This window comes from Protomyctophum bolini (genome assembly GCF_963924005.1).
Source record: "Protomyctophum bolini genome assembly, chromosome: 3".
NCBI lineage: Eukaryota > Metazoa > Chordata > Actinopteri > Myctophiformes > Myctophidae > Protomyctophum > Protomyctophum bolini.
Window position 1 is genome coordinate 23,449,160 of NC_137864.1, and position 72,089 is coordinate 23,521,248.

Genomic DNA, 72,089 nt, shown 5'->3' on the forward strand with positions numbered 1-72,089 from the left:
AAGACCTCTTTAGTGTTACTAGGTGAGGCATCTTAAAAGGTCCATAGGCCTACACAGTATACAGACAGACACATTACAACGCATTGTATGCCTACATCAAATACATCATGTTTCACTATCCTTTAATTATTAGATTAAACAATATACACTATACAAAGGACACAGGTTGAGCAATGGGAATTTGAAGCCATTAAGAAACTGGCAATGTGTGGTAATCACAGTGGACAACTGGAAGTTAGTTATGTGTAAGCAGTGTCATTTTAATTTAATTTTCATTTGTGTTTCAAAAATAGCTAGCAATTAATTCCCCTTGAAACAGCGGTGTGTTTCATTCATTCCCTGAGGGAGGCTAAAGCAGATTACTGTCCCATGCTGGTAAGGTACTAACACAGCGATATTGCTGTTGCTGATGTAGTAATACAATGTGTTAGCAGCAGAATTTATAGAAATTGTGATCATAGCAGCAGTAATATAAATGCAGTACTATCAAGTGCAGTTCCCAGGAGCTGGAGTTGCAATAGTAGAGCCTTCAGTCACTCAGGGGACTTTCTCATTTCAAAGGTGATCATGAAGTATTGCGAATCATGACGTCATGTAGGTCTACCGGCTCAACCAAAGCAGTGCAATATAGGCCTACTATTCATTAATTAAATTGTCAACTTGTGTTATTATCTTTTAACCATGATACAATGTTTAAATCACAATGGCATTTAATGTTTGTGCACTCATATAAGTGGATCTGACAAACAGTAAATGTAACATGATTCAATCTGTTATGATTAACAAGCCACATTTAAGTATGTTCGTTTACAAGAAAATGTCAAGTATTTCGATTATCATCTCTTGTTAAAAATACAAGAACGTGTGCATTTATTTATGCAATGGATTTATTCACTCAATTCTAACCAATATTGTTCTGTACCCACACACAATGGTCAAAATGCATTAAACATTACGGGCAAATGGTTATTAGGAACAGTAAATGTAACATGATTAAATCTGTTATGATTAACAAGACACATTTACGTTTTTTGTGTACAAGAATATGTCACTTTTTTCGAGAATCATCTCTTGTTAATAATACAAGAACGTGTGCATGTATTTCTCAAATGGACTCATTTACTTAATTCCAACCAATGTTGTTCTGTACCCACACAAAATGGTCAGAATCCAGTAAAATATACAGAATTAAGCCTTGGAAACCTGGACACGCCCCTTCAATAACTTTTCCCCCTTCAAGTAGTCCTCCTCTGTCCTCACATCAGACGCCATTTTCACAGCACCTGCACAAACTTTCAACTTGTCTTCACTTCACCATTTTTTCACGTTTAAGGTAAGAATGAATAATATTAGCCGAGCATTTGATTGAGGCTCAATTTAGCAAGTGTTTACATTATGTTTTGTTTAGTAGCAGCTGTAAAAAAAACGTACTGTTTGCTGCTTTACAACACACATCAAAGCAGACGCACGTGTGACGCCAGTGACGGTTTTATTTCCACATAAATGCACCGAGTGTGTGTGAGTGTGAGTGTGAGTGTGAGTGTGTGTGTGTGTGTGTGTGTGTGTGTGTGTGTGTGTGTGTGTGTGTGTGTGTGTGTGCGTGCGTGCGTGCATGCGCGCGTCTGTAATCCACACACCTCAACAACCAGTTTGCCCCACCGACTTCAAATTTTGACACCCCACCACCAGAACTGCCCCAAAAAGGCCTCTGCCTGCATGGGCTCAGGACAGGCAAAGGGAAGTTACTATATTTACCCAGGGTAACTGGACTAAGCTCAAGAACTTGTTTACAGCCAGGCCCTGCTCATAGAACATTTCATGGTAGGGGTTCAATGCCTTGTCCAAGGGCGCTTCAGCGGTGGTAATTTGAACGTGCCGGTCCGGGGATACGAACTAGCGACCTTCCGATATCAACATCGCTCCGCAAACCGTTCGGCCACCGCTGCCTCTTGGCAGAGAAACAAGAGTAGCAAATACAACTATTTACATGATGTCTTACGTTGCCATTTAGTGCCCTAAACAAACATTAAAGTCCATGGACTAGAAATAATTATTTCTTTCTAGTCCATGGACTTTAATGAAAGAAAGAAAGAAAGAAAGAAAGAAAGAAAGAAAGAAAGAACCTACATAGGGACATTCTTTGCCACCATGATGCCAGTCATGAACCAATACAGCCACCCTGTCACAACGACTCACAACGAACCTCAGTGACCACGCAACAATGTACATCAACTAATGTCAATCAGTCTTCTATTGAAAATTAACAATTGGAATTGATGGCCGTTATGTCAAAGCCCAAAAGCTCCATCTCCAACCAAATGGAAATAGCAAATTCACTCATGGGATTATTGAAGTGATCAAGAGCCACATACACACACATACTGTTCCCTGGTACAACAACTGAACTCACATACTGTACAGCAGATACAACACAACAGACCAACTCTAGATTCACATGATGACTATAGCATTCAACCCCAGAGCCAGAACCAGTTCCATTGCCATTTGCCACCCGGTCAATGGGTCCCAAAATGACAGCAATAGCACACCAGCTTGAATCACACGCATTAAAAACACAAGCAGTAGCCAAGAAGCAAAAGACAAAGTTCATACCTTGAGCTGTCGACTCTTCCACTTGACTTCATAAGATAGTTGTAGTGATGCCAGGGGAAAACTGTGGCTCTCTCTCTCCAGTTCATGATGAGACCTCCAGCAGCTCCTCCAGACTCCAGTCATCTCATCTCCATCCTCCATCCTCCATACATCTGGCTGGCTAGCTGGCCATGCAGTACTTCTCCTCCCAGTATCAATGGCCCCCAACCAGCCTCATTATCCTGGCTGCCTGATCTTCTCACTCAGCCTTGGTCTGGATGTTTCGCACTACACAGCACATAGCAAGCATTCTGCTGTAGTGCCTTGGTCAGGGGTTTAGGGCATAGGCTCCATAGGGTCCAGCATTCACAGCATGTCGTGGTCAGGGGTTTAGGGCATAGGCTCCATAGGGTCCAGCATTCACAGCATGTCGTGGTCAGGGGTTTAGGGCATAGGCTCTATAGGGTCCAGCATTCAGGGGTTTAGGGCATAGGCTCTATAGGGTCCAGCATTCACAGCATGTCGTGGTCAGGGATTTAGGGCATAGGCTCCATAGGGTCCAGCATTCACAGCATGTCATGGTCAGGGGTTTAGGGCATACGTAGGCTCTAGGGTCCAGCATTCAGGGGTTTAGGGCATAGGGTCCAGCATTCACAGCATGTCGTGGTCAGGGATTTAGGGCATAGGCTCTATAGGATCCAGCATTCACAGCATTTCAGGGCTCTATAGGGTCCAGCATTCACAGCATGTCAGGGCTCTATAGGGTCCATCATTCACAGCATGTCAGGGCTAAGAAGAAGCTGATCTTGGGGATCTGGGGTCGTCACCCTGGCCTGTGTACCTGTGGAGCAGGTTGAGAGAGAGAGACCATATAAGCTTTGAGTATAAGTATTGGCTATTTCCCCATATATAAGCCCACAATGGGGGTTGGATTTTTGTGCTAATTCGCTTATTTCCATCGAAATAAGTAGTAAAGTGTGCCGCTTGGGATACTATTTACATTATGATTTGAGCAATGGAAATAAGCAAATTAGCACAACACCCCAATGCCCTATTCAATTCAATTCAATTCAATTCAATTCAATTCATTGGGGGTTTATGGTAGGGGAAATAGCCAATAATGCGCTTTTGCAGAAAATAACACCTCTTTGGTGGGGACGTAACAACTACAAAGAAAAGTAAGAAAGCCTTCTAGCATCGAATTATCCTACAGTACCATTTGTGCGGGAACCCCTTTTGGTGATATAGCATTATGTTATGCTTTAGCTATAAAAAAATAGCAGATCTACAAGCTCTTAGCGGCGCGCTATGAGCTTGTAGGTCTGCTATTTTTTGAAAAATCGAACAACGACTGACACAGAAACATAGCTTTTTCAGAAAACTGTCAGGATTTAGAAGACATTTTTAGAATCTGATGTCAGGTCAGAATGGGTTAAACCATCATTGGTAAACAGTTAAGAGGAATTCAGTTTTATACAAGGATCTGGTCCTGTGACACCCCAAACAAAACATTGTGTCTGTATATATTTATTCTATTTATGTATATATAGGACCCACACGCACGCACGCACGCACACACACACACACACACACACACACACACACACACACACACACACACACATACACACACACACAGTATGCTTAGCATAGGTAGCTAACTCAGGTTTGTGTGCAATTCAGGTAACACTTTACAGCACTTCAAGCACCTTTGTTTGTTCATTTAATTTCACCCCCCCACCCCTCTCCCTCCCTCTCTCTCACACACACACACACACACACACGCGCGCGCGCGCACACACACACACACAACCGGCACGTTAATGCTCACTTAGCATTGGTAGCTAACTCACCTGCAGAATGAAAACAAACCCACCAGTTTGTTATTATGAAGATAACTTCTCTTTCAAAACAGTGTTGTTACTGAGCAGTTTTCACTTCCTAACACGCCAGACTACTCCACTTCATGGAGTGCAAAGTTACATTATAAGTTGTTTATATTTTTCACTCTGTTTAACAAACAAGTTTGCAGCCCGTGTGGGTGGGTGCGGAGAGGGAGGGGGCGTGGCTACCGGAGGGTTTTAAAGAGCGCGCTTGAAGCCTGGTTAGGGGAGTGTCTGTGTGTGTGTGTGTGTGTGCGTGCGTGCGTGCGTGTACCAGCACACCACAGACAGATAAGGAGGTAATTTGGAAGTAGGAGAAAAAAGCACCTTCCAGTCCCAGATGAATCATTTCTCTTCAATGTCTCCGCCTCTCTCTCTCTCTCTCTCTCTGCTCATCTTGTAGGGTCCAGATAGGCATCTCCCCTCCTCTCAGACAGAACACACGCACGGACGCACACAATATAGCACATACTTCAGCACATGTGAGTGTTTGTCTGGTTTTAACCATCAGTTTGTGAGTGCCGGGGCGGGTCTGGCGTGAGACAATTTGTATTATGTGCAAATGGATTAGAACAAATGAACGACTGTTGATAGCGTGTGTGTGTGTGTGTGTGTGTGTGTGTGTTCTGACTATATTTATCGCTGCATGTATTCATTGTGTAACAAATTAACTACTGTTGATAGCGTGTGTGTGTGTGTGTGTGTGTGTGTGTGTGTGTGTGTGTGCGTGTGTTTGTGTGTGTGTGTGCGTGCGTATGTGTGGGCACGCACACACGCGTAGACACACACACACACACACACACACACACATGTGCACTTTCCTTGCCACAAATTCATATTTGACGGACATACAGTATGACCTCATTTCTACTTTCATTGCCAAATGTGGGACATTTGGGATGTGGGACAAAAGCTGTATATAGGAGGGGGCTAGCGCCCCTCAAAAATCAAATCACCCGTGTGAAGTGAGGGGTGCTCTTATACATCATCATGACGTGATTTGCTCATCCACATATGATGTAAATTCTCCATTCATTGTCAATGGAAATGTAATGTTTGTGTAAGATGAAAATGTACACTAATAGCTGAATAGGCTTATAGGAGGGGCTAGCGGCCCTCAAAAAATGTGTAGTAAAAATCTGCCTCTTGGTGGCGCTATAACAGGCCTCCAGGGAGAGTGTGTGTGCAGTTTCACACCGATCGGTCCGGACGGACGGGCACACGTCAAAACATAGTCTTCGTCACGCCGCCCAGTTTTAACTTTTGAGCCATAGCACTATTTGTGTTTACCGTAATTACCCCATCAGGCTGCCATAAATAGGTCCTGGGTCTGCTGATGGTCACAACATTCATAAATATGAGTGTTTCTTTAATCAATATTTCAGTTCTGACCTGGAATGCTGTGGAAACGGAATGTGTGTGTGTGTGTGTGTGTGTGTGTGTGTGTGTGTGTGTGTGTGTGTGTGTGTGTGTGTGTGTGTGTGTGTGTGTGTGTGTGTGTGTGTGTGCGTGTGTGCGTGCAATCCGTGCGTGCGTGCGTTCATGCTGTGTGGCTGGGGGTATGTGCTGGAAAGGGCAGGGGAAGGGAGTGTGTGTCTGTGTGAGCTGTGCGGTCATGCGTGTGTGTGGTGCATGTCTTTCTCTGTGTGTGTGTGGGGGGGGGGGGGAGTGCAATACATAAAGACACGTTCAGGTCTCAAAGGTTAGTATCTCTCTGGAATCAGGGAGAGGTCAGTGTGAGATAATATGTAGAGGTTTTTAGTCCCACTAGTATGACTTAGGCTGAACCAACTGTTTAAAGTTTAAAGGGGCTTAAACCTTCCCCAAGAGGCAAAGCAAGAAGTCTGAGATAGAGGGAGAATGTATAACAATCAGAACCATAAAACAAATAGAGGTCCTGTACCTGCCTCAGTAATTCTTTACATTGTAATTAAACACTATAGTGCAGCCCAAAACTTTTTGCAATATTTGATATGACCCAAACTTAACCCTGTAAGCCCCAACGATGCTTTTTGGTAACATTTGTTTTGGTAACAGTGCAGTGCCCAAGGGCACAGTGCCCCTAGGCATACTATTTAATGGTTCAAAGTTCTGGATTACAATGTATACATGTAAGCTTTAAAGAGTGTCTCTGTCAAACCACACCAAATACTCTTTCATGGCCAAAATGGAACCCCGGCCTGGCCCCAGACATAAATGGTAGACACCTGTATCTGTGTAAGAGGCACCTGCGTCCATAGCAGCTTGGAACTCGGCAGAACTCCACTGGAAGAATTAACATACTTAATTTGTGTGCAGCTTGGGATGAGTTTGGTTCAGAACAAAGATGTGTTTACTACTCAGTGGGAGCACATTGAGGAAGTGACGTTCATAACCTAAAGGTTTCCTCCATGTGGTGCACCGCACAGCCGACTGGCTCTCACTTTAAAGAGCAGGCAGCTGCGGGGGATAAATGGAAGGCTGCTCCTCTTTCCCTGGAGGACAGGAAGTACGACCTATTCTCATCCACCTCAGCCCAGTCAAATGTAAACTGGGATGAGGGACTTCCCCTGTGCGGTGCAAAGCTCTGCGTAACAGTCGGGCCGATAGGCCGCATCATCCGCATGCATGCAGTCTCTTGACCATGCAGACATTTCCAGCCTCCATACACATTGCGGGTGTTATGACGAAGATCCACAAGATCAGAGGAAGAGGGGGGGGCGGGGGCTCTCGTTCTCTGTCATCAGTGGAGTTGGGTGCGAAATTAAACATCCATATGATAATTTTGGCCCCTGTTTTGGCCACTGCGTCCTGGTCGGGTTTGATACCCGATTGTGGGAGGTGGCTGTGTGCTTTACCTAAAGGGTTTGTGAGTGCCGGAGGAGGGTGCATGCATGCATGCCAAATGAATCCTGGAGTAGAGAATCTAGATTGAAAAAAACAAACAAAAAACTAAACAAAAAAAATAAATAAATATATATATATATATAGGCCTATATATATTCAAAAAATATAGTTTTGTGTGTTGTAGATATTGGGCTCCATCTTGCGCCACCCCTTACCTGCCATTTTTTACTATTTTAAATCATTTAAAAATAGTTCAACTAGCCAATCTACATCGACACGTTGATAGCTTGTAGTTCGGCTATTGTTACTATTTTAAAATGTTTTAAAATAGTAAAAAATGGCAAATAAGTTTAGGGATAAGATATAGGGCCAAATACACTCTAATAAAATAAATAAATCTACACTAATAAAATCACACCCGTGTGAAATGAAGAGCGCTCTTATCATCATACATCATTTCATTCCGGCCAATCACAATTTGGGTCATCACCTTCGTCTTCAACGTTTGTGTTTACACAATGTTTGTGTTTATCCAAACACTCAAAGCTGGCCATTCATTGTCAATGGCATTCAATGTTTGTGTTAGACAATGTTTGTGTTTACACAAACCCTCAAAGCTAGGAGGGGCTGGCACCCCTCAACAAAATGAAGCATTCCAAGGATTATACTGCAATATTTGGTCTGTATAGAGTATAAACCACTGATTATCAAAACATGAATTTAGATCATATCCTAGTGCCATGATGCGGTTGTCAGTCATTGCATTGAATTGTATGAATGGATGTAAGTGCTTATAAACCAAAGGCCATTATTATATGCATTACTCATAATGATAAATCCTAAGCTTCTCAGCTTTGGCAGCGTTGGAGTGTGACGGTAACACAATGGTAATGTAATTTTCATGACCAAACTAAATCAATAGCATGTACTACTAACCTCTTTACTCTGTGAAAGCTTTCATAACCTCTCCCCTTCTTCCATTTTACACTCTCATTCACTCATGACCTTCACCTACCCTTTGTTTCTGGGTATGTGTGTTTGCGCCAAGGTCATCTATTGATGCCATTCAACACTAATGGATAATGAAATGTGTTTTCATATCAAATGGACGTGCAAGGCAGGGAATTGTGTGGTGTTTTGCAAAAACATTTGTCCCAAGGCTCTGTCATAATATGGGGACAACATGTGGTCCTCCTCACAAATTTTAAAATAACACTTATGTCTTGAGCCTCAACTAGAATCTAATCATAGATATAGGCGTACTGGAGATGGGCATTCTAATGATTTTCTAATGCGAAGGTGGCTGAGCGGTAGTTTTGTTATATTGTAGCTTAGTTAACTAAAACTAAAATGTCCTTGCCAATATTTTTATTTGCCAGATTTTTTGGGGCATGTTGAAAAATTAAATACATTTATTACAAGATGTAAAATATATCAGCGAGACAACGGCGCTGACTACTTACCCTAAACAAACATTAAAGTCCATAGACTTGGCTGGCCTATGATGTAATTTTGGAAAGCCATGCATTGGAGGGCCCTCAAAAAATAAATTACTGTATTGTTCTGAGCTTTTTGTATGTTGCACCTGAACTAAATCATACAAATCACACTTGTGTGAAGTGAGGGGCGCTCTTATCATCATACATCATCATACATTATCACATTCCATGCTCAGCCAATTAAATGTCTGTGGTACGAGCACACAAAGCCGGGCATAGGAGGGGCTAGCGCCTCTCAAAAAATAAATAAAATAAAATTAAGGAACTGATCATGATTTGTCAGAGGTTGGTGTGGTGCAGAAAGGGGTGGGGTCAGCACTGTTTTATTTTCTGTGACATCAGCCATCTATGACGTGTAACATCACATTTGGGAAAATCCAATTGAAGTACCATTGACGTTGAAATATTCAACTAAAATGTTATAACAGAAGTCAATGGTACTTGACTTAGTGGGAAGAAAATGTTTGAAGGTACTAAGTTAGCCTACTTGCATGGTGCACAACAAATATGGTGCTGATTGGGCGCACGCACGCGTGCAAGCACACACACACACACACACACACACACACACACACACACACACACTCAAAATCGTCCATCAATTGTCAATGGTATATAATGTTTGCGTTAGGACAAAGATTGTGTTTACACACACACTAAAAGCTATCGCCCCTCAATAATTAAAAATCACACCCGTGTGAAGTGAGGGGCGATCTTATCATCGTAAATCATCATACATCGTCTCAATCTGGTCAATCAGAATTTTCATCCTCACCTTCGTCTTCAATGTTTGTGCTATGTAATGTTTGTGTTTACACGAACACTCAAAATTGTCCATTCATTGTTAATGGGATTTAATGTTTGTGTTGGACAAAGTATGTGCACACCAAAAGCTGGACATAGGAGGGGCTGTCGCCCCTCAAAACATATACTGTATACATCTGTGAGGATTGAGGGAAAAACACTGGTATGGGCTGGGCAACACTGTATAAACTAGAACTGCACTCTGCCGAGTGCATACTTGCTTGCAAGCAGAGCGTGCAAGTACTTTCGACCGCTGGAAACTATCACATCTCAGTATCTCTGTGAAGGAACGTTTGAAATGTATAATCATTACGTATAACTATTTGCTACCTAACTACTTTTTTACAGAAAAATGAATCATTGATATGTGATGGAAAAAAAAGGTATATAAACTGCTACATACAGAGTATGTAGTTGTAATTTGATTAGCAGTATACTGTGGTTACTTGGTTCCAAAAAGTGACAGCCAAGTTTTTTTCAACCGTAAGTCTGTGCCTGGTTTGCTGGGACCAGATACCACATTACGTCATCGTTGAGAGCTGGGACCAGAGTACATGGTGTGTATATGTATGACTAGCTCTCAGTGATGATGTAAGAGAAATGGTCATCTGTGTAATCTGGTCCCAACAGATACCACATTAAGCCATCGTTGAGAGCTGGGACCAGAGTACATGGTGTGTATATGTATGACTAGCTCTCAGTGATGACATAAGAGATATGGTCATCTGTGTAGTCTGGTCCCAGCAGACCAGGCACAGATTTACAAATTACAAATCACATTACAACTACATACAGAGTATGTAGTTGTAATTTGATTAGCAGTATACTGTGGTTACTTGGTTCCAGAAAGTGACAGCCAAGTTTTTTTCAACCGTAAGTCTGTGCCTGGTTTGCTGGGACCAGATACCACATTACGTCATCGTTGAGAGCTGGGACCAGAGTACATGGTGTGTATATGTATGACTAGCTCTCAGTGATGACGTAAGAGATATGGTCATCTGTGTAGTCTGGTCCCAGCAGACCAGGCACAGATTTACAAATTACAAATCACATTACAACTACATACAGAGTATGTAGTTGTCAACTGTAAGTCTGTGCCTGGTTTGCTGGGACCAGATACCACATTACGTCATCGTTGAGAACTGGGACCAGAGTACATGGTGTGTATACGTATGTGATGACGTAATGTGGTTGAAAAAAACTTGGCTGTCACTTTGAAGAGACCAAGCGAAATTATTACTTGCGCGCTCTGCTTGCGCAAGTAATTATTCCAGCCAGAGGATATTTTAATAATTTGTCTGGTCTCTTAATTGGTTCCCTCCACACACACAATCACAAAGGATAAGAGTGAAAATTGGTTAGTTGTTGAGCGCAACCTCCCCCACCCATAAGTGGCATCTATCACGGTTCCTAAACTGGAGTTGACAATCTGTCCATCTGTGCTCTTGCGAGTTGCTCGCCAATCACCTGGGAGCGGAAAGCTTTGCTAAATGAAAATAGCAATCTTAAAAAAAAACACACACACACACACACACACACTTGTGTGAAGTGAGAGGCATTCTTATCATCATACATCAAAATCTGTGCTCTGCCAATCAGCTGTGCATAGGAGGGGCTAGCGGCGCCAGTGGGGGATCTACTAAAGGCAAGAGCAGGCAGCCGCCTCCCATGGCTACGTTTCTGTCTCCCCTCCGAGAACCGTTTATTTAAAATTATATGCCGCCTATAGCCATTACTCAAGGCGGACAGACAGTGTATCAGACAGAAGAATAGAGACACAGCAATAGCAGCACCGGAGAAATAAAAGGTTTTTCCAGGCCAGGGTAAACCTATTTTAGACACGAGGACACCTAAACCATGTGCGGTAGTAGGGTATAGGCTACCACCACAGCACTGCTTAACTTACATCGGCTGACCGGCAGCAATCACACCAGCCCTGCTCACCACCACCACCACCACGCTGGGGAAGAACCAGAGGTCCGTCCCTGTTGCTGCTTTTGCATGATTTGTTGCCTGTCTGTCTCTACAGAGACAATCAGGTTTCTATCAGCTATGGAGGAGCTACCAAACCACCCGGGGGGTGCCGGGTGCCTGCCTACCTCGTATTGGCTCCGCAGCTGGCTAGCACCCCTCAAAAATCTATTAATAACAGACAACACAAGGTCTAACAATGGTGTTGCTTCAAGGGTTTCAGGTAGGTGCATGGTCAGTCTATGACATCAGACGTATGTACGTCCTCCATTTGGACAAAGTTTCAGTTCAGTCCAACCACCACCGACTTCCATTCTAAAACTAAAAACTAAAAATCTAGACGTAAAAGAAAAAAGTGAGTGAGGTTCTTATTCGGCCTACTGGCAGCATGCACAGGAAATCTGGCAGTGGTTAACAGTTTAAGATTAGCCGGCCCCCAGACTGCAGACAGACAATATTCTAGACTAGAGGGACATGCATGCATTAGCTGCAATAAACAATACATAGATATTTGTACTGTACATACACGTACAGTATGTGTATTGCACAGGTTATCAAGAGGTTCCACATTCTCTTCAGAATACATTCAGGTCTTGGTACATCTGAATTCACCCAGAGAAGTGGGCAGCTTACTAAAAATATCCAAAAATAGTACAGAGAACATTTTACCACATCGGGTGGTTGACTCGATATACAGGAGTAATGTCAACTAGAAAAAAAGGGAGAGAGTCAAGGACCATTGTGCCATGTTGAAACGATGTGATGATTGTCTTACAATCAAATTGATAGATGCCCTTAAGGTGCCGTTAAGGTGATGTTTGTCTCCACCTAAATTCTCTGTCTTCCACCCGTTCTCTCCTCCACCTCAATCATTCCCCTCATTAACTTTCTTCTCCAACTCCTCCACACGCCTCAGCCACTTGCTTGCCATCGTCTCCCACGCTTCAACACACTTCTCCCTGGAGAGAAGTCTTTCCGACAGAGCTCCAGCTTCCCCCCCACCCATAAATTGCAGCTTGACACCTTCCTAGAATAGCATCTTAGCACCAGCTGCCAAGGATGTGACCTAAGACGGTGAGAACATCTGTAGCTCGACTCCAGGCTGTGGATAGTACCAGCTCAATGGATTATGTGAGTGACATATCATAACATGATAGTTATGTAGGTAGGGCTTCCACTGTCACTGTCTGCCATCGTCTGTTTGTGACACGCCTCTTCTCTGCTATTTGCACACTTGGCAGCTGTATGTCTGTGACCTGCATTTTTTATGTATTTATTTTATCTTGGGTTTTTTATGGAAAATAATAGAAATAAAAATTGTTTCTGTAAGGTTCATACCATAAAATATAAATGTCTAACAAGGAGGTGAAGAAAAGCTAATTTTATCACAATTTCTCTTATTTTTTCTTTCTTTCTTATTTTTTCTTTCTTTATTATTCTTTTGCAGGGCATCTCAACAGTAATGTAATTATACTAACCCAAAGGAAAAGGAGGAGTGGGTGGACATTCAATGTGTTGAGAAGTTGGAAATTGGAATATACTGGAAGTATTAGTGGGGATGATATGCGCTCAAACCATCGCCACTATTGCCAAACCTTCAGTATTTCAAATTGCATACTTTTGAGTCCATTCTCTGGCTAATGCATTGTACTTCTGCTTGTCGGATTTATAGACATGTGCAATGTCTACAACAAGAGGGTCATTTGGGTTTGGGTCGCATAGCAGAGAGCATATGGATAACAGCACTTTTGAAATTGTAAGTGCAGGTGACCACTGTGACCGTAAGATGTCAAGGCAGATGCTACCATTGCTGTTTATGTTCGGGTGATAGATTCTGGTGGTGAAGGCTACCTTTGGTGGTTTAAAGGGATAGTCAGTGGGAAAGTGGATATCAAGGAAGAAGAGCCCTCCTTGAAAGGGGCTGTCGGTCGGTCCCATGATGGTAGCTTGCCAGTGAAATAAGTCATCGCCGACTGGACCAGCTGAACACTGAGCTGGTGGGTCCCGCTGCAAGTCCTGCAACTCCTTCTGTATTCTTCTCAAAGCCATTTCAATCCAGTTGAATTGTACGTAGCTATAGCAGGTCTAGAGTCTCTGTTACACTTGCAGTCTCTGACTTGGCTCAGTGTATTCAGTGATTTCTCTGTGACTCTGCCTTTTAAAGGCCAAATCATCAACACTGCCACGTCACAGCTTTGTAATCACTACATCACAAAGGGCAAGTCATTAAAGGCATGCACAATCTACATCCATGATGAAGGAATAAATAATATATCCAATCTATGGTGTTTGAACACCAAATATGCTATCTATGTCTTTTGGATAATAATATTTAAGTTTTTAAAACTTTAATGTTACGATTGAGCAAATGGAGAGGCGTGCTGAATCTTTGCCCAAATATATGGATATGTTTGATGTCACTGTACTGACAACGGGTACTGACTTGATGTCCTAGTTCTGATATCATACACTGGCATCCAAAGTCTCTGTATTATGGAGGTGCTGTTTAACTCCATATATGGAGATCCCTGATGTCAGCAACAATCTTTGTATCCCTTTTATTCCCATATATGGAGATCACGGATGTCATCAATATGACTTAATTTACTGACATCATATAATGGCCTACACGTGCGCGTGCGCAAATGTGATACTGACATCATAGAATGGTCTCTCAAGTAGCCTACTCTATTAATCAAGTAATATTAAACTAATATTAAATGACGATTAGTACATTTGTGCCCTGTCCATTTGCAAACAATGTTCTTAGAGTACATTGGGCAGCATCAATGTATCAAATAAGTATTCAGTCAAGAGTTGTGAATGTGTTACGTAAGGCATGGCAGACTAACTGCTCACTGCATTATGCATGTTGAAGTGCAGTCATATTTCATTTAACGTTAAGTTATTTTTAGAACTTGAAAGGAGAAGTGAAAGCTTGCATGAAAGGTTAACTAGGTCACACATATTTCTAAGCATGTGCGTGTGTTCGTTTGTGGGTACGTGCATGTGTGCTTGCGTGCACGTGTGTGTGGTTTTGTGTGTGAGTGTACATACGTGCATGTGCGCAGAGATTTCCAGTAATCTCCCTCTGTCAACCTGGGGAGAGCCCCAAAATGAGCTCATGCTTCCTTCAATGCATGAAGTAATCCATATACTGTAGGTTACAGAAATAATCCAATGTCCGAAAGTTCCGAAAAGAGTTCCTGGCATTGCACATTGTCTTTTTCAGATGGAGATGACGTCAGTTTATTTTATTTTATTATTATTTTTATCGTGATTAGAGGAGAATAGAGTCCATGTCCGGTGCTGTCAGATGACGAGGATGATGATGATGAACAGGCGTGGTGGTTGGCAGCTCCTGATTGGCCCAGCGAAGTGAAGACGTTGGGTGGCGGAGTGACGTCAAAGTCACAAGATCTGTAGTTGGAACCTTTAGACAGGCTTAATTTCTCATTTCACTTAGTAAATTGACCTCAACTCCTGCACAGTTCCTATCAGTTTGTTGAACATACAAAGGTTTGATAAGGAGGCTACAGTAGGCACTTAAATCCAAAACATTGTCCAACAATATCACGCCTAGCAAACTGGGGCAGAGCTAGACTGTATGAATGTGCATGGCGACAGAACTATGATAGTATAACAAAGTTAAAATTATTATGGACATGATAATGAAGACATGGCCATCATGGCATTGTTTGTAAACAAAATAAAATATATCCATCACAGACTGGACGTGTTTTTGGGGGGGAAAAATTTAAAAACTCAAAAATTAAAAATGCAGCAGCGTGCAGGGACCTCTAACCCTGAAGTGTAGGTTAAATGTGTATTGTATTCGATTAATTATGGTTTGTATCTGGCATTAATACTGGCAAGAATGGAAGTTTGAATATGACTGTAAGGCACTTAAAAGCAGTTCACCAAATGCTTTTATCAAATGTCATATTATCCCTGATGGACAGCTTACTCTAAAATGACCTCCCATATTTCATTGTGACATTATAACTTGAGCTTTATTTGCCCTAGCTGAGGGGGTGGTACAGGGGCAGAGAAGGGGAGCTGGTCAACTGCCATATCATCCTCAGGGCCAAAATACAGCAGCAGACCAGTCATCGCAAATTAAAGCCATATCTCCCCTTGGGCTAATTGGCATCTAGCAACTTAAGTACCACCGCATGCTGAGCAGTCACCCCGAGCTACCGAAACCTTTCTGTTGCTTGTTTCGGGTGGAGGAGACAAGTTTATCCAGACTCAAAAGGCACCAATCGGGAAACAGTAAACAATGTTGGAAATCTTTTTTTATAAAAGAAACTTTCGCTTCCCCAAGCTGATCAGACAGCAGGCCTCGCTGGTCTCGATAGTCATCCACATATCAGTCTGAACCCACCACTCCCGCCGTCCATGTCTTCGCATGTTAGATGTCTCATTAACTACAGATATACTGGGGCATTTGCCAAGTCAAAGAGAAAGAGTGCTTGATGGCATTTCAAATGGCCCTCAAAGAGTTTGCTCAACGGGGGTTTCCATTGGATAAAGTGCTCTATTAGGGGCGAAAATGAGCTGCTAGTTATTTTTAGCTTGTTTCATTATAACATAGCATATTCAGAACATCCAATCTATCCGGTCAGCAGAGAGACGAAGGCGTGTGAATGTGGAATTAGAGTGTGGCTCCAGTGCCTCTTTGTGGATCTTCGTTATCATTTTTTTTCCTTTTCTTTTTTTAACTTCTGATAACTGCACTAATTAAGAAGTTCTCCTCGAGAAAAGAATGATGGATGGGCCGGCGACAAAGAAGGAAAGGCAGGATGCAGGAAAGGAAATTAAAGGACATCCTGGGAGGCCCTTCAAACAGATATGGCAGTTTTCAGGTCACAGCAGGGTCCCCTTAAAAAAAAGGACCAGCAGTGAGACGTTTGTCCTAATGAGGGACTGAGATGACTACTGGACATGCTGGGCAGCCCTTGATACCAGCGTTGCTTGAGGAGGATACCCAGTCAAATACTGAGTGCTGATGTAACTGTGAGAGTCTTGGAATGAATTGAACACTGAGGATTTTACTGTTTACTTGACTTTTCATTTCCTTCCATCCTTCCTTCCGTCAATCAGCGAATACTAAGTCAGTGAATATCAAGTCAGTGAATAAGTCAGGCTCCCAACAGGAAAATCTTCTTATTTTTTGCTGTCTAGTGTTGGCAGGAATGAGGGAGACACACGATTAGTCAGGCTGACAGAGAGACCGAACTGGCAAGCAGACAGATCGGTATGCAGGCAGACAAATAAACAGGTGATGTGACAGAAAGACAGGTCGGTAGACACATCAGAGGGAAGACTGGAGCTCTGCCTACTGCAACTGGCTCCAGGAGAGTTGTCTAGGCGCGAACTTGGGGGGTAACAGTATGCCTAAACCTAACCCTAACCTCACAAAAGCTATTCCTAACCCTAACCTCACAAAAACTATGCCTAACCTAACCCTAACCTGTAAAACAAGCGTCCCCTCAGTAACCATCGACTCCCAGGCTCTGCCATAAAGAGTCTCCCATAATGGTACACCTATAAATTATGTGCAAACTCTTGGCAAGTGAGTTTCACTTTGACTCCAGGTATTTCTTTGTGATGCAGACTGGTTGCATTTTGTTACATCATGCATGTAACGGCCTGGGCTGTGATTAGTTTATTTTTGATGTGACAGACATATTATACTGTTGTTGCATGAAGTACACGAGTACATGATGGCACTTCTCCACACCCAGTAGAATTTAACAATACTCTGCTCACTTGTCTCATCTAATCAGTGTATCTCTGTCCTCCGCGCCGGCTCACCTGCGACCTGGCCATCCTCTGGGCACCTACTGTATACGGACGGCTACAATTCTAAACTGGCCCCCGTAAAATCTGATTCCCCCACCTCCTATGATGATTTCCTGTTGAGTCTCTAAACCTAGAAACATTAAAGAGGAATGTGCACGGAGGTGTGGCCTGGTCTCCTGTACTTGTACTTGTCCTTTATCTTTCAGTCTGTTATACACAACATTCTTTCCACAGTTGATATACTTTTTAAAATAAAAACAAAATCAACATTGTACTATTCTCTTTTTTTATATCCTTTTTATTATTTCAGTTCAGGGCATAGACTGTAAAAAAATATGGACAAAGCGTTCCCCGGGTCTAACATGGACGTAAAATGAAGCCTGTAATTCCTTGCACTGTAAGTCGCCATATTTCTAGATCCGTTTGGGCCCAGCTGGCCATTGGCTGGCTTCGTTTGGGCCCAGCTGGCCATTGGCTGGCCCAGACAACGAGTTGGGACTTCCCCCCTTACTCTTCGTTGGTTTTTATTTTGACTGAACGGGGGGTGGCTCCCGTTCATAGACTGTAACGGTACCCACGCCTCTAAGAACATATATACGCGACATTATGGTAATTTTTTAAATAAATGGGACCATAATTTTCCAAAAAGAATATTATGACATGAGAAATGAGACTTTAAACTAGTGACTGGAATCAGAAAGTATTCATGACCATGTTTATTAAGGTAATACAGTCTAGGTGAAGTTGGGCCCAAATACATGGGCCTCTATGGAGCTATGGGTTTTATTTTGGGCCCAATGACAGTGCCACAACAGGCCATTATATGAACTTTCAGGAAGTCCCGATTTCCTTAGTGGCTTCACGAAATATCTGTCTGACCCCTGGTTCAGGGTCAGCAACTCTCATGCACATCTAGCACCTCTGCTGGAACACTCCATCATCGCAGTTCCTGTTTACACTGCACATGTGCCCACTCAGTGATAATCCCATTTTACATCTCTCCATCAGCCCTGCAACGCATGAGCAGTGGCTGTAATGGGATAGCTAATACGGTGATGAGAAGATATACTGTATGGTGATATCTTCACCAGCAGCACGTTGAAATAGACGGCACACAAAACCTGCCACAAGAGACGATGTGTGCGAACACAATCTGTACAAGTACAAAATGTCTGGTCAAAAGGACCCAAAGGGATATTAACATCATTATGTTATAGTAGTCAACAGGACCCAAAGGGATATTAACATAATTATGTTATAGTAGTCAACAGGACCCAAAGGGATATTAACATCATTATGTTATAGTAGACAATTTCATTCTTTTGGAGATGCCATAATGTAATTTGACATTTTGCCGTTATACGCTATTATAGATGGTACAGTATTGTAGCCAATGGTTATTGAAACAGAATAACAGAGCCATTATAAAAGATATGTTTCTTAAAGGACAATAATGCAGTCCACATAATACTAACTAATAATATCTCTGGAAGATCATTTCTACATCTTGGATCCAAATATTGTACTTTTACTTCACTACATTTAATTGAAAACATTAGTTATTAGTTACTTTGTAGATTTAGATTATTATTAGAAAACGTACATTAAATGTACATTAACCATTTCAGCCCTATATATACATTTTGGCCATTTTGAAAATAGCGGATCTATAAGCTCACAATGTGGCGCGGTGCAACGCACTGTGAGCTTGTCCCATCAAAACAAGCTTTATTCGAGGGCCCATAGCCAAAGTAGTGATGATCGTAGTAAAACAATGTATTCTACACACAACACACATTGTACTGTAAGTCAACTTCCGGTTCAGGTTTTTGGGTCCTAGCGGGGTGAAATCAGTCCTCAACTGCTTCTGACAGAAATATAGGGGTGAGGCTTCCCTCACTTTGAGTGACACTGAAAGCGAAAGCCTGACAGATTCTGACAGAATTACCAAATGATTAATGCATTTCTTTATAATTTTTTTGCCCACAATTTTGCAACCCATTTTTACCCATTGCTTCCTTCTATGCATGAGTCCAAGCTGCTTCTTTTCACCTGACAGGGGAGAGTTTCCCTGGACGAACATAGCAAGTAGTGTGATAAATGTCTTTCTGGCAGAATTGTGTACCGCATTGTCCCAAATATAAGACATTGAATGTCAATATAGTCTTTTTTTCATTGGAAAGAAACAGTCTTATATTCAGGCCAATAAGGTACCATCTGATTAATGCATTTCTGATAGAAATACATTGTGATAAATGTATTTCTGACAGAAATAGCAGTCTGGTAACTGCCTTTCTGACAAAATTACCATAACACTAACCCTAACCTCACAAACCCTAACACTAACTCTAACCTCACAGACTGCGTCGCGGTCTAAAACTGGACTTTATCGGCTGTTTTGGGGGGAGAGGCTTCCCTCCCCATATTTATGTCAGGAGCCATTCAGGGATGATTTTACCCTTTTGCAGGTCCCGGGGGATCCTTCAAAAAATAAGGGTTGCACTGAGAAAATACTGGTGGTCAACAGGTGATTTTTATGTCAAAAGCAGTGAATTTAATAACCATTTAGTCGTGGTATATTACAATAATAAGGTGTACTAGTCACAAAATCCCCAAGGTATACACTTGGACTTGTCTCACAGCATTCCACACCGTTTGGGAACCACTGCTGGTGATAATTCATTCTCAAGCATCCCACCCACGCACACACCTCAGAGTGCTATGGCACATTAGCATCTTGTCACCAGCAAAAAAAAAACTCTCTCAGATCCAGACAGCAACACACACACACACACACACACACACACACACACACACACACACACACACACACACACACACACACACACACACACACACACACACACATACATACAGTATAGAGTACATACACACACACACACACACACACACACACACACACACACACACACGCACATACATACAGTATAGAGTACATACACACACACACACACACACACACACACACACACACACACACACACACACACACAACTAGCTGTTCCCCCGAGGTATATGCATGTATGTGTCTGAAAGACTCAAAGTCACCTCGTTTCAACCCAGTGGAGATCTAACGTGTTCCTCTTAGACACAGAGAGCTTTTTAAACACTCCTATCCACCGCTCCAACCACTTCCGCAAGACATCTGTCATGCCTGACAGGACCTTCCTTGCAATTCCACCTCTCCCTCTCTCTCTCTCTCTGTCCATTATTTCCTCTTCTGTGTTGTCTTCTCCGTCCTCTCTGACTTTGATCCTAATGGAAATATTAGATGACAATTGCCAGATCTATTTCTCTCCCCTCTTTGTCTTCAACAGAAGAGTGTAACAAGCCATGGGATGTCATAGCGAGATTCTGGACAGAGTTTATCAGCGTGGACACTTCAATTAATAAATAAATCTATACCCATTTTTTGCTGCGGAAATTTATAAATTACAGCGTAGATACAGTATAATTACTGATTTGCCCCTCTGGAAGTTAATTATATATCTTTTAATTAGACCTATTTTATTTTATGCCGCTGGGCTAATTCTGTCAGGGTGCGATCAGAGGACCCAAAAGCAGTACGACCAAAAGGCAAGATTCACAGTTCAGGATGTTTATTGCAAACGCAGTGAGCACTAACTATAACTTCCCATAAAATGGGGCAGGCAAAACAAGGACACAGTAAACACGCTGACATGAAATGACGATCTGACAAGGGACTGAACAAACTGGGGTATATAAATAGACAAAGACTAACTAGACACAGGTGAACTCAAAATACAATCAAACACAGGATAGGCTAACAGGACAAAGAGGACACAGGTGAAAACACTGACACATCACAAGGTAGGTGAGACAAGGTAGGGAACAGCAACTAGGCAGACAGGAAACACTAGGGACCATACTACAAAATAAGATACACAAAACCAACAGGGTAACAGAAAACCAAACAGAACAAGACATGGCAAAATACTGAACATAAAACAACCACATAACCATTAAGGTCAAGCCACATAATAGTCCAGTGGTTTGGACCTAAGTCAATGCTCAAATACAAAGGCAGAGGAGCGAGGCGTGACAAATTCAGTTTTACCCAGTTTCACCCGAGACTTCATCCAGTAGGAGTACGTGCAGTGACCAATGCGTGTATAGGGCGTTAGACAAAGCCGGATGCACCACGGTGGATTCAAACCCACAGACGGGTGTTGGTACATTTACCGGTATATATTATCGTACGTTATACTGTATGTCTATAACTATGGATCTATGATACCGAACGATGACCGTCACTACGGTCATAACAATGAATTATGCCCTCATCTACCTATTCTCAAGAACAAAATATCAAAATAGTCATGCTCACATGACCCGGGGCCTCACTGTTATGCTAATTATGCCTGGTGAGTACGGCTCCACCTCCAGCCCTGAACGCCTCAGAACGTTCTGAGCGACAGGAGATAGTGACGGTCATCGTTTGGTCTCATAGATCCATAGTTATAGATACTAGTAAGACGCCTGAGGGCGTGCACTGGCCATGGAGTGTGTCTTGAGTGTACCGGTTTTGATGAGGTCAGATCAATATATGGAATGTCAGAACAGGTCAGCTCCGTATATGGAGATCTAAGGGTGGCAGCGGGGGCAGTGTCTTGAGTGTACAGGGTTTGATGAGGGCCCAGGTAGGGCCGGGACTTGTTGGGCCTGTTGAGAACTCAAGTTTAGCCGGCTGCGGCTACACAAATATCTTTGGGGCAGGTTCGTCTAGAGTTTAAATGGACAGGTATCAGTCAAAAGGGAGACATCGAAGAGGAAGCATGTATGGGGAAGGATCAACATTTGTAATGTCAGTACAGGTTCTGACATACAGTATATCCATATACTAATATTGATGACATCAGGGATCTCCATATGGGCTTAATTGCAACAGCAGGTCGCATTTATGTTGTAGCGGTTTGAATGGTACCTTTTTAGTGTGTTTGTTGGGGTGCCAGTCAGGGTGAGTCCTGACAATAATAAAGTATTAAATAAGAAAATCAAACGCTACAAAGGGTACATCATGTACCCTCACATGAACCCTTACAATCGTAGAATCAGAAAGCCATAAATCATTTGTCAACAAACCAACCCTTAAATGCATAGATAGGCCATCACAATTCACAACAATAATAAACACAATATTTCAAGTTGAAATCTTTATTAAACTTTATTTAAACAAAATACTGTTACAACCGACCTGTCAAACTCAACTCCAGTCCGGGTGTTACGGTGCTCTGGCCATTCACCGCCAGTAACAAACACCAGACAGATAGCACCACTGTTGTGTTTATTATGCGACGTGGTCATAGCTCGTTGCGCTTATGTAGGAAATGGAATAGACCTCTGATCCTCCTGTCGAAGACGCAAGCTAGAGCTAATACTGCATGGAGCACAACGCGCAACACTTCTGCAGCCGTGAATCCCCGCTTCCTCCTTCTCTCCTCTCTTCCTACTAACTGCGCCTCCATTCAAAAAAACGTAACGACGCTCCATGCGCCGCTTGCCCTGAGTGCTTCTTAGTGGTCGAGACAACATAGGTGTGTGTGTATGGGCGAAGTTTAACCGACAGGTTCAAGGTTGCTGTTAGAAATGACGGTGGCTCCAAACAAATCACCACAATGTCGCACAATTCCATAGTTAACTGCGACCTTCGGTCGCAATTACGATCTATTTCGACCTCACTCGGACTGTCACTACGGTCATAACAATGGATGACTAATACCAACTGGGTCGCGACAAACAGGGGGCTCAGCTCCATCACCATCTCGCTGGGCAGCTGCAAGCAGCACGGTAGAGCCCAAAGACACCTGGGACGCCATGTTCCGTGCAAGGCATAGTCCATGAAGCTGCTCCATGGATACCCCTTTTAGAGCAGTCCAGCAAGTGGCCACCCCCCTTGTGGAGTGAGCCACCACATTATCAGGGATCATCTGGCCTAGATCAACATAGGCTGCAGAGATTGTATCCATGAGCCGTTGCTGGAACATGGGAAGCCCCAACATAAGCACGCAGTACTCGGACTGGACACAACGTGGAAAGGCCCTCCGTACCGTCCTGAGGACCCAGAGCAGAATGCAATGCTGTAATCTCCAGCACTTGGTTAACCACCTTGGGCAAAAACGCAGGGTTAGGGCACACCCCCATGCCATCAGGCTTCCATCTCATGACTGACAAAGCCTGCAGTTCACCAATGCGTTTGGCAGAGGAAAGTGCCAAAAGAAGCGCCGTCTTATGAGAGAGGGCCTTCACAGCCTTCACATGACGGCCTGGCAACTATGGCAGACCTGGGAAGCCATCCTTCAATACAACCCTGCTCAGTACGTGAATGCACGAGAGCGATAGACAGAAAACCCCACCAGCTGTTCGGAGCTGGTGGGGGTATTAGGGGCTGCAATATGCAAAATACTTACTATACATGAGCGTACGAGAGGGAAAGGAACACAAAACAAAACCCACCAGCTGCGAACTGCATAGCACCAGGGGCAGCAATATGTAACACAAAACACCTACTCACTATACGCGAACGCATGAGAGGGAAGAACATAATAACAAAAACAACAAGACCCACTTGCTGCGCACAGAGGGAAAGAACTCACGTGACTGACAGTAAACAATTAAGCTTCTCACTTACTCACAATGCACTAAGACTGGAACAATAGTGATGTATCACAAAAATAGTAGCGTGAAATAACTACACACACGAACACGCAAGGAACTGAAAAGAAACGCCACCAACTTGGATGGAGACTCAAACTGAAAACCCCCGGCAGTTGAGAACAGCACAATAACGGGTACAATGCTAATATAGGGAAAAAACGTAAGCCGTATTACGGCCGTTCTGCAACAAACGGAAGGTTGCCTATGAACCCTGTAGGCAAAAAAACAACAAAAGTATACACGACAACAATGTGTTTTAGCTTTAGCAATAGCAACAAACAAACACAATAGGCTATAAAATCACACAACACTGCAACCCACAAAGACACAAAGGCGCCTGCACCAAAGTGTACGGATTATGTAAGCAGCGAGTATGGAAACTACGAACAAAAAGAGCAGTTCCAAATTAAAAAATAAATATCTCAAAACAGATACAGCACTGTGCAGGTCTCTTCAATGACGTGAGAGAGGCAAAGAGGCGGAGCCATGCTCACTGGGCATAATTTAAATGGTGAGACCGCCTTCCCGTGTCATGTGGGCATGACTATTTTGATATTTTGGTCTCGAGAATAGGCATCATTCATTGTTATGACCGTAGGGAAGGTTAGAGTGAGGTCGAAATAGATCTATGAATCAAAACCCTGCACATATCGGACACGACAATAACAAGTGTGGTGACGTCATCCACGGCACCTATTGTATGCAACCCTCGTCAGACTCTGCTCCTCGAGGTGCCGAGGGTGATGTCACCTCCGGCACGCATACATGCAGGTCTTGTCAGCAGAGACGGCTGTGGAGGGTGGTTTGTTATTGTCTGTGATCTAAAACCGAGCGTAGTATAGGTATTCATCTTTTTCGGAAGGGAGGGGGTGACAGCTGCTCAGTTGGCTTTTGTTCTGAAGTCATATATCATGTGTAATCCTTATCCTTTCTACATGCTGTGTGGGTCGTCTTCGCTCAGTTGTGACGCAAACCCTTGCTGTGTACTCAAATTTGGCTGAGCATGCTTCTGAGGACACAATAATTATTTTGCTGTTACCGCCTCAAATGCGATGTCCTCTTTCTTGAGAGTGGAACAGTTTATCCATGGACGTTTGAGTAAACTGTATAATACAAATTACATTGGTTATGAGTCATGACCAAGTTTTAGGCAGAGGCAGAGCCATAGATAGACTAGAGTATAGAAAGAGTTGCGACATTGAGGGGGCAGAAAACAGCCTGGTCACGTGGTTCATGTACTCGAAGCGAACCTGAAGATTCCGTAAATTTAACTTCCAGTGTCCCTATTCACCAATAGATATGTAGAAGAGCCACCATTGGACTGGCCCCACGAAGTGAACAGAGTTTTCGCAACTCTGTCCTACTCTATGGCTCTGGGCACAGTGGGCAGAGGTAATGTTCCGCTGGTGACATCACTCCTAAGGCTTAGGCTGCTGGTGACGGATGTACAGGACAGAGAGAGTAACATATGGAGGAATTGAACTGTACTGTACATGGCATATGTGTTCACGCTTTTGCCCAGCTGGCTGTCCCACCATGCTACCAGGCTATAATGTCCTATAATGTGAGAGGGAGACAGGCTCAAGGTCAGTGTTTAGTTTTGGGGATGTAACTGATAGGATAGGTTGTTGTCTGCTGCTGATATGTTGTTGCGAAGGAAAGGGAGCTGATACCATGACTATCTGCATGTAGCTCTCCAAGGGCTGCAGACTAGGACAGCTACTGAGGGATGCGGCACACTTTCAGTTAAAGAAAATAAACTGGTCATGAGGTCTTTAGTAATATTTGATTTCCCAGTTAAATAATCCCAGCTGCTATCTCAGATGGACTGAATGAGACTTGGAATGATTTTGAGAAGCTCACAGTATGTGGTATAATCAGTTCAGTTTACTGCCCAGTGCCCAGTTTGTTGTTGGCATCTATATGGCTTAACAATTCTGCTGTTGTTTTCTGAACGGAAACATTATTTAAGGGTGGGTACATGGGAACCAACGGTGCGCCTGGATCCCCGGACTCAAATGGAAAGTGTTGAGTTGGCCACATAATAATCCTGAAAAAGTTAGGAAGAGAATGAATTTCAGATAATAACCCTTAATCTTTGAATTGACCACACTATAAGCAATTCGTTCCTTCCGTTAAAGTATTAATTTCACCAGAACCTTGTTTGGATCAAGCAGACTCCATGCGGAGACAGATACAATCAAATTAACCTAACACTAGCATAAGCGGTTGCTGGAGGGGCCTATTGTCGGTATCAGCCGAGAACTGTAGACTGAATATAAAGATTAATTTCTACAGTATCCCTCGTATGTACACTGCATGCATATGAACCGTTAGTAACTCAGATATAAATCAAAAACTGGTACCTTGATTAGTGTCGTGGTGGGATATTCCACAGCAGGCTGATATAAATAAATGGATAAGGTCTGACAGTCATAATCATACTATAATTAAGCCAATGTCTGTCTGAATGTCTGTCTGAATGTGTGTCTGTCACTGTCACTGCCATAGCTCCTCACTGCCTGCACCAATCACTACCACTTTTCACACATGCATTGACCATAATAATATGGAGGTATTAACGAAGCCCTTTTTCCAATTTAACAAATTATAAATTAATAATTAATTTATTAGTGAATTAAAAGTACCCCCCGCAGCCAAGTATTTCACAATGGGTAAGGGCTAGTAAAAGTAATTTACACAAAACAAAGTAGCTACTGTGTGTGTGTGTGTGTGTGTGTGTGTGTGTGTGTGTGTGTGTGTGCGTGCGCGCAAATGTGCGTGTCTGTGCATGTACATAGTGTTAAACCTGTAGAAGAATGTTACAGTAACTTTCTCCAGATGGGAAGAGTTAGAACAGTGTTATCCTTCACAATGCCCCGAGCCTCCTTGCAGCGGGTAAAGTAAAAGTAATTAGTAATGATCAGATGTTTTTCTAACTAAAATGATTTAGGTTTTGTTTGTCTTTATTCAACGGCCACAAAACAGGCACACACTTGTTCAATAAGTCTATATTCCATGAGTTCAGTAACAGGGGTCTCTGTTTTTTACAAAAAAACACATCACTTACACTACAGTACACCCCCTGTAAAAGTCAGTTATAACTGTACTATAGTCAATGGCCAGTCCGGGGTAGTGATTAAGGAGCGTGAATGAGTGAGTTCCCGGGCCTAGCTGGGGATTTAAAGTAGCGCCTATCCTGTTATGAGTATATCACTTATTCCCATTGTGTTGTCCCCTAGCTGTATTGTTTTTATCTGTTATGGACCTATTAGAGTCTGAAATAAAGATTGATTGACTAACCTCAAAGGTCTTGGATAGTTAATCAGGTATAAATATAATACAACTTTAACCATGGTTAATGGCAAACCACTACAACTCCCAAGTAAATATAGGTAGCTTGGAGCTTCAGTGTACCAAATGATGTCATTGGAACAAACTAGCTCGCACATGGAGCCCGGGCCATGCACACTCATGTCTAATATGTATTGCCGACAAGATCTGTCCTTTTTGGCAAGCAACGCTGCCATACGATGGAAATTAAATTGAGGTTTACTGAGACCTGGAGGACAGGACAGGTGCCTGCAGGACCCAGGGCAGATCACAGCAGTCTAATAACCTCCACCTACACTGTACCATATGAGTACTCATATGGATCATCTGGCCAGCACTGGCCACCCGTAGGCTGGCCTTATAGTAAGTCTATTCTTGGTTTGCTTCCATGCATCCTCCCACCATGCGGAAAAGTGCTAAACTATGCTTTACATACCAAGGACTTGGTAAACCATTTACTGCCGTTGACATCTTTGACGCCCTGCTGATGACGTTATTATTGATTCAGAATAGTCTCTCTAATATCTACGAGTAGTTTGAGTAGATTGAACAGAACATTGATGATAGGGAGCTCAATAAAAATAATATGCGCTACCTTGCGGTTACAATATTTTCTGATGAAATTGAAAATAACAATTGGCAGATCACTAATGGGCGATAAATACTTACGGTTCACCAGGCTGAATGTCGGGGTTTTCAAATTTGAATTGTCGGCTGAAGGCCGTGGCGGCCGTCCCTTCCCCGGGGAAGGGACTACAAAATAAAACAACCGCAGCAGTATCCTAAATCAGTTAAAGGAGCATCAGTGATTTGGGTGATTTGGAAAACCCCCCGGTCCGCCCCGGTAACAACATTGGCAGAAGGCCCCTCTCTATCCTGATTGGATGAAGGCTGGGCCACCTATACTAGCCAAAAACTAAACCTAAGATTTTTTGATTGTCACCTACAATGGCATGCCCAAAATAGGGATGCCAGCTTATAAGTGGTGAATGCTTTCTGAGGCCCATACAGACTGGAGAAAGGGTGTTTTCAGTAGTATGTATTCTGCACCATCTGCCTGGAATATGTTGCACAATAATGACTTGCCGAAATTAATCAAATTGAAATGCTTTTAAATCCAGTAAAAGAGCTGGAGGCAGAGTGTTATGGAAGTCATTGTTTTAATAAGATTTTTACTTGTCTATTTTGGAAGTTTGTCTCTTGACAAAAACCTCATGTTTTTAATTACCTGGAAATGTTTCGCTTTTATTTGCACCACTGCCGGTCCTGTATGCGGCGGGGTGGGGGGGGGGGGGGGGGTGTTGTTGAAAGAAGAAGAAAGGTCTGCATTTCATTTTTATTTATTTTTTCAAACCTGTTATGGATCCACTAAGATTGTACTGACATGGGGTGACCCTATAGCCGAGAGGTTAGGGTGCATACCACGTGGACCCTGGTTTGATTCCCGGCCAGCCAGACCCTTTGCTGAATGTCATATCCCTTCCTCTCCCCTGCATTTCCTGCAAATCACCACCGTTGCTGATAAAAAATGCAAATAACAAAATAAATAATACAACTCAAATTTAACTGATCCTAGAAAAGGACGATGTGATGCGATTAGCAAATTCAGCCTATCATTCTGCCTCAGGTAAACACTGACTCATATTATTCGTGACATACGATCGAGGATGTGACACTATATTATTTGTCAAAACCAATGACATTATTTGATCTCTGACTGATTTTTAGCACAGATGTTCCAATGTACATCATATGGCAGCCAAGTCTATGGACTTTTTAAATGTTTGTTAGAGCACTTAAAACAGCGTGGCAGCCAAGTCTATGGACTTTTTGATAGGGAGCAATGATAATTCTCTCATAGTCTTCTGGTTTAACAGCTTTCTGCTGTTTATGTAGCTATTTCTGTGTGTTTCCAGGTTTCTGGGTGAAAATAAAAAACACATTACATATTGTACATATTGTACATGCATTCGATTTCTGCGACGTGATGTTGGGACCTTAGGTCGCAGATTACTATGAAAACCTGCTAAACCATCAGTCAGTCAGTCCGACGGTAACGCCTCGTGACACATCACGCCACCATATATGGCCGTCAGTCCGTCACGGCTCGTGACACGCACCATAATATGGCCGTCTCCATATATGAAAATCATGACACTGACAGTGTCAGACACCACTGCCGCCCACCTTTCCACTTCAGGCTGTTTCCTGGGTTTCTGAACAGTGAACAGTACACACACACATCTCTCTTCTCGTCTAGCAGTTTTTTCAAGTCACATTTTGTAGTTTCTTCAAATATCGAAGTCATGCTGAAACAACAGCTTATGCTACAGACAGTGGAGCTCGGGTGTGGCGAACGGGTCGATCCAGCAGTCATCAGGAGGAGAAAATAGACCCTGGATTGAGTGGATTCTAATCTCTGACGGATTGTTTGTTTGTTAGGTTTGTTAGGTATTACTAGTACCTATAGTATTAGGGGGAAAATATGCCATGAAGTTGCGGAATCTGTATTTGTTTTTAGCTAGTTTTAATACTTGTTTTCTGAATTTGCATTCCCCCCCCCCCCCTCCCCCACAACAACGATAACCATCAGGGGGGATGTCCTGACTTTAATATTTGTTTAGAGTATTATGTTCGTTTAAGGTAATGTTTATTTATAGTGATTTTCATGTAGTGAATGCTGGGTTCTGTTCTTTGGTTGTTGTTTTTGAACTGCCCAGGGACAACAGATCTGTTATGGTCTGCTATTAGCTGCTATCGTGCAATTATGTTGTGTGCTTTCCCTGTAATACTAAACAATAGATGAAGAAGAAGAAGATGCAGGATGCAGGATAATGATAATGACACATAAGCTGCTCCAACCAATGAGGGCAATAGTTGAGTCTGCTGTGCAACACGTAAGACAGAAACTCATCAGCCTAAAATAATAACCATAAGGATAATGATAATAATGTCAGCATCCACACTGATGAACGATAACGTTCTTCAAACAGTAGCACCATGCACGTACTGCATGCTTCGTTGGAGCCACAACATGAATATTGATTGTCCGGGTACTGCTGTAATATCGGGAGGCCGTTAGCACCGACTGACTCATTGGAGGCAATGTAGGCCAGGGTTTAGTCCCTTAAAAATAATATGACAATAATATGACACCATAAACTGACGACCAGTCTTGCACCAGCCACATCCTGGCTTGGATGAAAAGCAGTTTTGAACTGGCAGGCTATGACATGTGTACCTACAGTACAGTACAGTACAGTACAGTACAGTACAGTACAGTACAGTACAGTACAGTACAGTACAGTACAGTACAGTACAGTACAGTACAGTACAGTACCAGCATCACATATGCAGTTCGTTTAATGAGGCCCATATTACTCCCTGAAGGATCAAAAGGCAAGGCTTTCCAGATTCATCCAGCTTGGCACTGCCTCATTTTCAGATTGCACATTTACACTGAATCTACACTTAGGCTTATAAATTAAAGTGTTCCACACTCTTATTAAAATATACTGTAGCATTTTTGCAATATTGTAATATTGCAATATATTACTGTTATTATGTTCTGTTCTGTGGTTATAGAAATTCAGGACGTACATGGACAAACGTCAACGGCACCTGCATGAATCCAAGGTCAAGAAAGCTGCAGTTGTTAAGATGTTAAGAAGATAATATGTATTTGTACATACATAATTGCATTGTAATGTGGTAGTATTATAGAGCTCATGAGCTGCAAGGACTTATTTCCGTTTAACAACCTCAGGGATGCATTATGCTTATCCCATAGCCTGGATATTGAAAAATAACATAGTTGAGTGATTTGAAAAATATTCAGGAATTGAGAATATGACGCTCAGCCCATGACTTTTTGTGATTAGTTGCAGACGGACAGATCAGCCCCCCACACATGCACGGCGCACACATGCATGCACATGCATGCACGTACACACACACACGCCCACGCACGCACGCACGCACGCACGCACGCACGCACGCACACACACACACACACACACACACACACACACACACACACACACACACACACACACACACACACACACACACACACACACACACACACACAATGTACCCAATATCTCAGTAGAGATGAGAAACATTTGTTGCACGCATGCACGCATGCCTACACAGAGCCACACATACTTGATCAGAGCAATAGGCCTATTGGGCATGCACTACACATCACTCTAGAACTCCATGTTTAGTCTACAATCCATCGTTAGTCATAATGTATGAGGTCCTGTCGTTCTTATATTTTTTGGGGAATCCATTGAAAACCTTTTGAATAACAATGACAAAAAAGTGAAATGTGTATAGAGTTTAAAAGATGTCATGCAGCACTCAGTCTACTGCAGCAATCTAAAGGCAAAAAGACAAAAAAGGAGCACACGGACACCCACACTGGCCTCAGAGCATGTATAGGGGTCTTGCTTAAGGACACTTGGACAGTAGTGTATACGTTACGTGGGTGTACACAGTACAGTATGCATTTCTATTGAAGGGCGCTAGCCCCTCCAATGTCTGGCTTTCAGAAATGACGTCATGTGGCACTGGCAGCCAAGTCTATGACTTTTATAATGTTTGCTTTAAGCATTATTGCTTATGTGCGTCATGTGGCAGCCACAGTTGGCACACCTCACTTCACACGAGTGTGATATTTTTATTTATTTTTCTGTGCTTGGGGAGATTGGAGGCATTCGGTGTGGGATTAAAGCTTTGTGGAAAGGCTTGCAGAATTATGATGCCTATACTCTTTATTTAATTAAATACCTTGACTGAATACTTGATTTATTGTTACTTTAAGGCTTAAGTGGATATACCTCCCAAAGTTAAATCTGTTGCAAGCGAAGAACTAAAACCCACTCTACATTAGCTGGCCTGATTTCTGAGAAAACTGGAGATCTCATTGTGCGCCGGGCCAGCTGCCATCCGCCAGTGGAGTTAGTGTGTTGTCATTGCTGTCTCGACTACCTAAAATGGTTATATTATAACACCTTAATGAGGTAAGACGAGAAGACCTGCCTACCGTGACCATTTATTTACACAGATGTTCACAAATCACACAAATTAGAAATACAGCTTTGCAGTCATATGCCTCTGCCAAAGCGTTAATTCACATCCATGTCTGTCCAGACACATAGCCTACTGTATGTAGTGGAAACTTTGAAGTCACAATTGCTGCGGTTACATGAGGGCTTTTTCATTCAGAATGAAAAGTTTTTTGCTGCGTGTTTACATGGGAAATGGTCATTCCGAATGAGTGTTTACATGGACAATACTTTTAAATCCCATTATTTCATCAGGTTTGGGGCTGGGAAGGCTTCTGATTGGATAGGGGTGGATATGTTTACGTCCAGTGGTGGAAAGTAAATAAGTACATTTACTTTAATACTCTACTAAAGTACTTTACTTGAGTATTTCTAATTTCCAATACTTTTACTTCTACTCCACTACATTTCAGGTAAAACAAAATAATAATAATAATAATAATAATAATAATAATGAAACAATTTTATGCCATATTACTTTATATTTGATGTATCCTGTAGCCTATGAGACGTTGCTCTCAGAGATGTGAAATTAAACATGTCAAGTTTCTTATAATTAATCGCAAAACAAGAGCATAATATAGCCATACCAATTACATGGAAACAAGCATGCACAGAAAGACCAGAATTAACTTAAATCCGAATAAGTGTTTACATGAGTCCACAATTGTTCAATAGGATTTAAAAATGGAATAAACCCGGTCAGTTACATCAGATCTAAGTTTAAATCAGATTGGCCATTTTCATTCCGATTTAAGTTTTTGTAGGTGTTTACATGACAACTTGTAATAGGATTTAACTTTTATTCTGAATGAAAAGGGGATTTAACTGTCCATGTAAACGTAGTGTTTCTTGTTGATGTAACGCATGTCCTCCAGGCATTCCTACCGTTATCACATGAATAGTAATAACGGGACAGACGAGCGCCGTCATATTGGCCTTTGACCATCAAAGTCTTCACTTCTTCATTCTTATCGTATCGTATACATTGTGTGAAATGTTGTCCTAATAGCTGCATATTCACTCTTGCGTTGTGGGGAGAATTCTTTTTTTCTCTGTCCCCGAAATTGCAACCAGTTTATCCTTGAGTACAGGTGGATGTTTGTGAACGTTGTCATGACATCTCGATGCCTGTTGCTGCTTTAGTTGTCGGGGAGCATGTTCCGCAGAGAACATTATTGGCAGGCATAGCGTGTTCATTGTTCAAGGTCAAGGTTCTCTACATTTGTCTCCCATGGCAGAATAGGAGTGACACATGTTGACACTTAGTCGTAGTCACAGCCATTATATTAATTAATTTACAGGTATACTTGTAACTCTTAAACATTGTGCAGTAACTCAGTACAAAATACAGTAAACTTCAACAATACTTAAAGGTCACTCATTACATTACAGGACCTTACAGCCTGGAGACTCCTGTCATGCTGTCTGACCTCAGAGGTGTCCTTCCTCAGTGTGAATTCACACTGTGGAAGGCATGTGGGCCGAAAACCTCCGTCGTATGATCTGCTGCTGGGGTTGAATTACTAAAATAAACAAGAACATCTACATGGATCAAACTGGGTGCTGGTAATATTTCCGAAGAGATTATTTCGTCCAGAACCAGAACCGTGCACCCGACCGATACAGAAAGCAGTGCATGCTCTCTCTAAAGAGCATACACATAACAACGGATGTGTGAATTCAAGTGTTAAGGTTATTTTGGGTTGTTTACCAAACATTCAATGAGCGAAAATATGTGATTCTCAGAGGAAGAAAGATACAGCATAATACAGACACTTTGCACCTGAATGGATGTATTTACCAATCTTATATCATGGACAGCCTCTGACTGCAGAATGCATCTTATTCATCTGATAAACCTATCCATATTAATGGAACTTTCAAGTGAATAGCTGAGAATGGAGAGATATCTGGGATTTCAGTAAGTGTGTGTGTGTGTGTGTGTGTGTGTGTGTGTGTGTGTGTGTGTGTGTGTGTGCACGCACGCTCGTGCGTGCGGCCGGGCGCGTACGCGTGCATTTGCAGAGGTTGTCGGCATTTAAGCCACTGAGGGACGCATATAGAAATACTGACACAAGCTTAAATCCCCTTGAATTGTAAAGGACACAATCTGTAGCTCATGTTGAACTGATCTCCCAGCTGCTTTGAGAATGGGAGGCTGTGCGGAAAGAATGGTGGTGTTTACAAATGGAGATTGAGAAAGGGGTGAGGGAGAGTGAGATGGGTTGGGGGAGTGGTCGTGGATAAAACAAATGGTGGGCGATGAAGTAGGAACAACAGAAAGTGAGGTCAGATCTTGAGGGTAGAGATAAGCACAGGAGAGGAGGGAGTCAGACTCCACTGAGAGACCACAACGATCTGTGATCAAGAGGCCGTGGGAGGAAATGTTTGGTGTTTGTGTGTGTGCATGCGTGCGAGTGTATGTGTGTGCGTGCATACATGTGTGCATGCTGGTGTGTGTGCACTTGTATGCCTTCATATGCGGGGGGCATATGTTAGTCCGACTTACCGATACTCCGACATACATGGCGGTTAAGTCTCACACATGGCTCTGACATAGTAGGCCAGTTAAGACACACCCGTGGCTCCAACATACGTGGCCGGTTAAGACACATACGTGGCCGGTTAAGACACATGTGGCCGGTTAAGACTCACCTGTGGCTCCGACATACATGGCCAGTTATAAGACACATATTTGGCTGGTTAAGATTCACCCATGGCTCCGACATACGTGGCCGGGTATGACACATACGTGGCCGGTTAAGACTCACCCGTGACTTCCGCGTGCGGTTAGCGTTAGGTTTGGGTGTCGGACTACTGCGTGTCGGACTGTTAGGACAGCGGACCAAAAATATGCATGTTCATGCATGTGTGACCAATGCCTTCGCGTGCACATGCATGCCAGTCCAATGCTTGTGGCTCGCTCGCTGCATGGATGGATGGCGCGTTCTCCGCTGGATGAGAGGACATACAGTATATGCAATGTCAGCGCGCATTAACCTCTCTCTCTGCAGACACATCGGAAGCAAGCAGGGACACATGCATCCAACACCCCACCAGCTCCCAGTAAAAACGCCTCTGGATCGAAGAAAGGCCACATTGGACAACACAGAGCTGTTCCACAAATAGATACGTAGCCTATACTGTAGGGACCGGAGGCTTCTTCAATGGAGAGCCAAGCATTGCGCTTTCTAACATGCACTCCACCAACAATGATTGTAGGTCGGGTTGAATGACATTAAGTTAGCGTTCATCTGACTGTGAAATTCCAAGCTGCATGGAAGTGTAATTAACACACTTATTTGTTGATTTGTGTGAACAATCTTGCTCATTATTTTTGTGTTGGAGGGAAAAACATTCAATGATTCATATATATATATATATAATATATATATATATATATATATATATATATATATATATATATATTACAGTATATATAGGTTATTTATAGGGTTTAGAGGAGTATTTCATCCAAAAAATTACTTAAATTACACACCCCATGAAGCCCTCATTCAGAGACTCCGCCGGTCGTCAAATTAATGGCTTAGGTATGTGACAAAAACTAAAAACTCCCTGAATTCAAGACTTCATTGGGTGTGTAATTGATAGAAAACAAGTCCTTTTTTGGGTGAACTACTCCGTTACATGGTCAATGTGCTGTTTTATAAATAATGTAAAGCTGAAAACTATCTAGAGCAGAAGTTCCCAACAACTGGTATGTGGACTGGTGCCGGTCCGCAGGACATGTACCAGAAAAAGTTTTTCCGGCCGTGAATCTATGTACCTTGCGTCACCAGGATTTTAAGCGGGTTACGACCCGTCCCGCAAAATAAATACATTATAGTCCCCTATTTGGAAACTAAAAGATTTGTCCCGTAATTAACTGATATGGGACACACTTGTTCAGCATTTTAATGTTGGGGAATATTATGATGAATGACGAGGCGATTCTGCTGTTCTCCTCCTCCCACTCTGCCCCCCTCCATGCACTCTGTTGTTCTCCTCCTCCCACTCTGCCCCCCTCCATGCACTCTGCTGTTCTCCTCCTCCCACTCTGCCCCCCTCCATGCACTCTCGTTGCTGTCTGTGTTACTGTCATTTGTATTGTTGACCAATTTCTACCAAATAGTGCAACTTTTGTTCATGTTTCACCCCTCTATCACACGGAACTTTGTTTTTTTGTGTCTATATCACTATGCCCAAAAAATATTGTGGTCAAAGTTGAACGTATGTTGCGCTAATATTTTAGAAATAGGTCAACAATACAAATGACACTAGTTTTGTGGGTACATTTAATTTTAATGCGTGGCCCCAGTGCCCCCCACAAAATAACTGGAACTACTTAATATTCACCAAAACCAGAGCAGAACTCCCACCACGGGACTCGGCCAATCAATAAGGGCCTTTCTCGGCCCCACCCCTCTCCCAGTTGTTTATATTGTGTTTATGATCAAAGATGGCCCCAGCACCAGGAAGGGGTGGGGCGGAGGTCAGCGGGCAGGGTCAACATATGCCCTTACTGGGCTGCATTCAAGACACTTGCCTTGTGTCTGGCACCTGACTTGTGTCTAAACAGAGCTTTAATGGATGTGTTCTGCCCCCCCCTCCCCCCATCAAACAAAATGTTTGGTCAAACCATATGTGCTTCCATTGGAAATGCATTGGAGCGGCCATTAAACACAGACACAAGACAAACACAAGACAGGTGTCTTGATTGTGTAAAGTGTGAACGCAGCCCAGTAAGGGCACATGTCGACCCCACCTGCCCCCTCCTGGTGCTGCGACCATCTTGGATCTTAAACACAATATAAACAAATGGGAGAGGGGTGGGGCCGAGAAAGGCCCTTATTTCTTTTTAATGGTTTTCTTTGCGCCTTTATTTTATATTTTTTATAGAGGGACAGACAGTAGGCTGACAGGAAATGGGGGAGAGAGAGATGGGGGAGTGACATGCAGTAAAGGCCGTCGGGATCGGGAGTCGAGCCCGTGGCACACTGCCAGGGTTGGGCTACCGGCCAGAAAGGCCCTTATTAATACAGTTGCAACCACTATATTAATGGTAAGTATTTCATACAACTTAAGTTAAAAAAATGGTGAACTATCCCTTTAAGCCATTAGTTTATGGTCTAAGGTGACAATATTTGATGTTTTAATATGCATCAGTCAGCAGTCATGACTCATCATGATACATCAACACACCCATACCATACTTTCACGATTACACACACTGATCTTCACATGCAAACACAAGCATCTGCCAGGCGGTTAACAGTCTCATCCAACAGAACGTTAAGCCTGACACCATTAGTCAACATGCAGCATAAATGTACATTGCCGGCAGCAGTGGTGGAAAAAGTACTCAAATGTTATACTAAGTAAAAGTATCAATACTGCAATGCAGAAATACTCACAACTCACATACTGTACGCACAAAAGTATTGGCATTAAAATATACTTAAAGTACCAAAAGTAAAAGTACTCATTATGCAGAATATGCCATTTCACAACTGTTCAAATTGTATACAAATATTTTAAAAATTGCAGATCTACAAGCTCAGAATACGTCACAAAGCGACGCGTTGTGAGCTTGTAGATCAGCAATTCTCAAATAGCCAAAGTATAAAGTGGATAATGTTTTGTAATAATAATCCAAATTTGAGTAACTAATAACTACAGTTTTCAAATACTGGTATAATGAAGTAAAACTACAATGTTTGGCTAAAGAACGAAAAGAAAAAATAAACATTGCATGGATGCACCTGGGATGTATCCTCAGTGATGTATTGCAAGGTCATGCCCAAGTGCCCAAGGGTATGGGCACTGATGACGCACGTGGAGGAGAGGACACGCCGCCAGCGCCCACAGTGTCCCGAGTGGGAATCGAACCCAGGTTCTGCCCTTCTTGTTTAATAATGTACTGGTTGGTTGTACAGGTGAGTTGAGTCAATTGCCAAGTAGCCTGGGGTCCACCTATGCTTTCTATGGCATAGGCAGCGCGCGTCCATGAGACTAATTAATTAGAGCGACAGAGAGAGAGAGGAGTGTGTGTGTGTGTGTGTGTGTGTGTGTGTGTGTGTGTGTGTGTGTGTGCGTCAATTTAACAAAGGTGCAGACGATCAGAAATCAGCAGAGAGTGATCGACGTTTGCGCTACTCTATGCCGAATTGAAGTGGACTCGGTCCCAGACTTTTTTTTTCTCCCTAGAAATAAAAAACGTCTGGGTTTCCGAGGCTAATTGCCAAGTGGAGCAGGTAGGAATATGGAATAGTGGTGAGCAGACATTTTAGATTTGAGTCATCCTTCTAAATACTAATTGAATTGTCCAAAGCCAAACAGTCCAATGAATCTCATTTTGTTTCTAACAGTTGAGCGGAGCCTTTTAAACACTTCTTGAAATATGAAGTCCCACGCCTGATTCCTCCAATTGCCGTATTGATGTGCCTCCCTGTCCTAATAACGTGAATAACCCATATAAATATTGATGATGATTATTTGAACATGTATGCATAATTTGAAAAGCTCTGCCTGTTAAATAATTGACATGACGTGTTGTGTGATCATTGGATGTGAAAGAGTTGCGTACAGATTTGATGGTTTTACCAAGTTGTCTGAAAATCACATTGCATGCAGGTGTGTGTGTGTGTGTGTGTGTGTGTGTGTGTATGTGTGTCTTGTTTTGTGTGTGTGTTTGTTTGTTAGAAAGCATTTTGTGTTATATACAAAATCATGTCTCTCCTTTAATTGTCACAATTACACAGCCTGCATTATTTCAAGTAGCCTACCCGGTATTTGCCAGAATGTGCTGCATGCCTTGTATTACAGCAATGGAACTTAATATCTCATTCTCTTTGCTGCACCCTTGTTCTTGCTCCCTCCTTCTCTTTCCATTTCCTTTTTTTCTGAATGTTTTTATCCCACAATTTTGTAACCCATTTTTCACCCGGTCAATTGCCTAAACTGCAATCCTGGGCATGGTACTCTGCCTCTGCCAATTTGGGGAGAGTCCCGAACAGAGCTCATGCTTCCTTCAATGCATGAGGAGTGAGCAGGCCGCTCATCACCGTCTTATCACCTGACAGGGGGGAGTTTCCCCGGTAGGACGTAGCACGTGGAAGGAACACGCTACAGTATATTCCAACCAGTTCCTTTCCCCTCCATCAGGCGCCCCAGCTGACCAGATGGAGGCAGTATAGAGATCAGGATTACTGCATGTTTTTTGTGAGGGTATCACAGAGGTACACGGAGAGAACATGCAAGCTCCACACAGAAAGGCCCTTTTACCTAGTGTATCGATGTGGAGTAGAAAACACGCCCATAACACCCACAGCTACCCGGACTAAACCAAAGATGCAACTCCTGTCTCTCTCCCATGCTACAGAGTACAGACAGTACATTGTCTTGGGCAGTGACGCTGATGTGAAGTGTCCCTAGAGTGTCCCTGGATGTGACAGCTCTGGTAGAAAAAAAGCCAGTCGACAGAAAGGAACTTCAAGCCTCCGTCTCCCGCGCTAGTGTGATAGGCTGTTTTTAGAAACTGAAATTACCCCAGCAAACCTTTGGTTACTTAAACTCCAAACATACCTCCGCAAGGCATTGGAGTCTTTACAATTTGAATGCCTGTGTGAACCATATCAGGAAATCCAAAAATGTTCAAGGTGCTACAGTAAATATGGGTGACTACTTAATTGTCACCTGAAGGATACAAGGTTAACAACATAAAACACAAGCCTGTTTGTTTGGCCAGGTGACAGGACTCTGACCACAGTGCCATGATGAATTGACTGACTGAGGGGAGAAAATCTATTGTGAGCTTGTAGATCTGTTACTTTAACTATTTGTCGAACAACAAAGTATAATAGGGTTAAATGCATAATGTAGCTATAGGTTTGGAGTGGGCATTTTGTTGGCCTGAGGGTATAGGAGATACTAACTATACTGTTACACTTGGCATGGTGCATGAACAACAATCCCTCTCTTTTACTGCATAATAGCCTACTGCTCATAACTGTCAATGTAAACATGATAGTTTGAGGTATTGTAATTATCACTAATCACTGTTTCTAGCTAAACGCACTCTCACTAAATGGGAAAACTGAAGTGTGTGTGTGTATGGTTGTGGTATAGTCATTAAGTGGGGGGAAGTGGGAGGAAGGGAGGAGTTAATCCCTGTAATAATTACAACACTGAATGTAGCGCAAATCACAATATTTAGATGTGCAATATATTCCGATTATCTATACTTCGGCAATATTTAGACATGTTTACCCTCGTTCTTTCAAAGATCAGGCCAAGTCAACAACCAATTTGACCCAGGGGAGGGGTTGTTGAGACTGAGGGTTGACAGATTCTTTAAACAATGCCTTCTCACTCGATAAACAACCATGTGTAGAGTACTTAATCTCATGCATATTTAATGAGGATATATTAAAAACGTGCTCACTCACATCAGGCACACGGAGCCCAAGCTCCGGTGCTATTTTTAGCGCCTCCTTGCACTTCTGGTGCTGCACGTGAGGCTTCGGCAATGTCAACAGAAGGCTGCAGATAACAAGATGGAAAATGGGAAATGTCAGACATGACAGAGCTGCTCAGAGTATCACCGAGCTGACTTTTTTTCTTGCCACCATGATTAACGGCAGGCTCGTCAGGTGTAACGTTGACCTCCAGTCTGTCAGTTAAGGCACTTGTTTGTGTTTCATATTCCTCCTACAGTGAGACATGTTTTTTCCCTCTCTTTTGGGGTGCTGGAGGAGTGGGGGCTGTATGATATTTATAGCATAGTTTAGTCATGGATTAAGGGGGGGTTACAGAGAGAGAGAGGGTACAGTATTAGCTTTTCCTCTGATGAGTAAACGAACGGAGGTCCCCTCATTGTACCATGCTCCACTCGGAATGTAAACCGACCACAAACTGCAAGCCGCTGCTGTTCATTCCCCACCATGCATGTTGGCACGCTATGTCGTCATCTTATGGGACAGATCTCTTATTGGCTGAGTGACGACCTGGGAGAGCTCTGGCCTGGCCTAATCCGTTGCAATGCATTGTGAGCTTGTAGATGTGTTATTTTCAGAGTTTTTGAAACCTTTGGTAATAAGCCCCAATCCCCCGGGGTTCCAACTCCGATATTTTAGATTTTCCCTCCTGGACCCCCCTGGGGTTTAAGAGGTTTTAATAATACGACAGACATATATATATATATATTTTTTTATTCACCCCACTGACGTGACATCCTATGGGAGTTGAGTTGTTTTGCTGGAGGGGGGGGGGGGGGTTATACATTTCTGATGTGAATGTGGATTAGTGGTAAACTTAGTGGTTTAGTGGTGCTAACTCACAGTCTCCTCCGCCCAGAAACCCCCCCCCCCCTTTCCAGCAAAACAACTCAAGTCCCATGGGATGTCAGTGATGAATAAACCAGAATAAAATAATATAAGATTCACATCAGAATATTCACCTGATTTCGAGCATATAGATGAGGAATTAGCATTTGATTATGACGGATGGATTGTGTGTCCAACAACACGGATGGGAACAGACACAGCAAGCATGTTGAAAAGAAAGAAGGAAAAAGAAAAATCCTATTTACATCTGTCTTTAGGAAAAGTATGAGGAAGATAGTGCTTGTCACGAAATAATAACCACATTGGAACAATCTCTTTCTTCAATTTTCTGAAACGTATGGGTTTATGTGGCTTCCGGCTGACAATGATGATCTTCTATGTCTGCTCGACTCTCTCCTCCCTAGCTCCTATTGGGGGGCGGGGGGCTATACAATGGCTTCTGAAGTTAACTTCTGACTCCCATTTTGTTATTGTGCTCTATAATGCATCTCGCATTTTTCTTTTTTTTCTTTTACTATCAAATTGGCTTCTGGGAGGTATTGCGGTCCTGAGCAGGAATGAGATGTCTGGCTGTATTCCAGCAAAAGAAAGGAAAAACACAGCTGTCACCAGCCCATTGTAAGCACTGTTTTGCTTCTATAGGGAATAGCAGAGTGCTGCCAGGTTGTATGAGATGGACCGATCTTATCCGCAATCTGCCGTCACACAGCAACGTTTCTTTGCTCGGCTTGGAAGATTCTGTCTACTTTGTCAGTTATCCTTCATAGGGCTTTAGGCTGCTTGAGTGACATTGAGCAAATCTCCAAACCCTAGTGGGACTCATAGCTAATATCTTGCTGTACTTGGAGCATGGTAGCCAAAACATTTTCATGTCAAGGACCCCCAAATGCATGTGTTGTTAAAACATTTCAAGAATATTCCAAATTCATCAGCATCTGCTAGAAACAGCCAATCTACAAGCTCACAATGCATTGTGAGTTTGTAGATCAAAATAAGTACAAAATAGGGTTGAAGTGGTTAAACAGATAAAATAGATTAACTCAATTTGGCTGGGGACCCTGTGGAACCCTCTGAAGGACCCATGGGAGTCCCCAGACCCCACTTTGAGAACCACTGGCCAAGATGACAAAAATAATGGTCAAACTATGTTATAATTTAATATGATGGGCAGCACACTAAAGCTTCTCGCTTCTTTTTATTATTGATTATTACAAAGCTTTCAGACGTCTGTCCTTCTGTGAAAGGTCTTGCTAATAATTACAGTAAATGACACTGACAAGAGTACAAAGTGTCTCAACTATAGAGTTCAGCAGGAAAATGTCTCCCACGTGTGTTTCTTTTATACTTATTTATTTTTCACCTTACCAAGCTTCTGCTTTGATGTGATGTGAAATGAAATCGACTGATGCAGTCACGATTAGTGGGTGGAAATCAGCTCTGCCTGTCAATCATCTCTGCTGTCGTGGCAACCATCAAAGCCCCGGAGAAGTGACAGCCAAGGGCAAAGCATGGTGATAAGACAGAGAGTGTGCGTGCGTGTGTGTGAATGTGTGTGTGTGTGTGTGTGTGTGTGTTAGAGAGAGAGAGAAGAGAGAAAATGTGTCAAATGGGGAACAAAGAATGATTAAAAGGAAGAAAGATCTACAGAGCTTAAAGAAAATAGGAGAGAAGCTGAAGTGTAAAATAATGAATGAATGGTAACTGATAAATCCTACAGTATGTGTGTAGTACTACCAATAATAATAACTACACCATTTTAGCTGACTGACATCCCTGTTTGATTCTGGCAAGTGTCTAGAAAAGTGCACCACTTGTGTCTCTGTCAGCCAATAGATGGTGCACGTTTGTGCGCCCCCTATGGGCAGAAGTAACCTATTACTTTCTTATGGGCAGAAGTGGAAGAGGTATTGGAGACAAGCTCTATTTAAAGACCTTGCAACATGATATTCCTATTTGGGTATGATGGGATGTTGCATTCCTGATGTAGGGCGTTTTTGTAAGAAAATAAGAAATACGAAATGTTTCTTAAATTACAGGCATGATAAGACAGGTGTCTTATCATCAAGGTCACATATGACTCACAAGAACATTTGTGCTGTGCCTAATTTGGTGGTAGTGGTGGTATCTCGTTTCGGGATCAAACTGACTTAAATTGGTTTTGCCGTTACACTGTTTAGAGGCAGATCTGATCAGTTTCAAGATTCACAGCATATTTTGTGGAACAGACCCCTTCCACAAACTACAATCTTTAGCCAATCAGAGTGGAATAGGACACATCTTGATCACAACTGTGTGTACCCATAGATATTTAAAGAAATCGGTGCCTCGTTGGCCACTGCAGTTCGTTGGAGCCATGTGTGTTGAAGGAGGGGTGGAACAATTTACACTGGGGGAGGAAGTACACTGGAAGTGTGGAAGGCACGCTACATCACGCTGCCACTCAAGTCATTACTGGCCAATCACAGCGCATCTTTTCCGGGACATATCAGATCCGAACATGCGCTCTGTGACGCACGCTCATGCTTCCGCGGTGCTTCACAAGGAATCTTGGGAAATGTTGCCCTCCCTTGAGCACATGCGCTCCAGAGCCGGAAGGGGCGTTTACCTTTATATGTCTGTGCAGTGAATGTAATGAGTCCCGGGATGCAGGGATGGTCTTTTAGATGAGTCCCAGGGACATTGTGGAAATATCCATGATATTGGGATTTGTTAATGTTTAATGAATATGTTGTGAAGTAACAGCACATGACCTCAAGCTTCGACCTAACCCTCAAACTGCCCAGGACCCCTGGCAGTTGTTAGAGGAAGCAGATAAGGGTGTGAATAGCTCAATTAATCTGTTACTGAGACTATCTAAAACCAGGGCTAAACAAAGGCCAATACTGTGCAGATAAGCCACTACGGATGTGTTTACTAAATGTTGTTTGCTGTAATCGATGAATTAATAATAAAGTTATAAAAACACTTTGTAGTACTACCGGTATTTCGGCGTGAATATTAACTACGCTCTTCCGAGAGATCTAAATATGGGCTTCCTCTGCCTTATGCAAAGCGTGATACCCACGCAACGCTAAAAAGATGTACAGACATTTTATGAGTCCCACTTCAACGACGTTAGGAGTCATATTTTGCATGTAACTCCCATTTCATTTTATATGGTTATTATGTGGTTATATTCATGTAGAAAACAGAAGAAGAAATGGTTATTATAACTAAAGCTAGCAAAATAAACTAGAATAAAAAACAGTACAGTAGTGCATCCCGTGGATGCAGAGGTCGTTGTATTGCGTCCCTTAACTATAGTATAAACTGCATTTTGGGATGCAAAATGCACCCAATTTGAATCGCTGTCTGTGTGTACCAATATGCATGACTTTTGCCCAAAATCTATTAGAAGTGTAGCAAAAAGTGTTTTGAGGAAAATGCTAAATGGTGGAAAATCTAGTCAGGTACAAATGGGCAGGTCTATATTGGGAGTTGCACGGCAATCAGACCAGCTGTGCAGTTTCAGTGAGATGGCCTTTATAGAGTGTCATTGATACCATTTTGATACTGTATTGATACAGTATCCAATCTCATTTGGATGTCAGGAGTAATACTATAGGCATATAAAAGAATACAGAAGTCCTCAGATGATATGATATCTATAGATAAAGCAAGTCATTCAAACAACCGCAGTTTAAAATGGTCCAAAATAGTATTATTTTGTTTGCAATGATCAATATGAATGGGGTGAGGAAATATCTCCCTGCACTTTAGCTCCTAATGTGTTCCCAAATACAACCCTAAATCTAGTCATCTATGTGATGAAATCAAATGTGCGCTTTTGCTTTAAATTATATAATATACTGTATGCCACTTTGGGTTCAGACTTATTTAAAGCCTAAACATGTATTAATGTGTGATACTGAGTCACAGTGTAAAACTTCAATACATTATGAGTTGCAGAGGGAAGGAATGTGCAAAGCATCGTCTATGGTACCTTCGTCCAATAGACCTTTCGGTATAAGCCCCCACGCATTTTCCCACGTAAATAATGCAGGAGCAAAAACTTCAAAATCTCTTCTAAATCTAGTCAACAAGCCTGCAGTAACATGGAAACTGTGTAGGCCTATAGGACATTATTTCAATAAACTAACAATATGGGGGAATGTTAGCCATGGTGACGCTCATTCTTCCTAGCATATGCATGGTTAGACAATGCTTTCGTCTGCACACACACACACACACACACACACACACACACACACACACACACACACAATCATTTGCAACATACTGTAGCAAGAATAGGAATACCAGGATAACGCAATGGTTTCTATCAACCAGCAACAGATTCCACAAGTCCAGAACACGGTTGGAGTGTGCATTATCAAACTGAAATCTGCACTTAAACGGCAAGGCTGCGTGGCTGTGTTGTTGAAAATATACCCGAAAGTAACATACTGTAGGCTACAACTCACTCGCCCAGGTGATGGCAATTAATCACCGTAATCGTAAGGTGCAAATCATTATAGTCTTGCCGTGTGGTACATGAAAACTCCTGTCCGGATCAGTGATAAATGAGAACGACGTTAATAAAGTTGATACTGTTTCTCACACAGACACACACACAAACACACATGCCCAATGTGTCAGGCTGTTTTAGTTGTGTGAGTGGGACAATATCCAGAAAACATTCAGACAGATGTTTGAATGACTTTTGTAAGACCCAGGTGGGTGTAATTATTCTTTTCTACATACACACACACACACACACACACACACACACACACACACACACACACACACACACACACACACACACACACACACACACACACACACACACACACACACACACACACACACACACACACACACACACACACACACACACACACACACACACACACACACACACACCGGCACCCCCCACTTGTCCTGCTGTTTCCACTCACTACAACAACACCTGTGAGTGATTATCGCACACCTGCATGCTGCCTACACCCGCATATCCACATGGCTAACTAAGCCATCATTTTAACTGGGCACAGTATGAAGTGACAAGTGAAAATCCACACACATTTGGACTCTTTTCAAGTCCATTTGGTTACATTTGTACACGGTCAGAGTAAAATGAACCACTTTAACCCTGGCATACCATTTGGGGTATTTTATTATAGGCACAATGCCTTGTGTGCTTGGATTTTCTAAATATTTAGAAATAGTCACTGCCACTGGTTAAGTGGTTTTAACACTTACCGAGTACTGGCCTAATTTGATGCCTGATGTGAAAGCAGCCCAGCACTGTATTCTCCTCTATGTGTGGTACTTTATTCTACTATAGCTTTACCCCTGGTGAAAACTCATTCCATAAATCCTCAATTTTCTATATGAATTGAGCCTTGTTCAGGTACTGAACATAGATTTATTGGTGCTTGTAAGCTTCAAATTCAGTGCCAGTGGACTGAAGGCAAACAGCTGAAAGCAAAGCTCTGTCCGTGGACCAAGTGAGTCAGTTACACCGGCAGCAAGGCATGAAATTAACTGTGCAGTTGAGGCTGAATGGTATGTGGACCAATGGCTAGAGTGATGCCTGATTTATACATAGTTGTGCGCTGGTGTCGTGCAACAAAAAAAGGAGATCTACAAGCTCGCAGAACATGTCAGGTGTGATAGTTGACTATTTGCATAAAGGCCTGTTAGATATTTCTCCAGGGAGAGGCGCAATCTGAGATTAGAGAATTAAAAATCACAGTGTGAAGTGAGTGTCGCTAATATATTAAAGTCTAACTCATGTTGCTATGATTAGGTGTAATGATGTAATGATTATGTAAAACAAACGGTGTCAAAACAAACACTAAATTATCTTTATTGTTAATGGGATTTAATGTTTGTGTTAGGGACACAAACATTTTCCTTTCATTTTGGTATGGAGAAGGCTCATTTTTACACTGTACATGGCATTAAAGTTAAAATATTCTGGCATGTTATCATGTTAGATTCCTGAAGAAGATCCTAAGGGATCGAAACGTTGAGTCAAATAAACCAGTGGAGCTGAGTTTTTCATACCAGTGTTGCAGACTTTATTTTCATGTTAGATGCTCCCTTCCCGTTGGACCCTGAACTTTGCCTCTTAGAAAACTTCACTGCAATCAGTGAAAATCTAAGAAGACACAAAATCAAATGTATAGAGGTTGCACTCTAGAAAATGTATTGCAGTAACATGGATGTCTGACCCCCACCTATCACAAGATGGTTCTCAGAAATGAACAGTTGTGTTCCTCTTGAGGATTACTTATCTTTTGAGAAATTCGAAATGGTTTGAAACACATTTGAAGATCTGGCAACCTTATTTGAATTATATGGAAAGGTTGTCCTTCCTAGCTGTATCAGATATGTCATAGGTTAGTTATTTTCAGCTAGCAGGGGGGGGGGGACTTCTCATTTGGTTCACCCATTCCTGGGACATGTGAGAATGGTTCAATGAAGAAGTTTAAAAAGCCCATATTGTGGGTGTAGATTTTTGTCTGTCACTCTATCACTAAACACGGGTGTGTTCTACTTGTAGAATAAATCTGAGATGTGGGCAGGGAAACAAACTATGATGTCACTGAGCATCATGAAGTTACTTGAAGATCCACCCACCTCAGACATCATCAACATGTTGAAGCTGTCTTTACTCTTTATGTCAATTTTGGATTACGGTGATGTAATCAATCTATAGAAATGCTGCCACTACCACTCTTTACCCCTAGACACAGTCTATCAGTGAAAGCTACAGCACTCATCATTGTATCCTCTATGAAAGGGTAGGTTGGTCTTCCCTCTCTGAGAGGAGATATAGCACCACTTTACCTTTAAAGCTATTGATGGGAAGCTATACTGTACCACCCTACATAACTTTACTGCTAGACTGGAAAAAAGCACTCGCCAGACCCGCTCAAGTGACTGGCTTACACTATAGAGGTCCCATCTGTACAGCTAAACTGGGAAAATCTGCGTTCTGCTTCGATGCCCCTATTTCCTGGAACACTCAACAAACGCTAAAAATTAATAGCCCAATATCTTACAATTTAATAACCTGCTCTTAAACCTCCATACCTCAATATGTAATTGTTTTTAACATATTCACTATCTATCATCTATTTGCCTTAATTGTAGATTTATTTTCGTGTTTTATTTCTGCTTAATTGTTGATTTTGTGTGTAATCTCGGCAGCATTGCAAATGAGGGTGAACCTCAATGCTCTTTTCGAGAATAAATATAGGTTTCAATCAATCAAACAAACATTATGAAAATTACAAAAATTGTCCGGGCGAAAATCACCAGTGTTTAGTGTAACAGAGATAAAGAGGTAAAAGAGATGACATTATAACACCGAACTTGGTAAAACAGCAATTTGTTTTAAACCCCCAACTACTTGGAATGACCTACTGCAGGGATACTCAAATAGATTTACCTGTGGGCCACATTACAAAAATGGCAAGGGGCCAGGGGCCAGTAGATAAAATTACGACATTAATGATACTTGATAACTTCTCTCTTTCAATTGCTTTATTTTCGCAAAATGTATCAAAGTACAATGTGCATGCACACAATATGTAAATAAATAAATGTGTTACATTTTCTTGCATAAACACAAAGAGCTGTTTCCATAACTGCACAAATTATTACACATAACATAGCTGTTATAATAACATAATAACATAACATGAGTAGCTCTTTGCCTGCCTGCCTGCCTGCCTGCCTGTCTGTCTGTCTGTCCATGAGTAGTTATTTGTCTGTCTGTCAATGAGTAGCTGTCTTACTGTCTGCCTGTCTATGAGTAGCTGTCTGCCTTCCTGCCTGTCCAATTGTCCATGAGTAGCTGTCTGTCTGTCTATGAGTAGCTGTCTGCCTTCCTGCCTGTCCAATTGTCCATGAGTAGCTGTCTGCCTGCCTGTCCAATTCTCCATGAGTAGCTGTCTGTCTGCCTGTCTATGAGTAGCTGTCTGACTGCCTGCCTGTCCAATTCTCCATGAGTAGCTGTCTGTCTGTCTGCCTGTCTATGAGTAGCTGTCTGCCTGCCTGCCAGCCAGCAAGTTGGTTAACAGAAAATAAATTGTTATGGCTGAGTAAAATAAAATACAATAAACACAATTTGCCTGAAAATAGATTACCCAGCTATGACCTTTTTCATGAAAAAAAATGAGTAGTGATATGGCTGACTGAGTAAAATAAAACAATCTACCTGAAAATAGATAGCTATAAGTGAAGAGCAATTTCCGCAATTTCCGCAATTACCATTTCTGCAATTTCCGCAATTTCCATTTCCGCAATTTCCACAATTTCCATTTCCGCAATTTCCGCAATTTCCATTTCCACCATTTCCGCAATTTCCGCAATTACCATTTCCGCAATTTCCATTTCCGCATTTCCGCAATTTCCGCAATTTCCATTTCCGCAATTTCCGCAATTTCCATTTCCATTTCCAACTATTAATGGCAGCTGGGTTTCATCATTCAAATAAAATAGAATTCTGTCCGTTTAGCTATAAAAATTATGTCAGGGAATAGGGATACACAGTATATGTCTTTCATTTGCATTGCATCTCCCCCCCCCCCCCCCCAAGCTTTTATTTTCGTTCGAGTAATAGTACAACTCTAATAGTATTACTTATAATAATGTAATTAAAGATAACTTCATTCAGATTTATTTATTTATATTTCATTTTCCAGATTTTTTTTTTCTTCTTTTTTTTAGATTTTCATTGGTGGGCCAGTCATAATGGTCCCGCGGGCCTGATGTGGCCCGCGGGCCTGAGGTTGAGTATCACTGACCTACTGTACAACTTAAAGTAAAGATTTGTTCTCCCATAACATACAGTATGGTCAATTTTAATCTTTGATTGCTGATTGCTGTGTGTCTGCAACTGCTTTTAAACTTGTTTGTATGAAACAATAGTTTGTTTTGTTTAATCATTGATGTGAATATTGATGTGAAAATGAAATTGGACTGTGATGTATTATTGCAATGACGACATTGCAAATGAGGGCAACCTCAATGTCTTTCGGGGATAAATAAAGGTTTGAATGAATTGCTTTGAATAATAGCAGGCAAAAGTCCCATTGTCTTCTGCTCAGCGGGGTATGCTTTCAATGAAAAGTGCTGTGTTTTGTGTGAGGCCAACGTCTCACGGACAGGGAATGTGCCTTGCCTGCTGGACGGGCATTGGATAAATCGCAATGAAAGTTTTCCAGGAACCGTTTTTTCCTCATGAATGGTCATGTTCCTTTATTTGGCAAGGCTGGTGGCCTTGACAAAGGATATAGGCACAGATGGATTGCTTGGCATCTGGGCCACAAATTAGATTTCATATCCCGATCCCATTTTCCTTCCAATTGTGAAGTCAACCATTTCAGCACAAAGATTGAAGATAGAGATGGACAGAATGAAATGAGGAGGATTTGGAAGTTGCAAGCATTTGTCCCCCGCTCTCGCTGCACGTGCATGCGTGAGTGTGCACATGTGCGTACACGTTTACATAGAATATCATCCTTGGTAAGGATTCGGTGAAGAGTTTTGGAAGATGCAATTCTCTTTCTGCCTCTTTCTTCAACTCACTCTGCGTGCACTGTGCATGCATGCGTGCGTGTGAGCGCGAGAGAGAAAGACAATCAAGTAAGTAATGCAGAATATTATGTATTAAGCAAAATCCCTTGCATTATGCATTATGCGTCTGGGTTGTCTAGTGGGCAATTTTCTTAGTCTGAAGTACATGGAAGCTCAGCAAAGTTTCTCTTGAGAAAAATGTGTTTCAATTGTAACATATAAGTCACTTGATCCTTCCGCCTTCCTCTAGCTACAGTATAGACTTTACCTCCAGAAATGGATCTCAGTGTAGAAATTCGTAAGAAACTCGTAAGAAATTGCTCTGACTATTCCTTTCCTGTGTGGGTGACATCTTTGTCTAATGGAGCATATTAGGTATTTAGCTGATGCTCTTATCCCCAGAAACCACAAAAAGGCATCAGTTCCTAGTACAACTGAACCACATTACAAGCAAGGAAGTATAATGTTTATTCACTGAGACTCTCACACACAGGGAGCAAAACTGCCAATGAATTGTCCGTCACCATATTTTTCTAGACACGGTTACTTTAATTGTACTGAGGCAACCTGAAGGTTAATGGAAAAAAGGCAGAAGAATTGTACTGAGGGACATTGGTAGCACTGTGCAGAAGCAATCCCTCCAAGCTCCCTGTGGCTTGACATTTCATCAGTCAAGCATGCACTCAACTGATTTTACAGCCATAGAAAGTAATATCAAAAGCTGTTCCGTTCCACAAAACACTCAAATGAATGTGATGTCCAAGCTAGGTTGTACTGAAACTAGGTATAACAAATATCTTGGTTGGCTTAGTGCTCGGCACTTTGTGTGGAACAATCATCCATCATGCATGTTTGCTTCTTCTCATCATTTTCATTTTGGACCCACTTACAAAAGCCTGGAACTAACCCCAGACCACTAACAACGCGGCTCCATTTCCTGTTGCCTGGCTCAGATAGTGCCCCCCCCCCCCCCCCCCATATGCTGTTGTTCTCCTGCGCGATCTGTCTGACCTCCCACGTTTCATGTAAAGATGTGCTTTCACCCCCTGAACCCTCATGAGTCATTGAGTCACTGGGGTCTGTTCATTTTTCCCTTTACACCATATTAATTGGCTGTCATATCTGCTCCTATAACCCCTGCTATAATTTTTAATACACCCACTTTTCAGATGACACTATTTATCTCCTTCAATGTCTGCCAAACATGTTCAAGAGTGCATCAGTGCATCCCTGACTGATATTTCACAGTGAATCACTTCCACCTCAAGCTCAACTGATCATCAACACAAACAAAACTTTTTTCACCTTTCTGTTATGAAGGCTTTCACTTAGAGCTCCATATATGGGGATAACCTATAGTCCCATATATGGAGACAACGGCAATATCCAGCGCTGACATCAGACTGGTTTGAGCAATTCAATATGGTCCATTAGAGTACGGATTAGGGCGTACTGGGACACATAGCTGTGTTGCACCACTCAAAAACATCTCAAGTCTCAAGAAAAAAAGGGATATTCCTTCCTCTCAAATTATGTGAAAAGCATTGTGGAGAACTGTATTTAATGGTATTTACGGAGTGACAATAATAGTATATATTAGTTATATAATAGTACAATAGTATATATCATACTATAACTATATACGTATAATAATAATATAATAGTATCAGTTTATACTGTATACATATTATAAACTGATTCTGATCTTTTGATCTATTCTCAAAATGACAGCCACCCAAAACAGTCTCCATGAAGCTTATGAGGTCAAATAAGTATGGTGAGTAAGTATGTGGATAAATGTGAAATAGCCACATACACACAGACACATGTGCAGGAATGAGCACGCACGCACGCACGCACGCACGCACGCACGCACGCGCGCGCGCGCACGCACACACACACACACACACACACACACACACACACACACACACACACACACACACACACACACACACACACACACACACACACACACACACACACACACACACACACACACACACACACACACACACACACACACACACACACACACACACACACACACACACACACACACACACACACACACACACACACACACACACTCTTCACATTATTGCACTATTATTGACGATCAGACCCGGCCTCAGCTATTCTCATTTTGTAGCTATTTAATGGTCTCTCTTAATGGCCTCAGGTGAAGCTGGGTCCCTGGTGTCTGAACGCCACCTGGGTTGGAGGGAAGGGAACATGACAATAACTAATGGCCCCCAAATTGTTTCAGTCATTATAAAAACGTGTGACAGTGTCAAACGCATTCCTCTTTTCTTTTATCAGTAGATGCGATAAAGGAAGAAGGAAAACGTGTATAGGCTCTCTCTCTCTCTCTCTCTATATATATAATGTACTGTATTTCATCGTTTTCATTATAGTGAAGAAGTTCTGTTGGTTCATCTACTGTAATAAGAGTTCGTCTCAAACTCTTGGAGTACTACAAAAAAAGAAAGAAAGAAAGTCGGTCTGCTGCTATCCCCTGTTGAATAGAGGGTCAACAATTCATGTTGTTCATGACTGTTTGTTTGGGTTCAACATCACATTCTGAGGGCAACTGTGCACTAAGGCAAGGCACAAACAAAACAAACACAATGAAAAACATTTTCAACAGCAACACTACAACAAAACCGCAACCCTTACAATCCCAAAGGGATATTTCACTTTCAAACATGTTTGGGTTTATTTTATATTTTATAAATGTAGAATTGCACTCTGAGTTGTTTTAATAAAATACTTCAACCTTTTAAGCCTAGCTTATAGTTGTCTGTCTTAACGTGTTTACATTTGGTAATGAATACGGGTCAATTCGTAATTTTTGTATACATCACTACTGTTATCATTATTTCATACAGAAGGATGGTCTTCCTGCTATAGGCCTGTCCTCCATCAGTGGCCATGGTGCAGTGGTGCACTGTGCATGGCAGGGGCGTCCTGTTCCCTGAGCCAGGCCTAAACCTGGGCGCATACTCCCCACAAGAAGTTTAGCTTCATTGGGCTGTTTTGGCCGAAGAGCATTGATCACGCCTCCAGGTCTTTAGTTTACTCAAGTTAGGGAATAAGACCTGGTACTTAAGACACACAAAATACAGCCCATAGTCTTCAGCTGGGCACCACCCTGTTCATGGATGTTTCACCCCTTACCCAGAACATGTCTTGGTGGCAGGGCAGTGAACAGGGACGTCTCCTCTTACCCAGAACATGTCTTGGTGTCAGGGCAGTGAACAGGGACATCTCCCCTTACCCAGAACATGTCTTGGTGGCAGGGCAGTGAACAGGGACATCTCCCCTTACCCAGAACATGTCTTGGTGTCAGGGCAGTGAACAGGGACATCTCCCCTTACGCAAAACATGTCTTGGTGGCAGGGCAGTGAACAGGGACATCTCCCCTTACGCAGAACATGTATTGGTGTCAGGGCAGTGAACAGGGACATCTCCCCTTACCCAGAACATGTCTTGGTGTCAGGGCAGTGAACAGGGACATCTCCCCTTAGCTCAACATATTTTGAGCCCCCCGAAACCCCAAGTCTTGTCTCATCGTCTCAGCTTTCTCTGCTTCAAACTGAATTTAGTTCACCTGCTTGCACACTGTGTATATCCTGAGTGGTCCCGGAAACCTTTTGGGTGGTGTAAGGTAATAGAGACTGACGTATTGAGTCCATGGTCATGGTATTGTTTAGTGATCCTGACATTGCTCTATGCAACAATACAGCCACGGGCTCATGCTGGCCTGTGGAGTATTGCCTGAACGGAATGACACTCCTGTTTCTGTTTAACATTACCTCACCCATTCTCTCTCGCTTTTATCTTCTCACATTCAAGCTGCGAGTCCAGATTGACAGGTGTGTCTGTGTGTGCGTGCGTGTGCTGTACTCGTGTATTGTTCACTATCTCAGTACATTTGTTTTAGGTCATAGCCTACTATATTTATTCCCTCCCACACCCACGGCACGCATGGTCATAACCACACATCACAAATATATATACCGGTATCCACACATAAGTGTGAGCATGCATGACTGGGTACAATTTTCAATTTGCTTTGAATTTATGTTCTACTGTTTCTAATGTTAAGCACCTTGTAACTCAACCATTTTGAACTGGAGCTAGAGTCTTCAATGTGAGAGTCAGCAGTAGACTGAATCTATAGACGAATGTTACCTTGAATGTTATAGCCTAGTTGTAGACACGCGGTTTGAATAGCCTACTAATGGGGTGCCTGACACATTTCATTAGTATTCATCAGCAGGTCTGTTGTTAAGTTACTGTGTGTGTGTGTGTGCGCGTGCGTGGGTGCGTGCATGCGTGCGTAATGACGTAGGTGAAGATCCAGCAGAACAACCTTGTGTGTGTGGTGTGTGTGTGTGTGTGTGTGTGTGTGTGTGTGTGTGTGTGTGTGTGTGTGTGTGTGTGTGTGTGTGTAATGACGTCTTTATAATAATCTAGTCTTTATAATATGTAAAGCAGGGCATAGGTCCAGAGGTTCAGGCAGAGAGTAACACAAAATAATCAAACCAGCAACTGTCTACAATACACAAATCCATCTGTTGGTGTCAAGGTGCACTATACTGTGCACCCCTTGGCTTCCGCGTGTGGCTATGGTTAGGTTTATGGGTTTGGGTTAGAGTTAGTAATGGGTAGGACGGGTAGGAATGAGCGGTCAGAACAATGATGACACATTATCCTGTGTGCCCATGCGCACACGTGCACAGCCCTGGAATGTGTCATGCAGAACAAATCCATGTAGTGCACCTTGATCCACAGATGGATTTGTGTAGTGTAGACAGTTTCTGGTATGATTATTTTGTGTTACTCTCTCTGCCTGCATCTACCCCTGCTTTGCATATTATAAAGGGTAACGTAACGTGTCATTGTTCTGACCTCTCATTAGTCCTACCCATTACTATCTCTATCTCAAACACTAACCCTAACCATAATCGCACGGCGAAGCCAAGGGGTGAGTCTTTCTTAACCGGCCACGTAGTCGTGGAAAATATCCTGACTTTTGAACAAGAAAGTGGATTAGTCTACAAGAGTTTTGTGAAAAGCAAGAAAGTTAAAACTCGAGAGAAACAATGTCTCTGAGTTTGCCTGCGGTTCCACCTTTTGATGTCCTCACTGACCCAGCCAACGTTGGAGTTCGGTGGGAGAAATGGATAAAAGGACTCAAGCTTTATGTCACAGCAGCGAAGAATATACAACACTACAGGACTAATGCGCAGTAACCGGCGCACGATAGGGGGAACATTGCATCTCACATTTAATTTTCTGCATAGATGGGGATTTTTTTTATCATGGCAACAAACAGCTTGCCAGACCCTAGCATTGTGTGCCTTGCCTGCAGGGGATTCAAAAATAGAATCCTTGTATCATTTATGTGACATGTTACCTTTGCAGTGCCAAATGCTATCTTTAGTAGGGAATTGAAATATACTTAGCATAAACTGTAAATATTTTAGACTTCGGAGGCCCATCCGCCTTCTCTTTGGCACACTTTTCAAAAATAGCACCACGTCTGCAAACAATAAATAATTTAGTGGCACGTTTAAAAGCCCATACATGCATGTTTCAGCAGTCTTGTTCAAAAGCTACAGCCAGAGGCTAGGGGTAACTACTTATACTATCAAATGGTTCGGAACCTCTGGAAGTCACTGACTATACTGGCCACCTTTCGTTTGGATAAGACTTATCACTTACAAAACCAATTTTATGTAATATAGGTGCAAGGCTTAACTTTAGGAAACTACAGCAATTTCAGGGCTGGACTTTTTGGCCCTGACATTTTAGCTTGTAGACAGGCCCACCACAACCAGCACGCAGATAGCATTGCTCCAGTTGCTATGGAGAGCCTCCGTCCCCACCAGCTATGGCATTTGTAAATCCAGCTCCATTGAGCCTCCATTATAACAGGATTTTCAAAGCGCTGTATCTCTAAAGCTCTGAGCGCTGTCCGTGGTGAGCCGTCGCGCATCCCGATGATCGTAAATCATTTGTGAGTTTGTATCGCTGAGCACATGTAACTGTTTGCAAAGAGAGTTAAGGGTTATGAGCTACATCTAACGATCACTGTGCTCACAACAACAGCCCCAGGGGTTATGATGTCACTAAAATTGTGTGTAATTGACTCAAAGACTTTCAGCTTTCAGGAAGAAACCAAAAATACACAGGGAAGACATATTTGAATATTATAACCATACCTGGGGGTCTATTAGACTCAGTAATGTTAACTCCATAAACACGTGCAAAACAGAAAAAGTACAATCACGGCACTACATCTTTAAACAGCAAGCATTGCTATATTCTATTTGGAAACAAATTACAATAACTCTATTCTTGAAGGATAAGCAATTATACATACATCAATACAAGATTTAATAAGTAGATTAAAAAAGGCTGCTGGCCTTGTATCGGTTTGGGCCTTAATAAAAGGTTATCCAGCTACAGGTCGGTCTCAGGCCTGGTTCAGACAGAATTTTGCCAGGTTCAGTCCATGTTACACTCAACGTTTCAGGTCTCAGGCCAGTAGGAGCCTGCTTGCCTTGCATCACGTGACTTTAGAAAGGAAGTAGGCGCTACTTACAAACAACAACAAAGCGTAGAAGTCGGGGCAGTTATTTACAGTATATATATATATATATATTGTTGATATCAATGTAACGTTTTGGTAATGTAATCATTTGGTTAATCAGCTCCATATCTGGAGATCTAAAGGTGGCAGCGGCCAGCAGGGGCAGTGTCTTGAGTGTACAGTGTTTGATGAGGGCCCAGGTAGGGCCGGGTGCCCTCCTAATAATAGCAGGGTATGTTCGGCTCCGGTCCGGACATCACTTGGTGCTTTTCGGGCTCGGAGCTAGAATTCTAATAATAGCAGCGGGTCCATTCAGTTCTGCGTAAAGTTTTTGTGGGTCTATTTGGTTACAGGTTGGTCAAATTGGACACATGAAGACCTCTAACTAACATATACAACAGTAAGTCATATGCAAAGGCACCAGATGTTGTACCTCCCAAGAGCATACAAGAAGTAATATAAACTTTTTTATTGTTGTGTTGTGTTGTGTTAGTGCGGTCCTCTTGAACTGAATTGTAAGAAACATCATAATTCCTACTGTTATGCAATGGTGTTTTCTATAATAAACATAACTTTAACCAGTATAGTAAATTACAAGCCCTCATTCATTAGTCCTTGTCTTGGGGAAATGATCGGTCCACATGGGAATTATGCCACATTATGCCACATAAACTCCATCAGTCAGCATCACCGGTGCATGCTCCCATTGATTAATTCATTCATTTATTCAAATTAGCCTACGCCCAGTCAAAGCTAATGCTTTTAATCTATCTAACGTGCATTCCTTCTTAATGAGACCGGGTCATTGGAGACGTCAGGGAAAGTGGAGGTCTGTCATAAATTAACAGAATGTCGGATAGGAGCTGTAAACTCTGTGACGATTTCATTTATTTTACGCGAACAGAGCCAGGGGTAGGGCTCGAAAAGCATGATGCTTCTCGTTGTCCCCTTTATCGGCATTTTGTACACATTATTATGCCAATGGACTTGACAACTTTTGAGATTGTGCCTTGTTCTAAATTGCACTGTTGTACATTACACAGACAATTTATTTTGCTGAAAAACAATGCTGAAAAATAAACCGAACTGAACTGAAAATGTCATAGGAATGCAGGTCGACATTTTGATCGCAAGGCAGTGTTCATGTTGGCAGCTAATTTAGATTTGGTCTTTGTCTTACTCTTTTGGACAAAAAGAGTCTTTGTTGTTTCTCAAAATGTCTTGGTCCAGTTTTAGTCAACAAAAACTCCAAAGGCTTTAGTCCAGTCATTGTTTTAGTAGACACAACCACAGCAAATTATTTTCTCTCGACGTCACCGTCAATACGGAAGACATAGACGTACCACACAACGGAAATAACCCAACCCAGTCAATAAGGAAGACATCGACATACCACACAACGGAAATAACATTTGTTTCAGTAATGTGATCAGGAGAAGCCGTATTGTAACGGCGAGCCGTTTATTATTATTATTTCTGGTATTGTTATTTCATGGTTATGGTTGGTTAAATATATATGTACTTGTTGCTATTTCCATATATACTAACAAACTATTGGTCATATACAGTTATGGAGCTAAGGCTATTGTTTTATGTGTATCGCCTGCTGGTATAGTCTCATTTACGCTGCCCTGGCCTTGAGACGCCACTACAGCCAGTGTTGCTGTTATGTTTACTGTGCTTCTCCCAGTTGCAGACTAAAGATGTCCCTTCTCGCTTGCCATCTCCCACGAGAACCGGTAGAAGCTGCATGAGGTCCTGATCACCCTCATTGGCCAAGCCGGTCATGTGACGCACTGGTGGCCACAGTGCGTCTGCTATAAAAGACAGTCTTTGCCTAGCTTTCAACAAGACAACATTGCTTATTTAACTCCAGCTGTTCGTTACTATCTTGTTAGTTAACTTTTGCTTATTCTTCGGTTTATTTGTAGCTCCCTTCGGGAAGGAGTGTTAGGCCTAAGTTGTAGTTTACCCTTTGTTATTGGTTAGGGTTTTGTTTAGGCAAAGTTATTTGGTTTGTCTCCTTTTCTTTTGGGAACACCCCACCACTGTAAGGCATACACTACTCCGCTTTAATATCTTACTCTACTGCTTACTAGTTATCGGTATTATAAATTATTGCCAATATACTTGAAAGTCGATTAACTTCCATCATGTATTTATTGAGCCATTTGTATTGAGAACAACTGTACCTCTGTAATTTACAAGTAAAAGCATTTTTTCGAATTTACAGTTAGGTTTTGTGTTTTATATGTTATGCGTACCCTTTACGGTTACCCCTAGACTAATTGGTCCGTAACACGTATACACATACCACATACTGTTCTATGTTACAACTCACTATACACAACACAACATACAAACTGCAGATTAACATCAGCATTCAATTCCAGGGCCAGAAAGTCACTGAACATGTTGGGCCATTGGGTCCCAAAATGACAGCAATAACAGCTTGAATCACATTAGTATGTACGTATACACAGCATACACCTGTATTAGCAGCATTACTAACCCTGTCCCTAACCACACGCAGAAGCCACATAGTAGTAGTAGTGGTGCGTCAGAATGCCACTCTGTCCCCGTGTCAATGGCAGTGACCACCGACCAGCCCCATTCTCCCAGCTGTCATCTTCTCACTCGTCTTAGGTACCACATCAAAGTGGCCGGCCTCCCATGGTGGTTTATACAGGGGACAGTCACAGGTGGTGATTACTGTATGTGATCGGCAATCTGCTCAAGCTCTGCATGCTGTGCTGTCTGCCAGGCCCAATACTTCTTCATAGATGTTTTGAAGCAAGCAACCCCAGTACGCAGTCGGTTCAGCAGGGTCCATTACCAACGCATACTGAGCATAGCACCTTTTTATGGTGGGACTTAAGTCTGTTTAGAGGCATCATAGTGGTGCAGGATATGATAGTCATGTTTCTGGGCTTTCCTTGCTAGTACTAGAGTAGTGGCCTCTCGTCGGAAGTTGGCCGAGGCAACTGCCTCTAAAACTCATAGGAATAAATTGAAACAGGGACTGGAGGTGTGGTTTTGAGGACAACTGATTTGAATTGCTATTATTCTTCACACACAACAGAAACCAATGGATTCGATATTTCAAGAGTGAGAGAATACAATAAAAATGCTAATCATTCTTCCTCCACACTGGGAGAAAAACAACATCTAAAAGTTTGATGGGGCATTTTTTACACGTGAGTGCAGTTAGAACTTTTACATTGCATCTTATGAGAGGCAGGGTTCTTCTGCTGCCGGTATGTACATGCATGCTGTTGCTTATCAGTGTGATGTCTTCGGTCTCAACAACACACAATTATTTTTTTCATGGCAAAAACAAAAAACCTTGGGGGCTTTCATGATTCTGAATCCATTCCAAGCATTAGTTTTGCACTCCTTGGGCTAAAAACGGCCATAGCCATTTGCCCAAATTCGTCATTACGGCTATGGTCGTTTTTAGCCTATAAGGAGTGTTTTTTGTGCAAAACTAATGCTTGGAATGGATTCAGAATCTTGAAAACCCCTGACATGTCACATGCTACTTAAAGCATAATGACATTTTCTATAGGAAATGGTATGGTCACATATAAACCCCTATTCAAAAAATGGCTCAATGTTGACAGCCGGCCAGCAAGTGGATTCATGAATGTATATATTGTGGCGTCTCGTGGCGGGACCGTGCGCCACAGCGGCGCCGCCCCGGAGAGAGAGAGCGAGCGAGGCGGAGCGAAGCGCCGAGGGCTGGGCAACATAATCGAAGGCAGGTACGTCCCAAATTACCTGAGCGAAACCTTTAGATGAGCAACACCTGCGCAGCCTCACAAACAAATATAACGACTCCGTCTCGTCGCTCTCAGGGACAGCTCTCTCCGGTGATGGTGGCGTGCGGTTCTAGCGGTAAGCGAGTACACTCTTCCTCATTAACATTATACTGTCATATCGCACTAGACTGACTATGTGTTTCCTACCTCGTAGGCTGGGCTATGATGATCTGATGCTCGGATGCCACTGGGCTCGGATGGATACGAGGCGTGCAAGGAAAGCTTGTATTTCTAAAGACTGTAACAGTAACCCCCCCCCCCCCCTCCCCGCTGGGAGAAAGGGATTCTACAGTCAGACTTATAATATAACGGCGGACCCGGGGAAGGACCCTATCCGCCCCCCCCCCCCTAATTATGAGAAAGCCCTGAGAGGGAGAACATTTGAGTTAATTCCTATGGAACATTGTTTAGTTAATGTTTGCCCCTGCCTAGCTGACTGATTTATGAACCTATTGTTTGTTGACTGTTTAACAAAACCTCTGTTTAAATAAACGGGTGCCATATTTTGGGCTCAAACCCTGGTTCTGTTTCCCGCTGTTGGCTTCAATCCTCACAATATATATATAGATAATATTTTAGGCCAATAAAAAAATACTATATACCAAATTTCCCACTTTAAACAAATGAAGCCTGTTGACTACCGGACTATAACCCATGTAGCCTTTTTACTTTTGATAGTTTGCCTTCACTTAATTTTGAGTCTTCCAGGTCTGCCTACTGTTTGACTTCATTAATATTAGATGGACAACAGAGACAGCGCTTGTTTCACCTGACAAACGTGACTATGTCATAATTTATTGTTTTAATATAAATTTCACATCCACTGGGCCAAGCAAAGCGGTCTAATTAGCTGGCTTATTCTCCAGTTGCGTGCACAGTCAGCTCTCGTTCAAAGCACACATTACAGCCGTCACTCGATCCTGTACACACTAACATTCGACAAATTAGAGACCCTTCCTCACCCAGGAGTCAGCCCAGCTCCTTATCCAGACATCAGGCATGTATCTTTTCCAATAAGTCAGTTTTATTTGTTTTAAAAAGCATAGCCTGTGAATGTAATGTATTGTCTCCACCAGGCCGAAGGCAGTACGTAGGCCACATACACACTGTTTAGACGACACAGACTGCAGTCGCTCACCAAACCAAATCCTCTTTGATGTGTTGGGCTTCGCTGATGATGATAATTATCTGCTACCAATACCATATACTGTAGGTGTCCTGCCTCATTTGCAGGTTGGTTCAACACTTCATGCCGTGCCGTTGTGAGTCATTTCCCCACCATAACTCACACGTCGAAACTGGTAACTAGAAATTGTATTCCTGGGGAGTGTGTGTGTGTGTGTGTGGTTTAATGTAATATGATGTAGCTAATGTCATTTCTGAGTAGGGTAACCAACAACCAATAAAGTCCTACAGGCGACATGGAGGAAATAAAAGGTATAAAGGCACGTATGCATGCACGCACGCACACACGCATGTAAGCGAGCACACACACACACACACACACACACACACACACACAAACACACACACACTTGGTGCCACGTTCAATGTTTGCCTGCAGGGATCCTTGTTTATCGTTCATGCTTACTCTACTTCATTCCGATCTTGCACTTGTAAGTCACTGGATAAGTGAATGCTTAAATAGGAATGTCACTCAACATTTATCTATGGGTATATAAGTAGCAGCGTCTCCACCATATGTGGCGGCTGCCAATTATAGCAGAGACACAACAATACTTTGCCAGCTTTTTTGCCTCCTTTTTTGGTATCCCAAGTTGTTGGAACCCTCTAACAACCAATTTGTGAGTAGCCTACTGTATGCCCTAGGCTGCCGAATATAAACACAAATAGTCTGCACTGCACCTATAGCCCAGCTCTGAGATGGTATTTAGAAGACCGTGGTCATAAAGGCTTCCTCTAGGCTGTGGTCAAAGGTGCAGGCCATTTCTAATACACACACCTCCCTGGACTCTTCATCAACCACAACAACATCTGGTGTATTCGCTGTCAAAGATGCAAATATGTCTGGGTTATCACAGAGTTGAAACATGATGGAATGACAGGAATGTTTGTACATTCTCACTGAGGATGCATGATATTTTGATATGTCCTTTGCTATGAGTTCCACTATTCTATCATGGCGTGCTATGTACATTCCTTTGTATGCATAACATCCATTCAAGATGTGTGACAGTGTTTCAGTGATCTGTTCTGTGGTGTGGTGCAAGCAATGAGTGGTGGGGAAACAGATGGAAAGATGGTGGGAAGGCTGCAATAAGCAGTGGGTTGCTTATTACAGCCGTAGGTTGCTTATTACAGCCATATGTTGCTTATTACAGCCGTAGGTTTATATGATTTTTTATGTGATCACTAAAAATATAAAAAATATAAAAATATAGAAAATCATATAAAATATAAAATCACATTTTTTTTCCCCTTGTAGTCTTGCTTTAACTGAATGTGATAATGTCCTCATTGAGTGCAGGGTTCTTCAGGAAAGAGCGTGATAGAGAGTAATCAGCGTAGGGAAGACATGCAAGTTTCTCTTTTTTAGTCAGTCCAGTGTTGTTGTGTTGGCTCTAACTCCCTAGCCAGTGGGACCTTACGCCTTCTTAGGTCTAGGAACAGGGAGGATGGAGCCAGCTCCCTAACATCCTTGTCGTCGTTGTTCAGCATTTTCAGAAGATGGGAAATCTGCATGCTGGTGTAGATTGATTCTACGCTTGGCAGCCCCAACCCTCCTTCCCACTGTGGATGAAATATAATGTCACGGTATACTGTGTGAATTGAGTGCAAACCACTTTCGCACCAAGCTCACCGTTTTGTTGTTTATCTCACGCAGTACCTTCTGTGGGATGTGGACATTGGAAAACAGGTGTTGGACTTTGGAGAGTGCCACCTGTCTGACAGCTTCCAGCTTCATGGTCAGAGGCAGTGGACATCTGTCGATCAGGTCCAACTTAGCTGTATATTCAGACGGCTGTTCTCAACTTGCTCTTTCTATTCACCCCAGTGATGTTACATTTATGTCCAAGGTAATTATATGTCTCGTGAAGGTTCCGATGCTATTGTAAAGACTGGGGGTGTATCTGTTTTTGAATGATGCCACTGGTTCCCTCCACTTCTCCTCTCATACAAAACAGCGCATTTTGTGTTCTTAACCTCTAGGCCTGACCATTCTAAAAAAAAGATCTGTCCTGGTGAGCATGTTCTTAATGGTGCTCTCTTCCCTAGAAGCTAATAAAATATCACTGACACACCACTTTATCCACTAGTTAGTGGCAATTATAAAATGAACTGCACTCCATGGGCAGCCAGTTTTAATGCCTATTTGTAGAGATGTTGGTTGAGTGAGAATATACCCACATACATACCCAGCCGATCACTGTTTTTGATGACGTAACTAAAGTACATATGTACTGTAATGTAATGTTGTCCACCGGCCAATAGGTATGGCAACACCGACATACATACCCAGCTGATCGCGGTACGTGCACACTCTGCTTGCACAAGTAAAAAGGTTTTACTATGGCCAGTGGTAGAAACACCACTGGTACACCACTGGTACAACCAGAAACATAACCTCACAAGAACTAAACCTAACCTTAACCTTAACGTACTTTACCGGCCAAAAGAGTAGTCTGCGGTTGTTAGGAAAATAGTGGCGGCAACGTGATTCGATACCAGGGGGTGTGGGTTGGTAATGACTAGCGAGGGATGCTACGGAGCTGGCTGTCAGAATAGGGTTTTCTGGTTGTATTAGAATGTGAGAAAGCCCCGCCCTGTGCGCGCCCAACTACTTCCTACTACTAGTAGGGTAGTAGCCAGCGATGTAAAACAACCGCGCCATCAGGTCCCACACTCCCACAAAAGGTAGTCCCCTATCACTCTCTAAAACTGTCACATGACAAGCCGTTTACTGGGCAAATCAATTGCACCAACGTGTAGGCAGTACATAGGCCACATACACGCCTACCGTACACACTGTTTAGACGACACAGACTGCAGTCGCTCACCAAACCAAATCCTCTTTGAAGTCTTGGGCTTCGCTGATGATGATAATTATCTGCTACCATATACTGTAGGTGTCCTGCCTCATTTGCAGGTTGGTTCAACACTTCATGTCATGCCGTTGTGAGTCATTTCCCCACCATAACTCACACGTCGAAACTGGTAACTAGAAATTGTGTCCCTGGGGAGTGTGTGTGTGTGTGTGTGTGTGTGTGTGTGTGTGTGTGTGTGTGTGTGTGCGTGTGTGTGTGTGTGTGTGTGTGTGTGTGTGTGTGGGGGGGGGGGGGCTGTGTTTCCAGTCGTGTGCTCTAATTGGGGACTGCATTATTCAACACCTGAGTTACCTGTTAGCCTGCAGTGGTGTGCTGGTTTAATGTAATATGATGTAGCTAATCTCATTTCTGAGTCGGGTAACAGTACAACCGATGAAGTCCTACAGGCGACATGGAGGAAATAAAGGCAATATATTGCACGCACGGTCGCACGCACGCATGTAAACGGGCAGGCACACACACACACACACACACACACACACACACACACACACACACACACCCTTGGTGCTATGTTCATTGTTTTCCTGCAGGGATCCTTGTTTCTTCGAGCCATTATTTACCTTGTTTATCGAGTAGAGTTCATGATTACTCTACTTTATTCCGAACTCGCACTTGTAAGTCACTGGATAAGTGAATGCTTAAATTGTAAATTTTACACACACACACGCACCCACACACGCACACACGCACAAGCGCACACAAAAGAAATCAAAGACAGTAGGCCTACTATATATGGTAGCTTACTATAATCCACAGATTTGTAAAAAAGGGGGAAAAAAGAGAAGAAAAAAAAGCTTATGTAATTCTGTTTTCCCTGTTTGACCTGGCATTTATATCACATGACTGGACCTCTGGGTGAGAGTGTGTCCAGACAGGCTGCACCTCCTGCAGTGTGCTGATGGCTCATACTCGTAGTAATCCTATAACAGGGAGCAGGCCACAAGGTTTAACTCTTGACAATGCAGCTAACGTGGAAGTATTGAAAACTGTTCTCATTAAAGGGATAGTTACTCACCCCATGGAGACTTGAATCGATGGATATTGAATTTTTGTCGCATTCCTAAGCCAATAATTTGATGACCAGCAGTGGTTCCCAACTTCCCTATGGAGACACAAAGGCCCCTTTTCCACCGGTTGGTTCCCAATGGGAACCGGTTCAGTTATTTTTGGTTCTTAGTCCATGATTGGAATGTTAATTATGAATTGAGTGTGCAAAACCATACATATATTAAATTGTTATCACCATGAAACTTCCCCAGTTGATTACGTACACAAAGCCAATGATTTATTGTATTACAAATAAAAAAAAAACTATATGCAAATGAGGCATTATATAGGAAAATAGAAAATATGAGAAAGCTACTATACTGTGGAAGGGTTATCATATATTAATTTACGTATATTGATCCTATAAACAATTTAATAGGTATTGTTTAGCCCACTCAATTCATAATTAACATTCCAATTTTGGAGCTCTGGCTCATGAACCAAAAAGAACTGAACTGGTTCCCATTGAGAACCAACCGGTGGAAAAGGGGTCATAGAGTCTCCTTTGTGTCTCCTATTATATACCGGAAGTGCAGCCTCTGCACAGACAACTATCGAGAGATCACATTATTGGCTGAGGAATGTGACAAAAAAATATAAATAAATAAATTCAAGGCTTGATAGAAAATTAAGTAATTATTTGGGTCAGCAGCAGATATTGGGCCATTAAAGGAGTAGTTCTACTCCTTTAATGGCCAGAATATGACTTACGATGTACAGTATAGACCAGGGGTGCCCACACTTTTTTTACTTGAGAGCTACTTTCACAATGACCAGCTCAACAAGATCTACTCACCCAAAAAAGTATTATCCCATTGCACAGCAGCACTGGCGTTACATACTACTGTATAAGACAAACACACTTGGAATAGAGAGAGGAAAATGGAATTCGTAGTTATTTGTAGGCCTATATGACTTTGTATTTGTATTGTTCAATTCAAGTAGTTTTTTTTTTTTAATATAGATTGAAAATCTATAATTTCTGCAATCTATACTGTATCTCCCACACGGCCCCTGTGGCCCTGTCTGAGAATGTATGATATAATCGGTTCATGTTTTCTTCAGTTATATCACAACTGGCCAAAAGGGGGATACATTTATCCCATTCTGTTCCTCCAACCTGATAAAGAAAAACATTATAAATGTCATAGATAAAAACATAATTAACTATTTCAAATGCCGTCCATCTCTGTGCTTGCGGGCGCACATACCTATACAGAACTGTTTCTCATTCATCAGATAGGCTTCAGTACAGCTCATCCATATGAAACCACTGAAACCCAACCAAAAGGAATTATTTTGAACTCAATCGAAACCATCCTTCACACATGCACATACTTTTCACTTTTTACATTTACGCAGTTAGTTGAATATAATCGTAAAAAGGAATAATGCGTGTTGCCTTGTTGGCTCACTAAGAATGTGCTTTTGAACTGAGCTACACTTCCTAACTGCCTGCCCACTGTACCAAGACATCAGAGACATATACAAGTTTGAAAACATGACTAAATAGAAAAAGTGCTCCTCGGAGCAGGTCCCCGTCCGGTCAGGTAGGCAGTGCAGGTTCTAGGCCTTTTGAGGCCCTAGGCAACATATTATACAGAGCCCCCCCCCCCTCCTGCTTTGCCACGCCGGATAAAAATTGTAATTTGCCATGAAAATGCTTCAATCTGGTGCACTTTGAGATCAAAATTAAGAAGCTAGGTGGGGGCCTCATGTGGCCAGTAGTAGTGGTCCTACCCCCCCCCCCATGAGACTTACAAATCCCAAATGTTTATAAACAAATCCCAAATGTTTGTAAACAAATCCCAAATGTTTATAAACAAATCCCAAAATGTTTATAAACAAATCACAAATGTTTATAAACAAATCACAAATGTTTATAAACAAATACCAAAATGTTTATAAACAAATCCCAAAACCCATGAGACTTGGTCCTACCCCCCCGACCATGAGACTTACTGCAGGTCAACTGGTAGTGGTCCTACCCCCCCCCCCCATGAGACTTACAAATCCCAAATGTTTATAAACAAATCCCAAATGTTTGTAAACAAATCCCAAATGTTTATAAACAAATCCCAAAATGTTTATAAACAAATCACAAATGTTTATAAACAAATCACAAATGTTTATAAACAAATCACAAATGTTTATAAACAAATACCAAAATGTTTATAAACAAATCCCAAATCCCTTGGTCCTACCCCCCCGACCATGAGACTTACTACAGGCCAACTGGTAGTGGTTCTACCCCCCCCCATGAGACTTACTACAGGCCAAATGTTTATAAACAAATCCCAAATGTTTGTAAACAAATCCCAAATGTTTATAAACAAATCCCAAAATGTTTATAAACAAATCACAAATGTTTATAAACAAATCACAAATGTTTATAAACAAATCACAAATGTGTATAAACAAATACCAAAATGTTTATAAACAAATCCCAAATCCCTTGGTCCTACCCCCCCGACCATGAGACTTACTACAGGTCAACTGGTAGTGGTCCTACGGTAGTGCCGGTTCTAGGCCTTTTGAGGCCCTAGGCAACATATTATACAGAGGCCCCCCCCCCCCTCCTGCTTTGCCACGCCGGATAAAAATTGTAAATTTGCCATGAAAATGCTTCAATCTGGTGCACTTTGAGATCAAAATTAAGAAGCTAGGTGGGGGCCACATTTGGCCAGTAGCCCATGTAAGGGATACATGAAAAAAAAAAAATCTTCTCCCTGTGACGAGGCCCCCTCAGTGGTTGAGGCCCTAGGCGACCGCCTAGTTCGCCTATGCCTAGAACCGGCCCTGCAGGTAGGTTATTGTGGGCCAGCAATGTTTGAAATTCGCCAATCGGAATGGAATATCAAAAATTGTGCAGATCTGTATTGATCACGTGACTATACAGTTAATGTGTAACAATTTGAGTAATGTTTGGACAAAAACTGTATAGGAGTAATATTATCAAAAAAACGTGTTTAGCAAAAATCTGCCTCCTGGTGGCACTATAACAGGACAAGGTGGGAATGTGCATGCTAAGTTTCATGGCAACCAGATGCTGTGTTTATGATTTTTGGAGAATTTTGTTCAAAACGATTTGTGGCAATCAGGACGTACTGTATTATGAAGAATCGGACAGATCACATGAGAGACGCTGTTCAGTTCAAGCCCACATCTGATTAAAATCATACATTTATAAATGTGACAACACACGCCATGCCCTATGATGCGTTCATAGTTATGTTATAGCTCATTTCAGTTTTCAGTAACCACTGTTCCTACTGTGGCAAGTTTACATTCAAATTAGTCAATAACTTCCTATTCTTGTCGCATTCAGGTTACCAAGTTTCAACGTGATCATCTGACATAATGCATTCAAGTGGCACTTTCCTGGTGGGAAACTTCAAACTTTTGTGTTTGACAGGCACCACATCAAAGCACTCTTCAATACAATTATAATAGAGAAGGGTACAGAGAGAGAAACAGAGAGAGAAATGGAGAGAGAGCGAGCCGGAGAACACTGTAGTTTGAAGTTAATGCGTCAGACAGTGTATTATGGCTCCCGTTTAAGTATTGTTTTCATAGACTGTCTGATGGCTGGTTGATGTGTTTTGGCTGTCTGCTCAAACGACTTTATTTCAAGTCAGTTTGGACAGATAAGTGCCACTTCCATTTAAATTCCTCGTCTGATTTGTTTTCTCAGTGCGCCCCATAATTGACACAAAATGTACGGTATCCACATGCAGCAGTGGGGTCCATTCATTCATTCATTTACTCACATGCAGCAGTGGGGTCCATTCATTCATTCACACACTCACATGCAGCAGTGGGGTCCATTCATTAATTTACTCACTCACTCACATGCAGCAGTGGGGTCCATTCATTCATTCACACACTCACATGCAGAAGTGGGGTCCATTCATTCATTCACACACTCACATGCAGCAGTGGGGTCCATTCATTCATTCCAGCTCTTGCTCACGTGTGCAAGCCCGCTGTCACTGTGGAGATCAGGAAGCTTATAGCTCAGTGGGGGGTGGGGATGGGGGCTGGGCGATGGTTGCTGTGTGTGTGCATGTGTGCGTATGTGCGTGTGTGTGTGTGTGTGTGCTGGGGTGGGGGGACTAAGCCTGTCCCCAGGCAGCCGGCACATGCAATGTCTCCGTGAAAATTCATTCATACAATCTTTCTCTCTCTCTCTCTCTCTCTCTCTCTCTTTCTCTCTCTCTCTCACTCACACACACACACACACACACACACACACACACACACACACACACACACACACACACACACACACACACACACACACACATACTCATGCATCATTCTCTTTGAAATACAGCACACGCGTTAAGCACGTGAACACATCGAGTACACTAAATGAGCAATAACGTTCTGCTACACGGCTACACAGAGACACATGTAACACATGTGCACATACGCTGAGCCTGAGCAGACCTGCGTGCAATGTGCTATACTTTCCCTGCATCCTCCAGGGACGATAGGGGCAGTGTGGGGGTTGTGCTGGAGTGGTACAGCATCATAATGTATGTGTTTGTGTATAATGTATTTCTTTGGTGGACCTGGCTGATATGAAATGACAACATACACTTTGCTCTTATTCATGGAGGAAAATATGACAGGGGTGACCTGTGCCTGTGACACACATGATGGCATCTGAATTCTGCAAAGCACTCACATGGTAACATCTGCAGATAGACATGTGGGATGACACTCTCCCAGCGATCTGGGGTGTTGAAGGGACAGTGACCAGCCTCTTGGGACCACAAAGAGCTGCTTGGCCATTCACATCTTTCACAAACGTTTCTTCTTCTTGGAGAAGTCAGAGACAGGATAAAATATACAGGAAGACTTCATGTTTTTCGCTAAGTGAGGTTTGAAACACTGAAACACCCAGTGTCCATACTGTACACTACAGTCTTCAGACTAACAATGCATCGCCATGTGAAGCGTGTTAGTTGGCGACAACATTGTGCGAGTAAATATTAAGCTTAAATTTGAAAGTTTGTTGCTTGTCATACGAATGTCACTAAATGTCAGAATTGAACTTTTTTGTTTTCTAATCAGTAATCACCCTTTTCATTCAAAACTGCGACCTTTCAGGTTCTCTTCCACAAGTAGGCCT

General features: G+C 42.4%; 1 protein-coding gene across 1 annotated transcript; it reads right to left on the reverse strand.

Annotated features, from left to right (window-relative positions):
* Positions 1-13,180: 13,180 nt before the first annotated feature.
* LOC308312357 (ubiquitin-conjugating enzyme E2 D4-like) lies at positions 13,181-13,638 on the reverse strand (the record flags this gene model as incomplete). The annotated part of the gene is made up of 1 exon (XM_080758962.1): positions 13,181-13,638. Exon 1 carries the CDS (start codon positions 13,622-13,624, stop codon positions 13,181-13,183), a length of 444 nt encoding a protein of 147 aa, XP_080615088.1. The 5' UTR covers positions 13,625-13,638.
* Between the last annotated feature and the right edge of the window lie 58,451 nt (positions 13,639-72,089).